This window comes from Photinus pyralis, unplaced genomic scaffold (assembly GCF_008802855.1).
Source record: "Photinus pyralis isolate 1611_PpyrPB1 unplaced genomic scaffold, Ppyr1.3 Ppyr1.4_LG9, whole genome shotgun sequence".
Classification (NCBI taxonomy): Eukaryota; Metazoa; Arthropoda; class Insecta; order Coleoptera; family Lampyridae; genus Photinus; species Photinus pyralis.
Window position 1 is genome coordinate 3,736,280 of NW_022170878.1, and position 72,089 is coordinate 3,808,368.

The 72,089-nt window shown below is 39.2% G+C and overlaps 1 protein-coding gene across 1 annotated transcript; it reads left to right on the top strand.

The window, feature by feature from the left end:
• Nucleotides 1-32,253: 32,253 nt before the first annotated feature.
• On the top strand, nt 32,254-34,330 carry LOC116180872 (ubiquinone biosynthesis O-methyltransferase, mitochondrial-like). The gene is made up of 3 exons (XM_031501040.1): nt 32,254-32,504; nt 32,552-32,968; nt 33,015-34,330. The coding sequence occupies exons 1-3, from the start codon at nt 32,273-32,275 to the stop codon at nt 33,128-33,130; spliced, it is 765 nt and encodes a 254-aa protein (XP_031356900.1). The 5' UTR covers nt 32,254-32,272; the 3' UTR covers nt 33,131-34,330.
• Nucleotides 34,331-72,089: the final 37,759 nt, after the last annotated feature.

Consider the following 72,089-nt stretch of genomic DNA (forward strand, 5'->3'; position numbering starts at 1 on the left):
GGAAACCTAAATTCTCTTTTAATTGAAACCTTGTGATCTTTCCTCGGTTACTGAGAGATTTGTTCTATCTATGTTGTCAACGCTGAATGATCACCTCTTTAACCATATGGCAAATTATCTTCAAAACGACCATGTCTATTGTACTACCAATCCCGGTTTTTTTGATTTTCCCACGAAAACCACAATTTGTTCTTCCCAAAAGTTACCAAAACCATTATTGATCTGAGAGACGTATTAAAACTGCGATAATATGAATATGACATTCGAAAATTTAAATCCAAACCGTTACAATTGGGAGACAAGGATCAGGGTAAGGGTAGCAGGGAAGGAATATTACGTGTTCTGGAAGAACTGGGCCAGGGATGAGAAGAGAACATAATTAAGACAGAGTTAAAGTGCAGGAACCGTAGTGGGAAGAAGGAAGATATGATCCCTGGAATATGCTGACGACACTATAGCAACAGATGAAGGAAATGATGAGAAGAATGAAGAGGTAATGGGAGAATGGAGTTAAATGTCGAAAACTCGATGATGGATATAGGAAGGGGAGAGCAGGAAAATGGAAATCGAAGGTGAAAAGAGTAGAGCGAATTTAAATACTTCAGATGCAACGAAATAGCGAGTTCAGAATAAGAAAATACCTTTATGATGCACTAGTACGAGATGTGCTGATGTATACAACAGATACATGCGGTTGGAAGGAATGGGGTAACTAGAAGGTATTACAAATGAGTATTGGGGGTAAACGGAAACACCCCAAACTACATAGTGAGATGAGGTAAAAAAATAGAGGAAGAGAAAGTGAAATGGTAAAAGAACGTTTTTCAACAAGCATAAACACAAAGAAAATTGTTTGGAACAAAGAAAAAAAATGAAAGAAATGGATACGGATGGGCAAATGTTGAAAGAGGACAGAAATAGGGAAAAGGATGGAAGAGGAATAAAGAAAGAACACGCGAGGAGGAAACAGAAGGAACGGATAAAAGGAATGGAAGTACCTAAGAAAGTAGCAAGAACAAGGGAAATCAGGAGTGAAATACAGGAAGTGGGAGTCATCGTGGTTCTTTTCCGAACAAAAGCGAAGAAGAAGAATTTCCCTTGCCATTTTCAGGATACGGCGGTGAGGGTACCACGAGTTATCGAGTCCATCTTTGCCTTCAAGGCAATCTTCCTTAAATGGTTACGTAATCTTCCTTTGCTAGGAGGTATTCCACAGCTACGGCCTCTGCAGTACTTCTTCCATAATCATGAGAATCTTGAATATCAAACAATTTATGAAAGAAAGTGTTACCTGGGGTCTAGGGAGTATAGAATACCCTCCGCCAAAGGAAGATTCAATGGCCATTTCCATAAAATTGTATTTCAAAAAAGAGATACTTGATTATCCTTTCCTCTAGCACTCTCGTGGTGGTTTTTTGAAAATGGCAAGACAAATGTCGTTTTGCTGGGGGGTATTCCACACCCTCGGTGCTACGGTCTCTGCAGTACTTCTTAGAGAAAAGGATCTGATGATCTTTCCCAAAAACAAGGACCTGATAACACTGGTAACCCTCTCCCGTGGCACTCTGGTTTCTTACAAATAGCAAGATAACTGTATTCCTGGGGAGTATTATGTACCACCCCCCCCCCCCCCCGACCACCGGTGCTGCGGTATCTGCAGCACTTCTTAGTAGACGAGGATCTGATGATTTTTTTTTGAAAAATAATAATGAGATTCCAGAAGAGCAACCGTTTTATGGAAGAAAGTGATACCGGGGGGTGGAATACCTCCCAGCAATACATCTCTCTGGTCATTTTAAAAAAACAACGACGTGAGTACGAGGAGAAAGGATTATCGAGTCATTCTTTGCTTTTCTTTTATGGAGAGTATTCCATTCCACCCGGACCCCTCGGTGCTAGTATTTCTGCAGTACTTCTTAGGCGAAGAGGATCTGATGATCTTTTCCAAAAATAATCATAAGACTCTTGAATTCCAAACAGTAAATGACCAATGTATGTTCTGGACCAGGAAGTGACGTCACACCAATCAGAAACGAGGTCGTGCCGACACAGCCAATCAGAGAAGAGCACGCCCCACTATGCCCCTCCCTTCCTGGTTCGTAAAGCCGTCCAACAGCTTTTACAATTGGTCCAACAGGTTCGTGAAGCGGTCCAAGGGCTTTTTCTACTGATCCAACAGCTTTTCCACCAGGTTCAACAGCTAAGTACCGGTTCTGAAATATGTTAGACCGCTTCACGAACCTGGAAGAGAGGGCGTAGGAGGGCGCGCTCTTCTCAAATTGATTGTAACGTCACTTCCTGGTCCAGAACATACATTGATCATCTACCCCAAACAATTTTTGGAAGAAATTGTTACCGGAATAGAGTACCCCCGAGCAACCAGACATTTGTCTTTCCATTTTCAAACAACCACCAAGAGGGTACATGGGGAAAGGGTTATCGAGCGGCAAAGTCAAAATATTCGACAGAATGAGCGTTCTTCAGAGATCTGGCGCGATCAGCAAGTAGGATGGGAAGAATTGACTGGCAAAAACGGAAAGAATGTCCGGAAGTCAGGCAAAAAGAGTATTCAAGAGCGTTGGAGAAGCCGAAGCTCTTTCGACAGAACTGAGATCTTTGGCGGTTACACCGGTACCACATGGACTTTTGTCCATTATTTCTGGTATCAAGAGTTTCAAGGTGCCTAGGGTGCAATATTTTTGAAATTTATAGAGCTTGAAGCGATTTCAGAGTCTGAACAGGTCACTAAGATTTCTAAAATAAGCACGATCAGTCCCAATATCTAAGCAATAAAAAGCAAAAGATAATGGAAGCAAAAAAGATGAAGAAATCGGAGAAATAAAAACAAAGAAGGACTTTTCATAAAGTCTTACTCTGGTTTTCGGATCTTCTTTAACCTACCTTTAGCAGATAGTCCGTCTGTCCGCCCGCTCGTAAGTTAGTTGAAGTTCTTGACGTTCTTGATTGCATGAGGCCCACGAGGCCCTTGACAATCGTTGGGCGCCGAAGTAGGGAGTTCTGAGAACCATGAGGCTCTTGTGACAAGAGAAACAAAGAGAAGAAATAGACAGAGAGTGCGCAGAGGAGAGGAACAATAATGGGGAAAGAAAGAAAAGGAGAGATGGGGAAAAAAGAACCGAGAGAGAAAAGATAGTGTAAGCCACAATAAGAAGAAGAAATAAGAGAAATAAAAACGAAGAAGATATAGGAAGGAAGAAACATAAGAAGTGCGAGAGGACTGGAAGCAGCACTTTAAGTTTAACAAGGAGAGTAGGAGAAAAAAGGTGAGAGGGGGTCGGAGGAGAGAAGGTGGTAGGAGACGGTATATCAAGAGAAGAGATTGAGTAGCAATCAAAGAAAGGGCAAGTAACAAGAAAGAATGTTATAAAAAGATGAAGCGCGGATTTTTGCGACAGAAAGAGAAGCTGAAGAAACTATTAGACAAGATATGGAATGGAGGAGGCTACCGAACTAATTCAAATTTTTCACACCGAAAATCTACATTCCCTTTTAATTGAAATACCTCTCTTCCAGAGACTCTCTGAGAGACTTCATCTATCTATCTTGTCAAAGCTGAATGATCCCCTCTTTAATTGCTGAGTAAATACATTCCCGCAAATGGCGTAAAATGGCAATGTCTCAATGTCTGTATTTTGCACTACCAGAACTACCAATCCCAAACGGAAAGAAGGAAAATCGAGTTAAACATCGAAAAATCGACAATGATGGTTTAGGGGAGGGGAAGGTAAAAGGAAATAGAATAAAAGTAGAGCGAGAAAAGAGTATAGGAGGTAAGAACATTTAAATACCAGATGAAATTCAAAAACGAGTTCAGACTATGATCGTTTTGATGCAATGGTGAGATGGGTGTGAATGTTGATGTATGGAACAGAGATATCGGAGTGAACCCGAACACCGAATTACATAGTAGAGAAGGAAACAAAAATAAGTAAAAACAGTATGAAACAAATGGATACTGATCGACAGATGTCCAAAGAATGAGCGAATTAGGGGAAAGGATATAAGCGACGATCTTACAAAAAGGGACAGAGATACACACGTGCAGGAACAGGGAAAGAAGCTCGAGAACACATGAGGATACACTAGAAACAGATGAAGGAGGATAAAGAGAGGAAAGGAAAAACATCAATGGAATACGCTCCAGTAAAGGAAGGAAGGAAAAGTGTACTGGCGGTATACCACACCCCCAGACCCCATAGTAAAAGTTTCTTCCATAAAGGGTTCAGGAATCTCATGATTAATTTTGGAAAAGATCATCAAATCCCCTTCTCTTAAAAAGTACTGTGAAAAACGTAGCACAGGAGATCTGAGGGGTTTACCCCTCAGCAAATGAAGATTAAATGACCACCTCCTGAAAATTGTACTAAAAGAGAAGAGGGACTGGAAAACATTTTCCCCTAGTACACTCGTGGAGGTTTTCTGAAAATGGCAAGGGTTCCTTTTTCTAATCTGTTGATATTCTCCCTAGAACCCCCCCCCCCCACTTGACATTGGGTCAGTTTCTATAATCTATAGGTCATTTCTGAATAATCTCCTCTGGATAATGCGAATTTAATGCACCCCCGGTATCTAAAGGACTTCAGTCGACTAAGAGTGCAATTTCATTAGCATGTGCCTTTAAGTTTCTATGCCAGTTCAATAATTAGGGGAGTGTTCAATTCTAATGAGCGGAAACCATGGGGTAGGCACGGCTAAGTTATCATAGCGAATTAATATTTGATGAAATAATCACAAGTTTCGAACTACTTTGAGGTATAGAACCACTAAACAGCCATTAAGCTTTAATACTTAATAAGTTTAAATCTAGGTCTTGCTGCTTAAACGTGACGTAAACATTAACACAAAATTCGGTTTTGTGCCTTCCGCATGATTAATAAATAAGGAGTAATTAAAACTTCTCTCGACGATTACCAAAATTCGGCAACTTCTGGGCTCACTTGCCCGCACAGGTAAAGCGGGACCGACTGATCCGAAATTGTATTTAATAATAATTCGTCTCGAGTCACATCTGCAACAAGATTGTTGGAGTTCCTGAAAGTTGGAGATAAACGCCAGCTTCTCCCCCATTTAAGTTTTGCAGCTTGAATTTCTCGACTATTGTGCCGTCCCCTTTTTTGTTTCTTTAAACGCAAGCAGCTAATACCTTAATTTATTCCATATTGTGATCATCCCTTCCGTCGCGTCGTTGCAACGTGAGATTTAATTAACGTCGCTAAATCTGAAACTAAGGGCTCAATTGTTTTCCAATTTCGCGTTGAATGGGATACCAGACGCTCTCGTCGATGAATTTTACAGAGGGATGCTCTTAATTTAAGAGGATTCGTGAGCATCGTGCTTGAAGGATTGTTAAAGTGGAGCAAGTTACGTGGATCAATTATTTTCAAAACGCTATAAAATTAAAATGAATTACACCAACTAGGAAGCCATGCGTTAATTTCTGATGCACCAAAATTAGACCTACATTAATTCAGTTCCTTACAATAATTCAGCGCGATTGATTACCACACCGCTATGATAATGCCAGTTTTCCTCATGTTTATTGGAAGCAACACTGATTTAGGCCACCATTAACACACAAAGTTACTGTTTCTATTTAAATTGATAAGACATTGTAAAATGATAAAGGGTGCAGGGTATCATCTATTTCTGTAGAATAATTCTTATCTTTGAAATTTATTTGTTAGATTTTATGTTCGTGTAAAAAGTAAATGGGTTTAGATAATAAAATAATCGATAACATTATGTTTACTTGATAGTGTTAAAATATTTCCAAAATTTGGATGTTTAAAAAGAAGGTGGAAAGTGGGAAAAAAATCGATATCTTCTTGTGTAGCGTAACGGAGCCTCAACCGTTCCCGATATCCTTCATTCCTTTTCTACCATATCTTCGTGGTGGATTTCTGAAAATCGCAAGGAAAATTTTATACTACTGGAGGTTATTCTGAAAATGGCAAGAGAACTGTCGTATGCTGGTGGCATTTGGCACACACCATACCCCTTGGTAACTTTCTTCCATAAAAGGTTTATCCTTCTGGAATCTCAAAAACATCAAATCCTCTTTTCCTAAGAGGTACTGTAGAGACCGTAGCACAGGGGGATCTGGGGGGATATAAAAAACACTTACAAGAAGAAGATTCAACGACCACTTCCTCAAACTTGTATTGCAAAGGAAGAGGGACTAGATAACCCTTTCCCTGATACACTCGTGGTGGTTTTCTGGCAAGGTATGTGTCGTTCTTCCGTAAATCTCATGATTATTTTTGGAAAAGGTCATCAGATCCTCTTTTCATAAGAAAGTAGCACCAGGGGTGTCTGGGGGGTACAGTATTCCCCTAAGAAAAGGAATATTCAGTGGCCGCTTCGTGAAAATTGTATTAAAAACAAAGAAGGACTGGATAACCCTTTTCCCTGACACACTCCTAATGATTTTCTGAAAAAGGCAGGGGAACTATCGTATGGTGGTGATATTCTTCACCCCGCGACCCCTCGGTAACACTTCCTACCATAAAACGTTCAGGTTTCAGTAATCCCTAATCGTTACTTGATTTCCGTGCGATTAAACCAGGCTAGACCTGAGTTCTCACAAGAAACACCGATAATAATAATAATAATAATACAAAGACAGGTCCACCCAATAAATAACGCCCTACAGTTAAAAAACACATAATAATTATCACAACCCACTCGTATTCAACCGAAGCGCAAAAACCTTAACAGCACCACAGACTCACAAAATACTGCAATATCTCCACCAAAAACCCAAGCAACCTCACAAATACGACCTCAGGAACAAAGAAACACCATAAATAAATTTCCTTTTTCACGTTATCACAACCCACTCGTATTCAACCCAAACGCAAAGCCAAAGAAACACTTACACAATAAACTCCATTTAATAAAATTACAGGAATTATTATAATGATTTTTTTGTTTGTTTTGTTTTCCTCTTTCCTGATAGCGTTGGCTATTGTGCCCATCAATAGGTATGTTGGTAAGTACGAATTACATAGTATCCCTAGATGTCCAATGTACGTGTGTGATTTTTTATTTTTATTTTTTTTTTTTAAGGACCCTACATAACTTCACCAGGCACAGACACAGACACTAATCGTTACTTGATTTTAATCCGTGCGATTAGTTAACCAGGCTAGACCTGAGTTCTCACAAGAAACACCGACAATAATAATAATATTTATTATACCGTTATCCGTGTGGGTACACTTACGGTCGTCATTGGAAAAAAAAAATATTACAAACAAAATACAAAGATACATTCAGAGACTAACTAACAGAAGAGGATAACAGAGTACAATTTTACATAAACATAATTAGAAGATCCGATCGTCTTCTCCTAAGAAGTCACGCAGAGACCATAGAACCCCGGCGCCTGGGGGTTATGGAATACCACCAGAAAGGGAATATTCAGTGACGGCTTCCTGAAAATTGCATTAAAAGCAAAGAGGGTCTAAACAACCCTTCTTCCTGGTACTCTCGTGATGGTTCTCTGAAAATGGCAAGGGACTGCCGTATGCTGGTGGTATTCATTTCCGCCTGGTACACTCGAGATGGTGTTCTGTAAATGGCTCGTGGCACTTCAAACCACCAGATGATGACCAGACCCCTACGTAGCACTTCCTCAGACCCCTACACTCATGAGCGTTTTTCTCGCTCACAAGCTCTTTTTTCGCTCGTGAGCTCTTTTTCCGCTCGCGAGCGCTTTTTCCGCTCACGAGCACTCTTCCCGAGCGCTCACGATAAACCACTGGAGCACTTTTAGAAGAGCGCGGAACTCGCAAGCGGTTTCGATGCTCGCGAGCATTTTTGAGATAATTAGAGCGCTCGTCGCTTTACCGTTCTTTTTTAGAACGCTCGACCCAGCTCTGCTTTACACCCCCAAGCCCCTCGGTAACACTTACTTCCATAAAAGGTTCATCCTTTAGGAATCTTATGGTTATTTTTTGAAAGGATTATGAGATTTTGTACTGTAAAGAACGAGGCACAGGGGGTCTGAGGGGTACGGAATACCCTTCATCAAATGAAGATTAAATGACGACTTCTTCAAAGTTGTACTAAAAGCCAAGAGGGCTGGAAAACCCTTTCCCCTAGTACACTCGTGAAGGTTTTCTGAAAATGGTAGGGGTTCCCTTCTCCTGGGTACCACTTTTTTTCTAAAAAAAGGTTTAGCTTTCAGGAGTCTCATGATTATTTTTGGAACTGTCGTATGCTAGTGGTATTAAATCCTCCCCCATACCTCTCGGGAACACTTTCTTGTATAAAAGGTTCAGCCTTCAGGAATTCTTTGCCTATTTTTTGAAAAAGATCGTCAGATCCTCCTTTCCTAGGGCGTACAGAGAACGTGGCACCTGGGGCTCTGGGAGGTAAGAAATATACCTTCCAGCAAAGGAAATGACCGCTTCCAGGAAATTGTATCAAAAACAAAGAAGGACTGGATAACCTTCCTTGGTACACTCGTAATAGTTTCTGAAAATGGCAAGGGAACTGCCCTGTGCTGGTGGTGTTCCAGACTACCCTGACCTCTCGCTAGCACCTTCTTCCATAAGCCTTCAGTTTCTCTCATTATTTTTGGAAAAGGTAGCTGATGACCTTTTCCAAAGTAATAATGAGAGAAACTGAAGGCTTATGGAAGAAATACCGCAATTAACGTAGCACCGGGTAGTCTGGGGGGTATTCAATACTCCCCCAGCGAAGGATGATTCAATGATCACTTCTTGAAAATTGTATTATTAATAAAGAGGGGCCCTTAGGGTTTTTTGAAATTTGCAAGGAACTTTCGTATCCTAGTGGTATTCTACACCCCCTAGATCCGTAGATAACACTTCCTTTGATAAAAGGTTCCGCCTTCAGGAATCTCATGATTATTTTTGGAAAGGATCCTCTTCTCCGGGAGGTATTGAGTAGATCCACTAGCAAAGGAATATTCAATGACAACTTTTTGAAAATTGGATAACCCTGGTTCACACGTGATGGTTCTCTGAAAATGAAAACTGTCGTATGCTGGTGGTATTCCACAGCCTTAGACCCCTTGGTATCACTTTCATACATAAAAGTTTCAGCCTTCATGATTCTTTTTGGAAATGATCGTCAGTGATCCTCTTCTCCTAAGAGTACTGCAGAGAACTTAGCACCGTGAGGTCTGGGGGGAGGGAGATTCAGTGACCATTTCCACAAAACTGTTGTAAAAGCATGACCCCTTTCCCCACAACCCTCATCCCTTGCCCATGGCACCGTCGTGGTGGTTGTCGTAATGCTATCAACACCTACAGTTGAGGTTGGTTAACCCTGAATTAGTCAAATTTCAATTATTTGTAACGTTAAATGTAGTTCGTGTCATTTGAATTTGAAGTCATTGTTGATTTTAGAATTATTTAACGTTGCCGAATTTTGTTTAGACAATCATTTTTTTGATTTGATTACTTTATTCTTCATATTGATTTGCGTGTAATGTTTTATAAAAGTTTATCTCATGTTATCTCCCGTCATTGCGATAAGAGTAAAGCTAATTGACTTTGTAGATAAGCGGGTTTCGCCAGTAAGAAAACAGAGATGTTATACTCGACGACGGAGTAACTTTGATGAAAATGGGGAGATGGTTTGGAAAGCTGAAGAGAAAATGAAATTGTTTTCAATAGAAGAGGCGGACATTAATCGTTTCTTTTCGGTGGACGTTTTTTGGTGATTGGTAGTTTTTCGTATTTGATCGTATTACTGCCACAACCCGTCTTTCTAATTGTAAAGTGTTGTAGAAGAAAGTTGGTGTCATAAAAAAAATTATTACGCCTCGGCGTTTAAAGTAAATGTTTAGGTTGAATTAAAGAAAAGTTGTGTTTATGGAGTAGTTATTGCTTTTCTCTAAGGCGTTGAAGTATCAATTAAAGGGAGTTTCGTCATCAAAAAACGAAAGTAGCATCATTTGGTGTTTGAAATTGTGCGTCATTTAAAGAGAACCGCAGGTACAACCGGATATTTTGTATTATTAACACCTCAAAGTAATTAAGATTTCTTTAATTAATTGTTTCAATCGATCGCTTGTTGTGTGGCATTTGCACTCTGACCCTGGGCCCTGGACTTTTACTTCAGGATTATTCGATTGATTTTGACTAGTAATTTTGTTTCATCTGTAAATGTCCTATGTTGTAGTTAGTGTAGCCCAAATTACGATAAGGGTTTTCAACTCCTCTGTTGATTATAACCGTAACTATCTGATAAGAATCTGCTTTCATTGTCAAAGGATCTTCATTTACTGTTTAGGGCTTAACTGCAATATTCCAAAGCCTAAACTTCTAACATGCCCTAAACTGTGACTTACATTATCTTGCCTCTGCGTTGTAAATTTTCGCGGATTTTTTTAACGATAGTTAACTTTTGGCATATTTGATTTCATCCCTATTAATTTTACGTTCAAAGTTTAAGACACAAGCCAGCAACTTCAATTTAGAGGTTGATCCTTAGGAAAAAGCTTCCTGGTTTAAGATTCATCTTTAACGTATCCGAGTTCTAGGTTTTCTAGAACTAACAAGCTACTAGCACAAAGCATAATACGCCTCGAAAAGATTACTCACAACGTAATAGGACAAATTTTGGTATAATCTATATCGACATTAATTTAATTAGGCAAACTGCGAATTTAGTTAAATCAAACAGGGAACTCTCAATCGTCAGTTTATTAGACGACCATGAATAAGCACTTGTTTATTTATTTGCTGGACCAAGGCTAAGGGTAAGTCATATAAATAATTAGATGTAGACGTGTCTCTCTCATACGAGGATCCGTTCAAATCCTTGTTTGTGCGGATACTTTGCTTTTATTCTCATGAAAAGAAACGTAACCATACGTCTTCTTTATTGCCTTCCCTTATAATATAATGAATTACTAATAGTTCGAAATTGCCATAAATCCAAAGTGGAAAAGAAGTATAAAGCGAACCTAACGAAACTTCAGAATTAATTGCGGGTTTGTTGATTTAATCTAGATTGATGCCGAAATCAATCGAAGTATCAGCAATGACCGAGCGTTTATCGGAAGCGAAAGTAAGAGTGTAGCGCTTACTAATGGAGAGTGCCCTTAAAAATACCGTTCGCTTTCTCGTTTTCCCTTTTAAATATTTATAGGGAGACCTATCTTAACGATTTCCTAAGCGTTTCCTGTTAAGAAGAATTTAATCGCGCGCGCGTCTGCTCTACGACGGCGGCGTCTACATGAATTTTCCGGAACGAAAAGCGTTCCGATTTAATGAAGACCCTGTCTGAATTGACAGAGTGCCCTTCACGTTGTGGATAGGACTGTTGGAGCGAATGCAGATTTTCTCCTTTGTAGGGTTGTCAGTTTTAGATTAAGGGCTATCACCGGCAACCCCCGCGGCGAGTGGACTGAATTGCACGTGTGCTCTACAGAGACAAAGCCCAACTGGGGCACTCCGCGGGAAAACCAATTCTATGTTCGAGTGACTAATGAATACGTTTGATGTGTACGGCCATTTATTGGGTGCTGGTTTAAAAACTAATTTGATTTCGTGACCACGATAAATCCACACGGATCGGCTATGGTGCTTTGAATATCATTTGGGCAACCTGAATCCTGCCTAGTGAAAGACAAATTTTGTGCTGAACACATCTAAAAGATATAAATCTCGAAACGTCAAGATTAAGTACTCTGCCGTTTCAATTCCCGAAAATTTCGCTTTGGTCATAGTTGTTCCCTTTTCGCTCACCCCCTTGAAACGTGTGCGCCATTGCGATAGAGTGCACTTTTGGGAGATTTTGGCTTGATGAGAACCAACCTCGGAAGGCAAACATCCAAACGTACTACATTTTCTGGAGATTCTTCGTCAATTCTGCCTCAAAAATCCTTCAGAAGCCAAATATTCTCAATAACAGTTTTGGACTTTCTTGAAATTTTTTTTTTAAATTCTCGCCAGGTATTACAAAAATTATTAAGGAAAACCCACTCAGAGATTCAAGAGAAATTCTTGATTTAGTGTTTCTTGATTTTTGGAAAGTATTCAATAATTCTTTAGACAGTTCTTTGACTTTTGAAGCTGTACAAAGACACTTCTCAGAGATTTCTTCAGGAAATACTCTTCGCATTCACTTTGCATATCTTTAAGAACCTCCTGTTGATATAGGTCCTTCAGATACCCGTTTTCTTCAATAACGTTAAGTCTTACGAACTCAGGTGTATGGAATATCTCCCAGGAGAGTAAAATTTGGCAGTACTCCCCAGAAAATAACCATAAGCAAAACGTGAATATTTTTGGGTGCCGTAGCACCAAGGGGTTTGGGGGGCCAGCCGACACAATATCCCTCAGCAACGGTGGAACCGATTAGATTTTCCCGTAAGTTAACATGACCGGGTCATTAAATCTTCTTTGCTGGGGAGTATTCCCCTTGTGCTACGTTTTTCCTCAAAATTTTGAAAGTATTCCGGATTCTTGTCATAGTCTTTTGGAAAACACACACTTCAGAGCTTGGTCAGAGGGGTTTTAAACATTCCCCAAAAAAACAAATAAAAAGACAATTCGCTCCTCCCCATGCTATGCTTTCTTCCAAAAGCTCACGTGTATAGGATATCTCCCAAGAAAGGAAAATTTGACGGCACTCCAGATAATAATCATAAGCAATTCATGAATATTTTAGGGTAATGTACCACCAGGCAGTCTGGGGGGTGTGGAATAGTCAATACAATATCCCCCAATGCAGGTGAAATCGACTACCTTTTTCCTAGCAGAATAGGGTCATCAAATATTCTTTTCTGGGGAGTATTCCCCCTGGTGCTACGTGATCCCTTAAAATGTGGAAAGTACTCAAGATCCTCGTGATAGTTTTTCGGAAAGCGGCTACCGAACCTTCCATCCTGGGTGGTAGTCCATACGGGTACAGGGGAAATCGATTGCCTTTTCCCTAAAACTAACAGGGCAAGGTCAACAAATCTTCTCTTCAAAATGTGGAAAGCATTCAAAAATCCCGTGATAAAGTTATGGAAAGCGACAAACGGATCTTCCTTCCTGAGGAGTATTCCAGACCCCCCAGACCTCCCGGTTCTACGTTTTCTTCCAAAACGTTAAGCCTTAAGAACTTACGCGTAGGGAATATCTCCCAGAACTTGAAGACACTCCCTAGAAAATACTCTACCCCTTCTGTCTCTGCCTCTATATGCTCGTTGATATTTGACTGTTTCTTCTTTCTCCTCTGTCTTGTGTGTTCTAGTGTGCTAATATTATGCCTCATCAGTATCTGTTTCTCTGACTTTTTCCGTACCCCTCTACACTCCGGATTCTACCTTGCCCCCTCCCCATGCTCCATCTCAAGCCTCTATTTGTCGTGCCCCCTGCATCTGCTCTGTCTGTATCACTTTCCATATGCTCCAGGCCCGCTCCAGATTACCTATCGGTTATTGTTACCGTCATTGGTATCTGCTTCTGTCCTTCATTCTGCTCTTTCTCCTGCCGATCCTGCTGCGGCCTTACTTTTGTCCTACGCCTCTTTCTATGCCTTTTTCTTTCGATTCCGTTCTCACCTACACTACCGTCACTGGTTCTGCTCCCTATGTCTGTTCCTACCTTGCAAATGCCAATTTATTTTCCGTTTATGCTTATTCTTCGCTATCTGCTTCTGTTTCTGCGTATACTCCAGCTCGTTTTAGTACTCGTCCTGCTGAGGCAATCCTTCTCATTGTTGTTCCTTTACCCCCTCTGCCACACGTACCTCCTGCTACATCTCGTAACACTGCCGCTTCTCCTATTTGAGCACCTGTCGCTCCTTCTGGTGGTCCTTCTACCTCGACCTTTGTCTGTCTCTACCTCTGCTGGCTTAGCTGCCTTGTGTTTTTCTCCCATTTCTTCCGTATGATTCGTGTCACTATCTCCATCTCTATTTCTTGTTGCATTTCTTCCCATTAATACTACCGTCACCGCTTTCGTTTCCGACTAAGATTCATCTTCGGTATTTGTTTGAACAGCCTCCCTTCTGATCTTATTCTGCTTCTCTTCTTGCTACCCCTCATACACCTGCTACTGCTCCATCTTGAGGTCTCTACTTCTCCTACCCCTCGGGCAATGTCTCTGGCCCCTGCCCCGTCGTCTTCTGAATTGCCTCTACCTGTACCGCTCCCTACTTTCACGGTCTTTGTTACTGAGTTTCTCACACTGGACAAACTCCCATTCGTCGTGGATGTCAGTTACCGCCATTGCTGCGTTCTGGTGTTACTCTGCCCATGTTTGTGATTCTGCCTCTGATTCGGATCCTGCTCCTTTTCTTCTAATACTCTGGCTGCTGTTTTTTTCCTATATCTCTACATATTTTATTTATTTTATTTATTTTATTTATTTTATTTATTTTATTTATTTTATTTATTTTATTTATTTTATTTATTTTATTTATTTTATTTATTTTATTTATTTTATTTATTTTATTTATTTTATTTATTTTATTTATTTTATTTATTTTATTTATTTTATTTATTTTATTTATTTTATTTGTCTCTTGTTCTGGGCCCTCAACAGGCTTGCGCCCAATTACAGAGTGACCCGCATAATGCTTTTTTTGGAGGTGCCTCTGCAGAAGGTCTTCAGTTTTTCTATACTACTCCGGTGTTTACCTTACGAATTAGAAAACCTGCAGGAAAACCTATTTCGGAGTAGCCGGCAGAATGGTCGAAACTGATCTAAGGTAATTCCCATCTCTGCCACTAATGAAAAATTCACCTCAACCCAGGTTCGAACACCCCACCTCCGGTATTTTAAGTAATTAATGTATCAGTCTCTGTCTCAAAGTCTAATTCCATTACTACTTCACCTCTGGATCTTTGTATGACGTTGTCCTCGTCATCCGTCGCTATATTCGCATTTTCCTCTTCTTCCCGATTGCAATTTCTCTTCTGTTTCTATGTCCTCTACCATATTTGTAATGTTATCTGGTAGAGGTGGTTTTCCTAGGGTACTTCTCGAACTGACATGACGGCGATTTAAAGCTGGACATTATAAAATTAAACTTTTACTTTAATATCTCTCTTCTTTTTTTCTCGAACCGTTTTGTGACACTGAGTGACTTGATTGCCGAAACATCCTCTCGATTAGAGCTAATTTGGACCGTGATTAATTGATAATTTTAAAATCGCGACTTATTAACCCTTAATGAACGAAAAAAAATTATTTGGGATTTCGCACTTGACGTTCTGGTGTCGAATACTCTACTGCTGTCCCTCCGGAACCCGTACCTACCTTTGGAAATTTATTAAAGACCACCCACAAAGTGGTGCTGCTAAAGCGTCTCTCTTAGTACAACGAAGAACCCGCGCGTAAGGTGCACCAATAAAACCCACGGGAATACTGAAACTTAGTGCTTCTCACCAAACTGTATGATAGCATCATGGGTAATCTTGATTTAGCTGTTTCGGTCACGTAAAAGACATTGAGATTGTATTATCGGCCGTCAGACTAGCGCTCACAACTTTTCCCAGGTCATCAACCGGACACGACGCATTCGGAAACCATTGACCAGTAAAATATAGATCGAAAAAAAAATAAACCTCTCCATCCCCTCGAAACATGACGTCCATCCCCTAAACGGAGTTTGAATCCGTATAGTGAAGCTTCAATAATGTACAAAATTTGCTCACTTCTGGTGGATGTTGTTCGTCTAATCAAACATGTCGGACAGGTGCCTTTCAGCGGTGTTTGTAAATAATTACCATAAAACGAAGAGTAATCACCAACTACGTTTACACTGTGTTAAACTTTAACGATGCAACCGCTCCCAATGTAAATAATCTATCATTACCGCAATAAAAGAATTTTGCGGAAGTTCATTACGTTGTAAAACAAAGTTTGAACCTTATATACCAGCGCGAGGATGGCGGTCTCGTTATTTACAAAACTTCTTCGCGCGAGGGAGGTAAGACGTTAATAAGGAAATAAAAAAAAATGTGAAACTTGAGCGCGTAATTAAATTGAAATAATGAGGGAGGAAACCGTCGGTTTGTAAATTAGTCGGTGGCGAAAAGCGACGCGAATTTTTCTCCTGCTAAAGTGGCGCAATTTGTATGCATCGTGTACGTTCTGATATTTTACTTGCGAATTGAGACAGCCCCGCGCTACACATATACGGGAAGAAAAATGCTTTTAAGACAACCCGAGTAAAAGGCAAAACTTTCAGCCGTTTCAGCTCATATTGTTTTTACAACTCGAAATATTCCAACATAAATCACGTTTACGAAAAACAGCTCTTCCGTGTGCCCGCTTTCTAATGCCGTATAAGAAGGCGTACGTTTTTTTTTATTTTTGGATGCCGATGCTATCAGCAGGCTACGCATGTTACGCGATAATTAAGAAGGGAGGTTGTAAATTCTTCTCGAAGGGCTACGTGCACATGTTTACTTATCTAAGGAGGCAGTGATATATCGTTAATGAGCGCCTCGTATTAATTTAACGTTAAATTTGCATTAACTAATTGCTACCGCGCCCCCATCGGGCGGATCTTGACTATGTATTTATGAGCGCTTAAAAGGGGACCAGCATCGTAAGGAATTAAAAAAAATATGTCCGTGTATGAGGTCTACTTAAAATTTAATTAAGTTAATTTATTGGGTCTCACCGTTCGACAGAAAGCCGCGTCTTTCCATCAGCGTTTCCGTTTTGGTTGACGAAGTAATTACCCCAAACGCTGTGTACCTATTAAGTGGGATTCTTGAGCAATTTGTTAAGAACTACGGATTTATGGAAATTGGTGGCAGAGCTGTTTATTCGTCACTGAAAATGACTTCAAAATCCCAAACTGTTTGCAAACGTTTTTTTTTAAATTTTCACTCGGCTTGCCCAAATCAACAAGCCAATCAGGATTTAGTGAGTTCACAAACACACGTGCATGACTGGATCGATAATAATTGGCTGTGCACGATTTTTGCTCAACCTTAAACTTTTAACGACGCATACTTGCATTTTCACGTAAAAAAGATGTTATCATTATTTGGTAGTATTATCTAAACTCATTTATATTGACACATCTGTCCATTCAATTAAAAAAATAAATAAACTTTACACAAAAGAGCACTTGCATAATTATATCAACCTATATGTCGTTTCAAATTGAGTAAAAACAACAAATTCGAAGTTCTCCACATAATCCACATAATGATGAAGGGTTTTTTTCCAGAAACATTGTCGCGATTCTGAGAGGGGAATTTTTCAAATGGAGCTTTCAAAATTTCTTAAAAGTTGAAACAAGAAAACGACTCCTTAAGAGATCGTTAGGTCTTCAGTAGAACGATATACCGTCTCCACCACCTTTTGTGACGTCACAAGGTCGCGGCCTTGATGATCGGAATTTACCGGTGGCGTCACTTGTTTTTCGGTGCAAGGTCGTGGTGTGCGATTCCTTGGATTACTTAACTAAGGCGTGACCTTGTTTTATGGTGCAAGATCATGTCCTGGGATTTACCCAGCAAAAATTTCGTCGCCTTGGCCAAGAGAATTACCCGTCAGGATAAATACTTTAGGAGGCGTACACTCGGAATCTTATTTACTTTAATTCCAATTTATCGTGTCTCAAATTTTTAAATACTTTTGGGGTCTGTAGTGTACTTAACCCCCAGGTTCTACGCTAACTACACACTACAAGAACACGGAAATAAAGTCAACCCGGCAACGTTTAAAAATGGCCACCCGAATGACTATTTCCTTATAAACTAAACAAGATCCCGCTTAAATTTGAAAAGTACATCTAAGGCCCTTACGTTAGTTGTAAACAAAGCTATGACTTCACACACAGTAGGCAAGGAACGTAAAATAAAACACTGAAATTGTGAAAAGTTTGTTTGATAATGATCGCAAATATTAAGATGGTGAAAGCTCGGGAATTTAAAAATTACATTGCAAAAATAAACTTTGAAAATGGTAGTTCACCGAATAAAAATAGAGATAGGCTGGGAAAAAAAGACTTACCAATAAAAAAAACCAGCCGTCAAATTAATATCAAATTGTGTTGTAAAATGAATTGTTTGTACCGATGTGAATGCGTAACATAAAATTGTAACATCACAAAAAGTAGCAGGTAAACTTCAAGAGGTAACATATAGCTTAAAAACGGGTTTTGGGAATTATGGGTCAGGTAAGCAAGTACCAAGATTCTAAGAAAGGGTGAAATACACAGGATGTGACTCATCTTTGATGCAATAAAGTCCTTTTGTTAAAAGCAAGATGGAAAATTACATGGCCTTGTAGGTAAACTATAGACGAGATGTGGAAATTATTGAATCGCCAGTCATTTATCGCACATAAATTCTAAACTGTAGAGCTTTGATTAGCCTAATCCCGCTCCGACAAGATGGGTAGCCCGCCCCTGGTTTCGGGGGTTTCGAGCCTACAGTTGAATGTCGAGGACAATCACAGAATTAGGTGTCGTAACTCAATTTTGACTACAGTTTTTTTACCACCCCCGTGACTGCTTCATTCACGGAGAAAATTGGTAGTAACAAACAACAAGTCAGTACATACATCAAACGAATCGGTAATTTCCACATGTTAAAATAAAACGATCAAAACTTATATGAATTTTACTTCAGGGACAAGACCAAGTAATCAACATCAATAAACATAAATTTAGCAAGCAGTACACCAAAAACGTAAACAATTACAGACAATAGCATAACGGTAACACATATGTGATTCTGCATTGCGGTTAAACCAAGTAAATTTTAAAAACAGAGATTCAAACACACACAAAAATATAAAATGCGGCATACAAAACACAAATACGATATAAAGAAATGCCAAAATTACTACCAGTATTAAATAACACAAAATAACAACAAACATTTATGGAGCGACGCGTTCACGACCGCCATTCAAGACAAGACCCCAAACGTAACCCACATTCGTACTTTCTAGGTGGCGCAGACAGCTTTTCCCCACCTAGAAATTGCATGGTTGCCAACTCTCAAAAATGTCTGTATCGTCGTAAGTTGTATATACAGGGTGGAACCTCTCATGTCTAACCACTGAATGGTCTTTGAAGTATTCTAAACCCCCCAGACCCTCCGGTACTAGTAAGTGAGGGAAGGGACAGTCGATTCTACCCTTCCAGATGAGTATTCCAAACCCTACAAGAGCGCTGTTTTAAGTGCGATGCTCTTTTCCTGAACACGATCACGTGAGTGCTAACACTGTGGGGGAAGAATGTAGCGCCGGGGGGTCTGGGGGCTATGGAATACTCCCCAGTATATGAAGATTCGATTATCAAGTAAAGGACATTCTATAATCCTTGCTCTATTATCCCTAGCATTTTCATGGTATGGAATCTCCCCCCCCCCCCCCCCCCAGATCCTTCGGCACTAGAGAACATGGGAAAGGACAGTGGAATCTATCTTTCCTGAGGAGGATTCGAAACTCTACGGGACAGCTACACTATTCACTGAGGAGGAAGAATGTAGCACCGGGGGGCCCGAGGAGTTTGGAATACACCCCCCCCCCCCTGTATAGGGAGATTTTGTTACCCAGTAAAGGATGTTTTTGGTAAGGTAACCGACGGTTCGTCAGAGCTGGGGCGAGCTTTCTAAAGAACCGCTCGAGTGACGAGAAACGAGCACTCGTATTTTCTCAAAAATGCTCGCGAGCACTCCTAAAAGTACTCGAGCAGTTTATCGTGAGCGCTCGGGAAAAGTGCTCGTAAGCGGAAAAACGCTCAAGAGCGGAAAAAGCGCTCGGGAGCAGAAAAAAACCGCTAGGGAGCGGCGCTTCATCCTTCAGCGCTTGAGGTGAAGTGAAACCGCTTGCGAGTTCCGAGCACTCCTGAAAGTGCTCGAGCGGTTTATCGTGAGCGCTCGGGAAAAGTGCTCAAGAGCGGAAAAAACGCTCGCGAGCAGAAACAAACCGCTTAAGACCAGAAAAAGCGCTCCGGAGCGGCGCTTGATCCTTCAGCGCTCGAGGGCGGTGAAAGGCGCTCACGAGCGAAAAAAACCGCTCGAGCGTTGAGCACTCTTTATTTTCTCGAAAATGCTAGCGAGCATCGAGATGTTTTCCAAAGTGAAACCGCTTACGAGTTCCGAGCACTCCTAAAAGTGATCGAGCGGTTTATCGTGGGCGCTCGGAAAAAGTGCTCGTGAGCGGAAAAACGATCAAGAACGGAAAAAGCGACCGGGAGCGGAAAAAACCGCTAAAGAACGGAAGAAAAACCGCTCAAGATCAGAAAAAGTGCTCGGGAGCGGCGCTTATGATCCGTGAGGGCGGTGAAAAGCGCTCACGAGCGAAAAAATAACGCTCGAGCGACGAGCACTCTTCATTTTCTCAAAAATGCTGGCCAAAGTGAAACCGCTTGTGAGCTTCGAGCACTTTTAAAAGTGCCCGAGCGGTTTATCGTGAGTGCTCGGGAAAACTGCTCAAGAGCGTAAAAAGCGCTCGGAAGCGGAAAAAACCACTCGCGAGCGGAAAAAGCACTGGCGAGCGGAAAAAACGCTCGTCGGCAGAAAAAAGCGCTCGAGCGCCGAGCACTTTATGTCATACTTCCCCATACCCCTAGGTACTAGAGGATATGGGAAATGACAATGGAATCTATCTTTCGTGAGGAGATTCTAGAGTACAGGATAACTGTTTTAGGTGCGATGCCCTTTTCCCGAAAACGATCGCGTGAGTGCTAACACAAAAACACTGTGGGAGAAGAATGTAGCACCGGGAGGACCTGGGGGGGTTGAAATAACCCCCAGTATACGGAGATTCTATTACCCTATAAAGGATGTTCTATAATTCTCGCTCCATTACCCCTAGCAGTTTCATGGTAACCTTTTGGGGGAAGGTAGCTGACCTTTCAGTATACTGATTAATACTCCGTTTATGGGGATGGACATGTTTTGAGGGGATGGTGAGGATGAGTGGTGTGGATGCCGGAACATGTGCTTTAGCTCAATTGTGGACAGTCACGTTTGGTTTGTGGTAAGTTTTTGCATGGTCGATTCAAATTTTGAATATTCAATAGGTTCTTGATCAAATTGGCGATCTAGATTTTACAAATCAATGGTTCCAGAGTAATTGCTTTGATAAAGTTGTCAGCGCCTGTCTGACGGGTGGTAATACAATCTTAATGTTCCTTACGTGACCAAAACAGAGAAATCAGGGTTACTCAAGATGATAGCAAACAGTTTCGTGAGAAGCACTAGGTGTCAGTTTTTTCGTTGGCTCTGATCGACGGCCCCTAGAAGCGCGTGATTCGTTCGACCAAGAGCCGCCAATTGGTTAATACAGAAAATGAACACTTTAACCCCTTAGCGCCATATTATGAGTGGTCCTATTAAAACTGCAAGAGTAGGCACGTGTTCCGGAGAATAGCAGTAGGGCATTCGGTTTGAGACCGTCGGAACGTCAAGTGCAAGATCCGAAGCAAATTGTTTTTTGTCACTAAGAGCTAATCTGTCAGCGGAAATCTACGTGTAGCTCGCCATTTTTAAGTCCTCAAGGAATTGGAAACGAATTAGCTTTAGCCGGGAGGACGTTTCGTTAATAGAGTTTGAGAGAAAAAATGGTGAGAAATAATAATAATAATGTCCGATCAATTACACCAGAAGCGGCAATCGTAGAACGAATCAGAAAAAAACATTGAGCAGTAGTCCTTCCGAAGATCCCGGTTCGGCTTTAAGGCACCATCACTTCGAGAAGTTTCGTACGTACCAATTTGAACCCTAGGAAATTAATCGTTTCCAGATAACGCTATCATTAAGGTAAAGTAACTTTTTTAATTTGTATAAAAAATAACGATCAGTTCTCTAAGAAGTTTCTTTTTATTGGTAGTGATCAGGAAATTCGTAAGGGGGTCAATTTTTGTAAATTGGCTGAAGGGAGCCGCATTGTAAAGTACGAGAACAGCAGACAATAACGTGGAAGTGATGGAGGTGGCTAGGAGGTGTCGCTTTGTGTAAGGGAAATGGAGGGGAGGTGTCTATGTACTAGGATATCGATTCCTCGGACTGATCCGAAAGGACCGTTTCAGATAAGGGAGTGGTCATTGGTAATGAAAAGGGAACCGCCGGTGAGGCGTTTGGCTTTGTTATTGCAAGGAACAGGGGAAGATTTTTGATTAGAGGGGTTTTCGACGAAGGATTGGAAACCTGTTCTTGTACTTGTTGTAGTTTCTGCGGTTTCAGCAGTTCCTGGAGCTTGTGCATTTCCTCCAACTTGTGCAGTTTCTGTAGTTCCTGCAGTTTCTGCAGTATCTGTTGTTTCCGTATCTTCAGAGGTAGAACCGAATATTGCAAATGTCATGCAATAGTCAGTGGCTAATTTGTGATAAACCTCTATACCAAAGAAGAAACTTCAGGGGCACCTTTCTTTTAAGACTCGCGGGTGCGCGTAATTATGCAACAGCGCTTCATATTCAAAATCAAAGGATCCATTCATTATATGAGACCTAGGATTTTGTATTAGTACGAGCAGGCATTCTAGCACTGACTACCGTTACAATTATTGCGTGAAGGCAGAAATGAGAAAAATTGGATTACTTTGATCATATTATGAGGTACAGTGAACAACAGAAAACCCTAAAAAAAACAGATTCCCGTTACTAAACCAGAGTTTGGGAGTTTCCTGGCTTCAGGTTTGATGGTTTTCTTCGTATTCGTAGAAATTTAAAACTGGCAATGGAGACTAGAAACTGAAAAAATTGAAAACGTAAAACTACTAAATGGAAAATTGGGACCAAGCCGAGAAAGTGGAAACTAAGACCTCGAACCCAGCGGGGTGGGATGCTGGTGCCTGGAACGCAGAGAATAGGGCTGGTAACATGAGATTGAGCACCCCGCAAGCCGCAGTCCGGGATAATTTTCAGCTTTACGACTTTTCCGTCAATTAGATTATTCACAAACTTTTTTTTAAATCTTTGACAGCTTCGAAATGCCCGGTCTTTCAATTTATACGTAACCATGATTTTTGCACAGTAAGTTACAATAAGAATGTGTCAACCCCCTATAATACCATTGTAAGTGATAGTGGTCAGCCGTTGCAGTTTGATCGCATTTTCCGTTGCCGCCCTCTGCGTAAAGCTCGAATATTCGGTCACGCGATTAATTTCATTTTGAGAAATTGATGTTGCTAAACTTTTTTTCGCCCAAGAGGATTTCCTACGCATCCCTCTCAGTCAAACTACAACATTCTATTAATTATCGCATCATAAAAACGCAATCAATCCATCTTCGGGTCGACACGCAAAAAAACCCTCCGCAAATGCGACTGTTTTTAATAAACTCTCTCTCTAGTCTCCTTTATGGTTATGTCTGAAATAACCCAAATCTAACTTTGTGACGTCCGTACCGTGAAAATCTGATTTCAACTTTGAATTCTGCCAAATATGTATCGAAGTTTATATATTTACGGAAATGTCAAAGCTCGACAAAGTTTCGCGAAGTTATTTTAGCATAGAAGCCTCTACACAATCTACTCTTGTACGTACTTTATTTAGATATGAAATTTCCATTGGCTTGAACCCGAGGGGCGGTGGGCGAGCGAAAACTTTTTCACAATCGCGCGAATTTTCGAAATATAATTAACTGGCAATAGTGACAAGTCGTGCTCCCCATTAAAGCCAGATGCGTGCATTTCGATCCTGCGCGCCGACTGTTGGGCACCTAAAAAGTTCACAACGCGCCGAATTAATAATCTGTTCAATAAAACTTTTCCAAAGTAAATTTCCGATATCGTTTCGGGTACCGTATTTATTACGCGATCCTTCCTGTATTTAGTGAATATCGGAAATCATTGTTCTAATTTATTTACTTTCGTCGCGCGCTCCCTGCCTCAGGTCACGGTTTGGGCTCGGGGAGAATGCTCAGCCGTAAATCGACGCTAATGTAAATACGAAACAGATTTAAATAATTCTCAAGTGTTTTCGGATTTTAATGCGGGACGATCGCTAGTGACGTCAAAGGCGAGTAAGATAAAGATATTTTAATAACGAAAAGAAGGAAAGTTTGCCGTTCCAATTTGCGCATCATTGTTATCTAATGTTTCAAATGGCTAAACTTTTTATTGAAGCTTTGAGCAAACATAAATCTGTTTAAAATTGCAGTAATCTGATATTCGCAAAGAAATGCGCCGAGTTCTCTTATTACTTGCGTGCTTTCGTTAAAATATCATATTTGACTCGAACTCCCCCTAAAAACTCAGTAATGGATACAAGATTTACGTAAAATTGACCTGTTATAGAAACGAGAAGGGCAATACGTATATATCAATTAAAAATTTTGACAAGTTAATTACATGACATTTCCAATCAGGCACATACTCATCATGTTAACACGATTAGCAGAGTCGTTGAGTAGAACGATTATGTGCACCTATTTGAATTAATTTGCGTCACTTGGGTAAAATGTGGCGCCTTAATTATAATTTTGCATTTTGGCAGAGAACACATTTTGCTTCCCAATACGACCGACGCGTTGGACAAGTTGAAATCAGTCACTGGTCACTAGACAAGTCACTCAGAAAGCCACTAGCAAAGTCACTAGGAAAGTCACTAGAAAAGTCACAAAAAAATTCAATAGAAAAGTTACTGGAAAGGTCACTTTAAAAGTCACTAGAAAAGTCACTAGAAACATCACTAAAAAAGGCACTAGAAAAGTTACTTGAAATGTCACTAAAAAACTCACTAGAAACAACACGAGAAAAGTAACTAAAAAAGACACTAGAAAAATCAATAGAAAAGTTACTTGAAAAGTCACTTGAAAATTCACTAGGAAAGTCACTGAAAAAGTCACTAGAAAAGTCACTGGAAAAGTCACTAGAAAAGTAACTAGAAAAGGCACTAAAAAATTCACTACAAACATCACTAGAAACATCACTAGAAAAGTCTCTAGAACAGTCACTAGAAAATTTACTAAAAAAGTCACTAGAAAAGTCACTAAAAAAAGTCACTAGAAAAGGCACTAGAAAAGTTACTAAAAAAAGTCACTAAAAAAGTCACTAAAAAAAGTCACTAGAAACAACAGTAGAAAAGTCATTAGAAAAGGCACTAGAAAAGATACTAGAAAAGTCAATAGAAAAGTTACTTGAAAAGTCACTAGGAAAGTCACTGGATAAGTTACTGGAAAAGTCACTAGAAAAGTCACTAGCAAACTCACTAGAAAAGTCACTAGAAATTATTTTAAGTATAATCGTATGTCCTAACTTGCTTCGCTTTCTAGGTACAGGTTTTTCTAAAAAAAAGTCTGTTTTTGATCAATCATTCAAATACCTTTCAGCCGATTTAAATAAAATTTTGTAGGATTATTTGTCATAATAAAGACCTTCCTTTTAGGGATAAAATTAAAAAAATCGATTTTACCCTGTATCTAGAAAACTGAGCAAGTTAGGACATTATATGAAAAAAATTTCTTAACTTTGGCTAGTAAATACGCCCTTAAAATCTTTGCACTCAATTTTGAATAGCCCTGTATAGGGCTGATTCTAAATCAGTTACTATAGGTTTAAACGTTACTAGAACCCACAGATATGGGTACAATAGTTATATAGGACAGCGTTTACCCAAAAAGTCACTAGATACGACAAAATCACTAGAAGAGTCACTAGAAAAGTTACTAGAAAAGTCAGTAGAAAAACACTTGAAAAGTTACTGGAAAGGTCACCGAAAGCGTCACTAGAAAAGTCATTAAAAAATTCTCAATAGAAAAGTCACTAGAATAGTCGCTAGAAAACTCACTAGAAAAGTCACTAAAAAAGTCACTAAAAAATTCACAACAGAAAAGTCACTAGAAAAGTCACTAGAAAAAACACTAGAAAAGTCACTAGAAAAGTCACTAGAAAAGTCACTAAAGGTCACTAGAAAAGTCACTAGAAAACTCACTCGAAAAGTCACTGGAAAAGTTACTAGATGCGAAAAAGTAAGCAACTAGGTTTGAAACTGGCGCGTTATACAGGGTGATTCAAAATTGAGTGCAAACATTTTTAGGACGTATTTACCAGTCAAAAATAAGAAATTTTCTTCATAAAATCGTATGTCCTAACTTGCTTCGCTTTCTAGATACAAGTTTTTCTAAAAAAATCTGTTTTTTTTATTCAAAAACCTTTCAGACGATTTAAATAAAATTTTGTAGGATTATTTATCGTCGTAAAGGCCTCTCTTTAGTAGAAATAAAATAAATAAATACCGTTTTTTTTAAAAAAAACGTTTATACCCTGTATCTAGAAGACCGAGCAAGTTAGAACATTTTGCTTCCCAACACGACCAACGCGGTGGACAAGTTGAAATCAGTCACTAGTCACTAGACGAGTCACTAAAGTCACTAGAAAAGTCACTAGAACACTCACTAAATAAGTCACTAGAAACAACAGTAGAAAAGTCACTAGAAAAATTACTAGAAAAGACACTAGAAAAGTCAATAGAAAAGTTACTTGAAAAGTCATTTGAAAAGTCACTAGGAAAGTCACTGGAAAAGTCACTAGAACGCTCAAGAAAGGTCACTAGACAAGTCACTAGATGCGAAAAAGTAAGTAACTAGGTTTGAAACTAGCGCGTTATACAGGGTGATTCAAAATGGAGTGCAAAGATTTTAAGGGCGTATTTTTACTAGCCAAAAGTAATTTTTTTTCATATAATCGTATGTCCTAACTTGCTTCGTTTTCTAGATACAGGTGTTTCTAAAAAAATCTGTTTTTTATCAATCATTCAAAAACCTTTCAGACGATTTAAATAAAATTTTGTAGGATTATTTGTCGTCATTAAGGCCTTCCTTTAGTAGAAATAAAATAAATAAAAACAGTTTTTTTTTTTTAAATGTTTACACCCTGTATCTAGAAAACCGAGCAAGTTAGGACATACGATTACATGAAAAGAAATTTCTTATCTTTGGTTGGTAAATGCGCCCTTAAAATCTTTGCACTCAATTTTGAATCGCCGTGTAAAGTCTCTAATTGAACGTTACTAGAAAAGTGACTAGGCTTGAAACTTTGCTGGGTTCGAATTTTGGAAGTATGGTTCAGGACTAGGGTTTATGAAGGTTATATAGTGCCAATTTTGAATCAAAAAATCACTAGAGAACGTCACTAGACGCGAAAAAGGCATTAGAAAAGTAACTAGGTTTGAAACTTCGCTAGGGCCCGTGCGCTAAATAGGGCCGATTCTAAATCAAAACGTCACTAGATTTTAAAGTTACTAGAAAAGTAACCAGGTTTGAAACTCTGCAGCATGGGTTCGAATCTTTGCTAGTATGTTTCTGAACTAGGATTTTTAAGGGCTGACTCTGAATCAAAAAGCCACTAGGTGCAGTCAGTATAAGCGAAAAAGTAACTAGAAATATCACTAGATGCCAAAAGTTAGTAAAACGTCACCGGTTTCAAACTGTCGCGTTAGATAAGGCCGATTCTAAATCAAAAAGCCATTTGGTTTGAAAGTTAGTCGGTTTGAAACTCTGCTGCGGGGGTTCGAATCTTTGCAAGTATGGATCTAACTTAGGGTTTGTTAAGCTTATATAGGACCGATTCTGATTCAAAAAGTCACTAGAAAATGTCACTAAATGCGAAAAAGTACCTAGAAATGTAACTAGGTTTTAAACTCAGCTATGAACTAAGTTCAATAGGGCCGATTCTAAATCAAAAAGTCACCAGGTCTGAAAGTCACTAGAAAAGTAACTCCGTAAAATGTGACAAGTTTCCGTGCCTCTTTCGTCAGTTTAGAAATTTTAATGGCGCCAGTCTTGATTTTCCCTTCTGGACCTTGAAGCATTCTCAGCCCTTGAGCCCTAAATAATAACGGATGAGATACCCAATCGGGTCGTATAAAAAGCGTTTTGTAATTAAAATTTGATACTAAACAAAATTTAATATCGGCCGATGATGAGTAATTCGCCTCTTACGATGCGCGACTAATGACGTCCATTGTGCTTGTAAAATAAAACACGAAGCTTAAGAACTAAGCTCTTGTACAAAATCCGGATATTGCATTCGATTTTTAAGAGCTCTTAACGGAGCTTTGAAATTTTTACGTAGTAATTAAATTACTTCATTAAAGAAAAAAAGTACGAGAAACTTTATACTTTGCTTTTAATTGAAATATCATTTGCAAATTTGTACGCACAGACTCGTAATTTGTGCTGCTCCCACTTAAGTACATTAAAACTGTAACGGAACGTTGGGATAATTATTGTTAACGTAAATTTTAATTTTGATACATAGTGCCTTTTTGTAAGATAACTCTAATTACTTTTAGAGCTGGTCACTGGGATTCAAAGTAAAAACGGTGGATTTTAGTTCTTTGTATGATACCGCATTTTTGTCACAATGTAGGTATTAACTCGGAGAACATCTACAGCATGTGATACCCGCAGAAGTTGGTAGCATCAAAATATGCAGTTTATCCGATTCATTAGTCAAACTGTCTTAATTAAATGGGTAAAAGGGATTCAATATTGGATGGCCAGTTTTGACAATTTTTAAGATTAAGACTGTTCGCATTTTAAAGGACTCAAGGGCCCAAGAGCCTCAGATTTGATAAGGCTATTTCGGTTTCCATGCATCTCAAAAAGGTTTCAATTTTCTCACGACCCCACCAGCGTCAGGCACCTCAAGCTCAAGAACTTTGAGATTCTCAAGGGCATCAAAGTTCAGAGCGCCGCTCAAGCATTTTAAGCACCTCAACAGCCTGAGGGTCTCTAAAATCCCGATGCAAGGATGACCTAAGGGTTTCTCAGTGTATCACGGGTGTCATGATTGTCATGATCTTACGAAGCAATAAAACGGAGTATAATTCCCCTCGGGAAACGCAATACCCTCGCGACTACGTCGCTCGGAGTATTACTGTTCCCTCAGGGAATTATACTCTTGTTTTATCCCTTAATACATTATCTACTATAATTAACCAGTGCTTCTTCTTCATCACAATTGGGTTGCTCCAAGGACTCATCATGGTTTAATTACGCCTTTCTCCAACCTTTCCTGAAGTTCGAGGTCGATTTCTTTGAACAATGCTAGGGATACCGGGTAAAATGTTTGTTGAATTGGTTCTATATTATCTTCCAGCTGGGTTTTATGTTCGACTAGATCAGTACAACTGAAATCTTCTGTTAGGCCCCCAACGGCCCTAACGGCCCTGGCCCTGGTCCGAACTCTGTCAAGATTTCAAGATGTCTACCTTACACATCATCTGTTCATAATCCTCAACCGAAAATGTGCACTCATTTTCCCGTAAGTTGCAACGTCCCGTTCTTTCGTTGAATGTACTCCTGGGTTGGGCGACAGGCTGAATGCGCTTTTAGTGTGTTAGAAGTAGTTGGATCATTGGGATTGACAATATCTCACTTTTGCTTTTACGAATGAAATGCTTTGTTGATATCTGAAGCGGAAAATTTCAGATCTATCAAGTTGAAATTGTCTAAATAATTTATCTAAGAGTGATAACGTGAATATGGCTTGGCTGAATCATTTTGAGGTAAAATTATTTATATAACATTTCCTAATTCGTTATAGCGTTTCTTTTTAGGTCGTGCCCTATGATTTAATTTAATTACCTATTTTTTAGCTATATCACAATCCGAAACCCATTTACGTTACCAGCATTGGAGTGTCTGTGTTAAAAAACGACCGTGTTCTGAATGCCAACACTCGTTTCCGAATCGGAGATTGCTACCTGTCAATTACCTAGTTGGAACTGATCCCGTATAAAAGGTATACGCAAATGTTTATCTCAAATACCGGGTATTTCAAACGTGCCGGTAATCCACAATTGCTTTTGTCGTGCTTTTCCGCTGCTATTTTGCTACCGTCCTCAACTTTTTTCGGACAGCGTGAATTCACTTTGGTAGTGGAAGAGGGGGGGGGGGGGGGCTATGTAAAATAATAATAGTTGGAATGGTATTAAAGGTTTCTTCCAAGTTAGGTTTGAGGTTGTGAGAAACTTGTACATTGCGTACCGGGTGACCCAATATGACTGTTCCGCGGCCATATCTCGAGAACTGTTCGTCATATGACTTACATTTTAAAATTGAATTTTCTTTAAATTTCTCATAATAAACTAAAAAAAAATGTTTCACATATTTAAAGAGAACCAGTTTATCTATCATTTTCGTAAAAACAAAAACTCGGTTATTTCAAAAACAAAGATGGTGTGGGGCGTTCAATTGTTTTTGCAATAACCTTCTTAACCGTTGGACCGATTTGAACAAATTTGGTATGGTTGAAAAGAGCAATCGGGCAATGAGAATCAACCAAAATATAGTTAATTTAGTTGAATCCTTCTCCGCCAGAGGACTAGTTTTGACACTATGACCCAAAGTCCTAAAAAAATCAAAAAAATCAAATAGAATGATATGACTTTTTCTTTATGAAAAAGTAGCCAAATAACATCCAAAGAGGCCAGTGAAAACCGTTTTTTCAAAATCTCGTTCCTAACCTCAACTATTGGAAAAATGAGATTAATTAATTAAACTATATTTTGATTCTAGTTTCCTAAGTAATGCTCTTTTTAACGATACCAAATTTGTTACAATCGGTCAAACGGTTAAGAAGTGAAAGCAGGTTATTGCAAAAACAATCGAACGCCCCACGCCATCTTTGTTTTTGAAATTACTGAGTTTTTGTTTTTACGAAAATGATAGATAAATTAGTTCTCTTTAAAAATGTGCAGTTGCGCCCTCTGGTGGTCATTTTTAGAACTTGTAAACATTTTCCAGCGATTCTTCATAACCGAGTTACCCAATAATTTTTTTTTCCCCTAAGTCATACGACAAGCGGTTCCCTAGATATTGCCGAGGGACAGTCTTATTGGGTCACCCGGTACAACAAAATATCCAGGGTGTTCTCATTAAAGGATAAGTTTATACGAAATTTTGTTGTGTAAAATTTTATCGGAATGGTACCGAAGTTAAAATATTACATTTGAATCGTAGCCACAGCCATATCGAGCTCAGAAGGGTACTATCTGCCAATAATCTGCAATCATATAAAACAAACACAAACGGAGAGGGAGGGAATGAACGGCATGGCATATAAATGCGAAAAAAATCTACGATTGTAATCAAAACTTGACTAAAAGCAGTAATCTAAATGACTTTTCATTCGGAAAAGCAATATTGTCGACTTCGACATATACAACTTTAAAATAATGCTGAATCATAATTTTGTACATACCAGGGCGTAAATTAGTAATTTTAAAAGATAAAATCCGCTTAAAGCGTATCCTATGGAGCACGCTACTACACTAGAAAACGGGAAAAACTCAAAAGAAGATAACACAATAGCCAATACTAATCCCATTTCTGGTAGGTAAATTAAACAAGCAAACACCACGAGCGCAAAATCTCCTCTAACGGAAAAAGTACCAAGCACGTAAAAAATTAAGGACGTTCAAGAGAGTCAAATACAGAAAAGTACATTCAGGTGACCTCTAGCGGCAAAACAAACAAATATGAAAAGTGAAAACCTTACCAACAAAACAAACTACAAGGAACTGTAAGTTTCATACTGCATTAACGCCACCAAGTAGCAGGAGGAACTCAATCGCATGCTGAAGCTGGACGCGATCGAGGAATGCGAGTGACCCTGGGCTTCACCTGTGGTCATGGTCCCGAAACCAGGCGAAAGCACACGATGTACATGGATTATACAAATTTGAGTGCGTTGACCATTCCAGGCAGCTACATACTCCACGGATTGATGGTCTCCTACATGCCGAGCGCGGCCTCGTCATGTCAACGATAGACTTACAGTCGCAGCCATACACAGAGACGAAATCGCCTTCGTGTGTATCTTGGTGCAAAAGAATGCCGTTTGGGTTAAGGAATCCCCCCTTCGAGTTTCAGAGCCTAATCGATGGCGTGAAGGTCCAATTTATTAGTCCGGGTAACCTGGACATCATGGCACGCATTCCCATACGTTTAAAGCAATGCCATTTGAAAGCAAGAAAAAGAAAACCTCGGGTACATCATCACTCCAACAGGTATCAGTGACGTTTCTGCAAAAACATCCGCCATCGAAAAACTTCCGGTACCAAATGAGAACGGAATAAGAAGCCGCGCTCCAGAAATTCAAGACACCCTTGACCAGTCGATCTTTTATAATGATTCAAGGTCAGAGGATTGATAACTGTTCAGGATGACAATTAAAAATAATGGAATCAATGTTTACCAACAAATGGAAATGGAAATTGCGCAATTATCGACAGTAACAAAGTATGAAACTGCGTGGCTCAGTAAAAACTACGCACTTGCGATAAGTTATCTACGATAAGTGATTGGAAGCGGCCAACTTCGTGATCGTACGCGTAACAGTTGGTAATGGCCGAAGTAATTGAAACGAAAACTGTGAACGTCGAGCATAGCAGGTTCTTCACCGCACAGAACAACTCGTGGTGGGATGTGAACTCGCCCCTTAAACCCCTACAGCAGCTAAACGAGCGCGCCCTTGAATACATCAAGGACGTCCTCGTGGCGAAGGGTCTCGCAACTGACGACGACGGAAGATTTCAGCTACGTGCCGGTTTGGTAGTTTTAGACGCGGGGTGCGGTGGTAAGTGAGTCATTTGATCGACAAATTTTCCATTGGGGCACCGACAGGAGGAATACTGACCGAGCCACTCGCGAGAGCCTGCCCGAACGTAACCGCCATAGACATCAACAGAAGCGCAATAGAGGTGGCCCGAGAGCACGCCAAACTTGATCCCAGCCTAAAGCACCTCACGTACCATTGGGAAAGCTTCGATGAGCACGCGCTGAATAACGTCGAGAAGTACGACGTGATCGTCTGTAACTTGGTGATACACTTCGCCGTAAACCAAGAGGATCTCTTACACGATCTGCTGAAAACGCTAAAGCCAGGAGGCACGATAATTCTAAGTTCCGTTTGTAAGTCATACGAAGCGTGGCTAAAAATAATCGTACTCGGAGAGATGGTTCTGAGACGGTACGCACGAGGGAACTTCAGGTGGGAGCAGTTCATCAACCACTGGGACCTGGAGAAGATCCTGGAGAGAAGTAAAAATACTTCCTAACTAACCAACGTTATCACCTTTTGCTTTAGATCACTGCACTGTGGAGAATATTAGGGGACTCCACCACGATGTGTTCCCACCATCGTACCAATGGAGCGAGAACAAAAACGTATTTTACTTTATGCATGCGACTAAACGACAGTGATGCTTTGAAGAGAAATTCTAACACACTAATTGTAGAGTAGATCACAACCCGGTACAACTTTTTAACAAGACTTTAGTCTTAGTCTGTGTTTTGTTGACAAAACCATTTCCTGAAAATTGGAAAGCGCGAAGAGTTGGAGCCACTTTCAGGTTTTTAAGGTTCTTTGGGCCCATGACGCTCACTAGACCGTTGATAATCGTCAGACCTCCCGAAGTGGGGAGTTTTGAGAAAGGATAGTGTTATTCTTAAGAGTGGTGGTCAGAATTAACGTCCTTCCCTGCACAAAAAGTTCTTCGGTGATTAAGTTCATTTTCCTCATTTTGAAAAGAAGCTCAAAACTCATAGGATATCTGGTGTCCGATCTGTTACCTATTAAACATCAATGCAGTTTAATAATTTATTCTAATCCTACATTTGGTTCTCTCGAAATGAACCGTTACCCTTGAAGATCCTTGAGATAGGAGTCTAGACTACCTTGGATAACTCTAAAAAATGCATGCGGATTTGTAATGCAACATCAACTCCTCAATTAAAATATTTTGCTCTACAATTCATATTAACGAAGGTATAAGATAGATATTCCATACTTTTGACTAACCTTGTATATAATATTTTGAGTTTTGTATGTTTAATGGTTTTTTAAATCTTAGAGACACCATTTGAAAATCGATTAGTGATAATTATTTGAAATATAATAATTTCCTTTCCGCGTTTTAGTGTTCCTGAAGTCGCTCTATTCAGTAAAACTTCTGACAAAAGGAAATAAAAAACCATTTCTCGAGAATTCCGTCTGAAAGACATAATTCATTCGAAATATGTCATACAATTCTAGAAAAAAACAAAAAAGTTTCTCGCGTAATGAATTTTACTCTGCGCGGATAATTATTGCGCGATTTTGAAGGGACTGTTACAACTGCATTAATACCAGATTAGTTATGTTAGTTATGTTATATTATTTATTATATACTTATAATTGGAAGCCCATATCATTCTAGTTTAAGGCACCGCAATAATTGTAACGATATCATTCTTAGAAAAAGAAATATGATGTAAAAATAGAAGAACACGGATTTATGTGCCGAATGTGTACGAGGAGAGATGATAAAATTCTCAGTTTCAATTTTGATTTGTTTTGACCTAGATGGACCGGGGTTTTATGAGTGGTGTGCATACAATGGTATGCACAGAGCAATGCATGACAAAAAGGAAAAGAAAATCGACTAACGCACAATGTACCGGGTGACCCAATATCTCGAGAACCGTTCGTCATATGACTTAGGGGTAAAAAAATTATTGGGTAAATCGGTCATGAAGAATCGCTCGAAAATATTTTCAAGTTCTAAAAATGACCAACAGACGGCGCAACTGCCAGCGTAAATTTTAAAGTTGCATTTTCTTTAAATTTCTCATAATAAACTAAAAAAAATTGTTTTTGCATTTTTAAAGAGAACCAGTTTATCTATCATTTTCGTAAAAACAAAAACTCAGTTATTTCAAAAACAAAGATGGTGTGGGGCGTTCAATTGTTTTGCCATAACCTGCTTTAGCATCTTAACCGTTTGGCCGATTTCAACAAATTTGGTATGGTTGAACAGAGCATTCCACGGACAATGAGAATCAACCAAAATACAGTTCATTTAGTTGAATCCTTCTCTGCCAAGGGGCTAGTTTTGACACTATGATCCAAAATCCTAAAAAAATCAAATGGAATGATATGACTTTTTCTTTATGAAAAAGTAACCAAACAACATCCAAAGGGGTCAGTGAAAACCGTTTTTCTAAATCTCGTTCCTAACCTCAAATATTGGGAAACTGAGATTAATTAATTAATAATTAATTAATATTTCCCGTATTTGTCGATGGCGCGAAAGAAAAGCACCTTACACTTTTAGGTAGGCCTTGGAAAATTAAACAAATGAAGCACGATGCATTATAAAAAAAATAGCAGCCGTAAATTGTAAATTATTCTGCTGTGTTTACATTCAGAAAGTGCAGAAAAATGCCGATTTAACCAAGAAGCATTTAATATACTGTCGATATATTTTGAATAATTTCAAAACGCGACCACATCTTCTATTCGCGTTGTTCGAATCGACCACGAACCATCGCCGCCAGCATATTAAATGCTTCTTGGTTAGAAATCGGCATTTTAGAAAAGATTACAAATTCAAAAAACTGCATTTTCTGAATGTAAACAGCAGAATAATTTACAAAGTACAGCTGTTATTATTTTATAATGCATCGTGTTTCATTTGTCTAATTTTCCAAGGCCTACCTAAAAGTGTCGGGTCCTTTTGCAAACAAATCGACAAATACCGGAAATACGTCAAATAAAATACAATTTAAGCATTTTGATTAATTAATTAATTAATTTCATTTTCCCAATATTTGAGGTCAGGAACGAGATTTTGAAAAACGGTTTTCACTGGCCTCTTTGGGTGTTATTTGGCCTATTCATATAGAAAAAGTCATATCATTCCATTTGATTTTTTTGATTTTTTTAGGATTTGGATCTTAGTGTCAAAACTAGCCCCCTGGCCGAGAAGGATTCAACTAAATTAACTGTATTTTGGTTGATTCTTTTTACCCAAGGAATGCTCTTTGCAACGATACTTAATATGTTAAAATCGGTCAAACGGTTAAGAATTTAAGGCAGGTTATTGCAAAAACAATTGAACGCCCCACACCATCTTTGTTTTTGAAATAAATGAGTTTTTGTTGTTACGAAAATGATAGATAAACTGGTCCTCTTTAAAAATGTGAAAAAAGAATGTTTAGTTTATTATGCGAAATTTAAAGAAAATGCAATTTTAAAATTTAGCATGTCAGTTCCGCCCTCTGGTGGTCATTTTTAGAACTTGAAAATATTTTCCAGCGATTCTTCGTAACCGATTTACCCAATAATTTTTTTTTCCCTCAACAAGCGACAAATTTGAATTGCCCATTGATGGGATGGGTACCAGACTTTAAAACAAATTAGCACAAAACGCGAATAAAATTAAATGTTTAAAGTATATATGTTGACACTACAGCGCGAAGTTATGGAGTGAGTGTGATCAGAAAAAAAAATGAATTAGGTACTCATTAACGTGATGAGCACAAGATTTTAAATTAGCAGCACAAATTAGCACAAAATGAGCACAAAATTATGAGATACTTGGAACTTAATTCCTCTTCGACACTCCAACTTTACAGACCCCCAAATAAGGATGCTTTAGGTTACTTCTTTGGCAATCTGCTATTGCTATTACGGTCTAGTACCAAACAACCACGTTCCCAAAAGGTTAGATTAACACAGCTATCTAAAATCGATAGGGGGCCCTTGAAATTTCGTTTTTGAGGACTCTTGTACCTACCTTTCAACGCTGTTTGCAAAAGAATACGGTTCCTAAAGGAGTATTGCGAACATCTTCACCTTTTTAATTTCACAAAGGGGACAAGGATTATCTTTGGTATGACGTAATCAATCGTTTGTGAAAACCTCTTTAGCGAATAAATAAATTTTAAAAAAATCTGAACGCTTATGGAAGTTTCATAGGGACTGGGATGCGACCCTTGAAGGCTCTTAAAGTCATTAAGGTGGTCTTATACTTAAAGTTCTACGCAAAAGTTTGTGCCGATCTGGCCTGCGTCACGCTGTCTGGTAATAGTAGTTGTAAAAGCAGGTAAGGTTCACTCCTATTCACAGGTTTGTGACGAACTCGTCTTTGGCTCGCTCTTCGGTTTGCAAACTTGTGAGCTCAAAAGGGTGCTTTCAGCCTTTTTTGTAACAGAAAAAAATAATAAAAGGGGTAGCACGTAAAATATTGCGCAAGCAATCCTAACGTCTGACACTGAGGCAAATCTATACTAAATCGTAATTAATACTTACAAAAATTAATATTTTGGAAAAAAAAATTTTGGCTCGACTACGGATTTCTCGTACAAATTCGGGTATAAAAGCATAAACGTGACGTTAAATTCAAGAAAACTACTTTACGATAAACAAATAACTAATTTCGATTCGCAGCAATGCAATCTAATTAATTCAGAGTGTAAACTACGTATTATGAATTCCGGAGTGAATCAAAACTTGACTAAAAGTTGTAGCTATCGGCTTTGAACAAAGTCTCGGTAACTTAAAATTGACTTATATTATATCTCGTATAACACACCTAATTTGAAGGATACAATGTAATAAAACTAACATAAATGAATCTTCGTATTAATCAGAAGGTAACGTAGACAATTGCGGGTCTCGATATCGGCAAAGTCAAATCGTCGGTATCGACAAAAATAAAGTTTCGTTAATATATACTTGCGGTTACAATTCAAAGACAAATAGGTACAAATTTCCGGCAGGTAGTAATGTTGGGGGAATAAAGTAGATTTAAATGGTTAATTTAGGTAGAAATTCATGTTTGGTTTCACCGAAATGCCGGTAATGTAGAAACTCATCTATCGCGTGGCGTCGCCAATATCAATCGTAATAAGATGGCGGGTCCAAGTAATATCCAAGTAGATCACAACGTAAAAGGTAACCCAAAAGAGTGAACGATGATAGCTTAAAAGAAAACTGTAAGAAAACTTGAGGAAATAAAGCCCTAAAAAAATATACGCATTAAGAAAAGAATGCTGCGTAACCATCTAACATGCTTCGTATTGTTTATATGCAAATACAGATCCGTACAAACGTGTAGCGATTTATTATCTCCATTACAAAGCATTATTATTGGTTACGGTTTATTACTTGTTGAAAGATCCCCGTAATATTTAATTTGATAGATGACTTCATACATTGTTGGAATTTAACAAGGCAATTTTGCGGCGCATACAGCCATTGCGAGTCCATTTTTTTCTTTCTTTCTTTCCTAACCCGTATCGAACCAGAACTTATGGATTTTTAATTGCCATCACCCATATATATTGATTTCTTGCGATTGAATTTATAATTTGGAAATTCCGAAGACATTGCTCGACGAGATTCGCCTATACTCCTAATGGTGGTTATTATTTGCATCGTTTTCTCTTGATCGTAAGTACCGCCATGTGCATTTCGTTTACTTAAGAGTGTATCTTGTTTAGGTTTCGACTGTAATTTGTTGTTATTGCAATTTCCATCAACAATATTGTTCCCTTTGATTTCTTTTAGGGCTTAAGTTTAAGTTCCGGATGGGTTTGTATATTACATACGACTCTGGTTCGACGTACACGTTTTGTAACCCTGGGTTAAATTCACCACCGGCTGTGAGTGCCGAAGCCCTTGACTTACTTCCACATACTTCTGATAGCAAGCCGTTTTCTGTGAAATGGGTCACTGGGTCATGAAAGAGATTTAATAACAAGGATCCCCTCTCCTAACTTCCGTAACTCTTTGACGTTTATTTTGTCCCTTCAGGGTTCTTTGCGACTACATTTAAGTAATTTGTAAACTTCAGTATCTTTGGTATATAAGCAGATTACGAGTAGAGCGAGACCCTTCAGGCATTAGTCAATTAATTATACCAACCCCGCAGCTTGGGACGCTTTTGTTGATTGATTTCCGGTTTGGATGCAAAAACTGAGCTCACTACTTGGCGTCAAAATCTAACTTAATTCCAAGGTAAGGGTTGCCTCATATGTTTTACTTGTACTTGGCCCTATTCGTTCGAATTTTTACCCGAAATATCAATTAATTAATTTGTGGAAAGTGAAATTCACTAATTAGATTGCTAATTTCCCGTTTTTGATTGGAGGTTTGGTTAGTTTTAGAATTTCATTGCACAGTTTATTTAATTATTTTGAACATTTGGGGAGATAGGGAACACATTTTACTTGACGTTAATTGTTTAATACTTTCTATTAATTTCGCAATAATCGTACTAATTGCTGTAGTAACTCAAAACCCGAACTAATCTGGCGTTTTATGCTCGAAATAAATATGATACACTTGGATCGCGTACTAACTATTTCGTTGCTTCTGACCGAATGCTTTCCAAAAATCTCCCTACTATCATTTCTCATCAACTACCATCCACGAAATGGCTTCTTATTAATAAAGCACGGCCAGCTTTACTTGTTGATTCGTTTCGTTAATTTTTGCGCTACCAATTAAATAAAAGCGTAATCCCACGTATGACCAACCACGTTGCATTTCTCACGATACTCGAATGATCTCATGCTTATTCAGTGGCTGGGAGTATATAACGCCAATTAAGATACCCACTTTAGCTTTAGTTACAGCGACATCTCGTCTTTCTTATAACAACAATGCTCTACAGAAATTAAAAGACGCAGTTCCAACAAATGCTTACAGACTTACTGTTAAAATTCCACTAGCCAAATAATTTATTGGAAAATCGCTCCAAACTTTGGCGCACTGTAAATTGTCTATTCTCCAACACTTGAATTAAGAAAATTAAACTTTCTCACTGAACAAATCCGCACGTTTTGCATAGCGTTAACCTTTGACCTGACATACGCATTCTTGTTTAAACACAGCGTAAATTATTCAAATTAAATCACAGCCATTTGGACAATACGCTTCATTTTTTTTTAAAAAAGAACGCATAATATGGAGAGCATCCTCAGCCTCAAAGGGGACCGTTTTACAAACAAGATTCCGTATCGTATACAACTTTGAAAATTTCGCAAATGATGGAGTGCCTTCATTGATCGAATGAGAAGGGCGCCACTAATTCTTTTTTTTAATTAACTAAGGATCAAAAAAACTACTTGCTGAAACGCACCTTTAAATTATCTTAAATTAGCAAGGTAATTACGGCTTTCAGTATGTTTGCAGCCGGCCCCAATAAACTGTAGATTATAGTTGCTCACTTTCCCATGAGCATTGTAATAAAATATATACGGTGACTCTTTTCATACCAATCAACACATCATCAAAGATGAATATCGACTTAATTAGACGCCATTTTATGCAAAACCACTGAGGAGAAACTCGAACGAAGCTCTGTTACTTTATTTACATAAGCGAAGTTAAGTGCACCAGCCTTTTAGGGTAATTTAGAGTGACGTACAGAAACTATCTATTATAGTCGAGTACTTGGTCCTGAAGTATCTTGTAAGTTGGGTAGCGTCAGTTGCTGTCACGATCGCTTAGTACCCCCTTTCCTAATTAAGAAATTCAATGTTCTGTTTACTTTTAAATATAAGCATTGAATTTTAAGCTCTGGAACGACCACATTTCATTCAAACTTGAGGGGCTTAATATCGGTCTTGTATTATTTTGGCGATGAAAGCAGAGGGCGCAGACAGATAGGTATACTAAAAGTAGTATCCAATAAACCGCATTAATTATGAAATGTGATGCTTAGGTATTGAGATCTCAAGATGTTAGGAACCCCAGGTTTGAGCTGGTTGTTAGAGTACGCCAGTCGAGGTCAAAAGCGAAATTTTCCTAGGCGAGATAAAATTAATTGTTACCAGAGGAGAATATTACTCACCTCAATTACTGTAAGTTATTATAAGTTACAGTATGTATGAAGTAATTGTCCGTTATTTTTACGAAGTAATTTTGTTTGAAGTAATTTTAATATTCCTAAAGGAATCGGCCTATGAGAATTATTTGCATGACACAGATATTGTGTTGTACTTATTGGTTCAAACAAAGGATTTTTGGCTCTTTTCTTTCATTAGTTGTATTCCTTTGGTAGCGATTAAAATTTTGATTAGCATTCAGAGATTTGTGTATATTTTGTACAGGATGGTCTTAACTGGTATACCATCATGCCCGCATTTTACTAACAAATGTGGCATTTCTTAAATCTTTGCAATGTTCAGAACCTCTTCGTCCTTAAAAATGTCCCGTACTCAAAGGATTTTTGGGAATTTCAAATCCTTTCGGATTTTAATGCCCGTGACACATTCAAAATTTTCAAGTACTTCGTAAATTTCTCTATAAGTTATTCATTGTATCGTCTATCTACCAGAAGCAACATATATAATGTAGTTTTTAGATACACGTCACATTTTCGGAACTTTAAGGACTACCAGCAAATACGCGTTTACCCTGAGATAGCCTAATTACCCATCAGATCGCGTCAATTTTGCAAACTCAAACTAATTCTAAACGGTTTCGGGCTCACTGACGGATTAATTAAAGTGTATATGAACGATTGATTTGCCAAATGCGAGTACAAACTCTCATCCACCCTTTATCGAATATAATATGTAATTACCATTTCAATTTTGTGTAGTCTCGCGGGCATAAATATCAGAAAAAAAAAGATATTGTCAATTTACGTACGAGTTTGACTGAAACTCAATTTGAAGTATTACTGCAATATTGAAATGTTCAATTTAATTAATGCAATTACTATAAATTGCCGTATTAATTGAAAATTTCTAGGTAACATGCTGATCGTCAGGTTTCAAAGTTGGACGTGTTCAAGTGGATTGTGTCGTACTACGTAATTGGTCAATTTCCTTATCCCAAACGAGCTCGCTAGGTACAAACAAGACCGTTTCATTTGTAATATTTTAAGGGTCACGTATTTGTGTGGCAAAGCTATGACACTGGCGCCTATAGGATGCGTCAAAACTGTACAATCTTTGCTTATCTCGACATTTTTTTCTCGCAACTCCTTTCAAACCATACTCGACAGGGATCGACATCCGTACGAAATCGGTAACGACCTGTCTATAGTGCGCAACTAGAAGGTGGATTACAAAGCCCAAAAAAAAGGATTTGACAGTATTAGAAATCCACCATTGAAACATATACAAAACTAACATTTTTTCTTGTTTTAGGTAAGTCAATACCCGGCGAAAGGGCTCATCACACACTTTGAAAATCCCAGGTAAGGTTTGCCTCCTCAATTATCAGCTGGAAGTACTATTTAGAACATACGGGCTACATAAGCTACAGCCTTAATACTCCAAACTGCAGCACTTTGAATCTTAGCGCTTTAATTTTTTAAATACTAAACTTTTTTGCAAGTTTCAATTATACACAATTAAATGAAAAATCCTATGCAAACATTGGCTAGGAATGTTTGAGGAATTTTCTCACTCAAATTCGGGATAAAATACTGAATCGTCTTAAAAGACAATGTGAACGGTCCTCCTTGTATTAAATTTTTTTTATTCGACTACCGGAAGTGCTACCGGTCTGTTTAACACTTTTTGATGAAAATGTAACACTTGCACATCCTGATTCATCTGAAAGAAATGATTTTTCAATGCGAAATTATGGTCTTCACTTACGACTGGTTTTATATAGCTCCTGTTGCGTTAAGATTAAAACGCTGTGCCCATTATGGATAATGGGTATGGGGGTAAAATGAAGAAAACAGGACAAAAATAATGGGGGAAGATAGAAAGGGAGAGGGCTGGATCAAGAGGATTATAAGGAATAAGAATACGGAAAGAAAAAGAAGAAGTCAAGAAAGAAGGAGATCAGGACTAGGACGTGAGTAAAAATAAACACAATAAAGAAAGCAGGATGCAACAGAAGGGGAAGGTAGTAGAATGAGCAAGGAACACGAGTTAGAAGATCGAATGTTTTGTACAAAAGCAAGAAGATTTACAAAAGGCAGAGAGGAGGAACTACAGGACCTACAGGAGCCACAAAGATTCCAGAACACACGGGGAGTACAGCTATAGAGAGACTACAGAAAGACTACAGAGCGACTACAGAGGGATTACAGAGAGACTACAGAGAGACTACAGAGATACTACAGAGATACTACAAAGAGACAAGACTAGAGAGTCAAGACTACAGAGAGACTACAGAGAGCTACAGAGAGACTACAGAGAGACTACAGAGAGACGACAGAGAGACGACAGAGAGCTACAGAGAGACTACAGACAGACTACAGACAGACTACAGAGAAACTACAGAGAGACTACAGAGATACTACAAAGAGACAAGACTAGAGAGTCAAGACTACAGAGAGACTACAGAGAGCTACAGAGAGACTACAGAGAGCTACAGAGAGACTACAGAGAGACTACAGAGAGACGACAGAGAGACGACAGAGAGCTACAGAGAGACTACAGACAGACTACAGACAGACTACAGAGAAACTACAGAGAGACTACAGAGATACTACAGAGATACTACAAAGAGACTACAGAGAGACTACAGAGAGACTACAGAGAGCTACAGAGAGACTACAGAGAGACGACAGAGAGACTACAGAGAGCTACAGAGAGACTACAGAGAGACTACAGAGAAACTACAGAGAGACTACAGAGATACTACGGAGATACTACAAAGAGACAAGACTAGAGAGTCAAGACTACAGAGAGACTACAGAGAGACTACAGAGAGCTACATAGAGACTACAGGGAGCTACAGAGAGACTACAGAGAGACGACAGAGAGACTACAGAGAGCTACAGAGAGACTACAGAGAGACTACCGACAGACTACAGAGAAACTACAGAGAGACTAAAGAGATACTACAAAGAGACAAGACTAGAGAGTCAAGACTACAGAGAGACTAAAGAGAGCTACATAGAGACTACAGAGAGACTACAGACAGACTACAGAGAGACTACAGAGAGACTACAGAGAGACTACAGAGAGACTACAGAGAGACTACAGAGAGACTACAGAGAGACTACAGAGAGACTACAGAGAGCTACAGAGAGACTACAGAGAGACTAAAGAGAGACTACACTAGAGACTACAGAGAGACTACAGACAGACTACAGAGAGACTACAGAGAGACGACAGAGAGACTACAGAGAGCTACAGAGAGACTACAGACAGACCACAGAGAAACTACAGAGAGACTACAGAGATACTACAGAGAGACTACAGAGAGACTACAGAGAGCTACAGAGAGACTACAGACAGACCACAGAGAAACTACAGAGAGACGTAGTCGATTTTTGGTAAAAAAGGAAGGTTATACACTGCCGTTTTTTGAGGCCCAAAAAAAAATTGTCTCAGATCGATCCGGAAAAAAAATTTCTTATAGAATGTGGCGTGTTGTAAGGAATCCAACTATGATACTTTTTATAATCATTTTAGGAAGAAATGATGAAAACTATTTTCGTGAAGTTCCGTGAGATGCCGCCACCTACCTTTCCGATCATATCAAATACCACTTTCCGTTAGTCCCTTCCCGATTACCATTTCCAAAGATTCCCGCAAACGTAACCAGCCGTTGAATATAAAAGCGAGTGTCCCGTCTGTGAGAGGGACTGATTGAGATCACCTTCCTATAGCTCAAAACCTTTTACCAGAACCACCCTCCAGATCTCCTGGTCTTCCTGAAGCTTAGGCCGGTGCTTTGTACCAAAGGCCTAAATTTCGAACCCTGTTATATCTTACCTGATCCAGAAGCTTAGGCCGGTGCTTTGCACCTACGGTCTGACTCCCGATAACTACTTCCAGAAGCTCACGGCTGATACTGTGTACCTGGTCAACTTTCACACCTGTTATCCTAAACCTTCCCCAAACTCTTGGTATCTTAGGGCGGTACTTTGTACCTAAGTCCTGAGAACCATCCTGCTTTAGTACTAATCCCTATCCAGATACTTTTTGTTGAGTTAATTAAAGAATCCCATTTCATTTTATTACGTCCAGTCAATTTTGTTTAGAACCCGTTTCATTTTTTTTGTATGGGAATTCTATATAGGTAGAATCCCCCATAATTTTATATTAAATAATAATCAATAAGGTCACTCACCTATTGTTTAAACATTCACTTAATTACCCTTAATTTATTTGTGTTAATTATCCTTCCGATTGTTAAAAGAATATAACAAACCGAAGCGGAAACCCCAGTGTCCAGCATCCACTGGAAGTGTCGCACTGACCGTTCAACTTCGGTCAGATCCAGTGACGTGCAGAGGCAGTATACAGAGGCGTACCTTTATTTACATTGTGATTTTTTTTATTTTTATTGAAGAACAATATATGTATTAAGCGATCTCCGCTTTCAACTGGTTTTACTACCGAACCCTGCTGCGAATTGAGCTACCCGAACCAGCACTTGTGCATTCTCAATTTTCCAACCCCGATTCCCGTAGCCGTGGAAAATTGGGAGCGTTGTACTGTGGAATCCATAATTTCAAACAGTTCCAAGATTGGGCTACTAGATCAAAAGGAATATAAATATAAATAATATAATATAATAAGTAATATAAGTACTATGGAAACTATGGAAATGGAAACTATGGAAACTATGGAAAATACAAAGCTACAGAAACTACACGAGCTGCTTGAGCTATAGTAGATCCAGAGACCGCAGTGAGACTACAGAGAGCCACAGACGGACTACAGATAAGCTACAGACAGACTACAGGGATGCTATTATGGGGACGGCACGATTGCGGTAACTACAGGACCTACAGGCATGACAGGCGCTATAGGAACTTCTTGAACTGCAAGAACTGTAAGAACACATAGGAACTGTAGGGATTGTAGGGATACAGCAGTACAGGCGATACAGGAACTGCAGGAGCCACATGAAATACCGGAATTATCGAACTTACGGGAATTACATGAACTATAGAAATTGCATAAATTTGCAATTACGGAACATACGGAAGCTACGGGAATTACGGAAATTACTGCAACTACGAACACTACGGAATGCATGGAAACTACGGAAACTACGAAAACCACGGAAACTACTGAAACTAAGGAAAGTATGGAAAGTGCGAGAACCACGGACAGTACGGATCCTACGGGAACTGCGGAAATTGTTGAATTTACTTACTCTAATTAAAAATACAGGTATCTATAAAGAAAGTACAGAAGTTATAGTAACTACAGTATATACAGAAACTAAGGAAACTACGGAAGCTGCATAAAGTTTACAGCATCTACAAGACGTACCAAAATTACGGCAAATGCAGAAAGTGCAGAAACTACAGAAACCACACCAACTACAGGAAGTACGCGAACTACAGGAACTGCAGGAAATACGAGACCTGCGAAAAATAAAGAAATTGCAAGAACTACGAAAACTACATAAACTACAGAAACTGCAGAAGCTACAGAAACTGCAGAAATTGCAGAAACTGCGGAAATTACAGAAACTACAGAAACGACAGAAACTACAGAAACTATGAGAATTTAAGCAGCTATGGGAACTGCAATAGGTGCAGGCACTACCGGAAGCACAAGAATTACATGAAGTGAAGGAACTGCAGGAACCACAGTACCTACAGGAACTACCGGAACTAACGGCACTACCGAAACTATAAAAATTACGAAAATTAGGGAAACCACAAAACCCACATAAGCCACAGAAGCTGCAGGAACTACATGAACTACAAGTGTAGCTACAAAATCTACATAATTTAGAAAAACTACGGAACTACAGGTACCAAAGGAAATAGAGGAAGTATAGGCAGCACAGGCGCTATAGGAACTATGGGAACCACGCGTAACTGCAGGCACTACAAGTACGAGTACAACGGAAACTGACAACTATAGATAATACAGAGCCACAGAAACTTCAGAAGCTGCTTGAGCACATAAGGAACAGAGACTACCGTGAGAGTACAAGGAGACCATTATAGATATTAGAGGGTTGCTGGAAATACAGAAACTACAGACAGGACATGCGCTACAGGAATTACTGGAACCACTCGAACCACCGAAACCGCAGGAACGGCAGGAAATAAGGAACAAGCAGGAAGTTGGCACTATACGAACTACAGGAACTACAGGAGTTAAAGAAGCTACAGAACATACGGAAGTTTGGAAGGGCACTACGGGAACTACAGGGACTGTGGATATTGAGGAAACTACGGAAACTATAAAATCTACTGGAAATTCAGCAGCTAGGAGAACCACAATAGGTGCAGGAACTATAGGAAGCACAGGAATTACAAGATGCATGACCCATGCACCAAACTCGGTGCTGGTTGTAGTGGTTTTAAGTAAAGCGAAGCCCTTTCGCTAATGTCGAAACCTTTCTAAAGGCTTTCCACAAATTCTCGGAAATTAATACTTGTTTTTCCCACGAAACGAAACGAAATCATATTGGCCCAATTCCTTTACAGTCATTAAAAATTAAAAATGCCAGATGGTACGAGAATGAGCATGTCAAATGTAGAAAATTCCATGTCACGTCAACAGTTGAGATGGGCCTGCGGAAAACTGTCTTTGTTACTTAAATATGCATGACATTTTCAAGTGAGCCGTCAAATGCGGTCATGTCACACCACACCTTATGCTGATATTCCAATTGGGGTATAAAAAATATCGGAGCGTCCACTGACAGTTTTTCGTTAATTATCCGCGTTTCCCTTCAACAAATTGACTGCAACGCACTTTTGGCAATAATACGGTTTATGAATCGCGGTTTCCCAACCAATTTCCCAAAGTATATTATGACAAAACGGCATTTTGTGCCATAAATCAGTCCGGTTTAAATTATTATGGACAGATATCCGATGTAAATATAAAATATCTATATTTGAGAAGGGTTTACCATGTCATTTATGATGGGGATATATTATTAACCGTTCAGATATATTTGCATTACGCTCTCGTTATGAAATAAATTACCCACACCCCCCATAAATTGATTTCCGATACTTGAAACGTTGAATTATAGGTGTCGCGTACGGAACAATGTTTCCTTCGGCATTCAATGCAACGGTACGGTAATCGAAACGAAAAGGGGCGAGACGCGGAAAATGTATCGCTTTTCCACGTCTTGGAATGTTAAGGGGCAAGTTTCGTGAATAATAAAAATAATCCGCGTAATCGCTTTTAGGTGGCAATTTGACGCGGTAATTGACGTCAATTACGGGTAGTTCTATAAAAAATTATAGGGCTCTCGTAATTCGTAACGATTATTGCGGGTAATAGCCTACAAACGGTTATTGATCCCATTGGAAATGGTGAATAGGGAAACCTCGTCTTTTCACTATCTTTCATTATTGAAGAATCTTTGAGGAGTTAGTAAGGGTTTCAAAAGATTATAATTATAACCTTAATTTTGTAAATATAATGAATAGTTCCTATTCCAGGATACTTTAACACTAGAAGACCCAAGGTTTGTTACCCCCCTGCGGCCCCACGATACAGTGTGTTCGAGATAAGAGGATCGCCTCAATATTTCTTTTAATTGGCGAGAGACGAAAAATTTTACAAATATAATTTTGTATGATATTACGATGTATCTGATCGCATATCGACACTTCTGGTTTGACCGGAATTGTGGGGAACGTTTGTTTTTCAAACGCAATGCCTATGTTTTTTTAGGATTTTTGAAAAGAGCAAACAATTTTCTGTACCACAATGTGAAATATACATATGGTTGATATACAAAAAATGGAAAAATTCGCGATTCAGTATTTAGAAAACTTATGATACCTAGTATGCCGTGTGCTGTCAGGATGTGCGGTGTCTGTGTTACATTGAACAAGTTGGTGTAGGTCATGAAGACATGAAAAAACAGGCATTATGTTTGTAAAACAAAATTTGAATCGATTTCTGGTCTAACCGGAGGTTATGCCCGAAGTTTCTGGAGGAATCTGTTTTTGAGGGGAACGTAGCACCGGTAGGTCTGGGGGTATGGAATAGCAAAGTGCTCCGTGCTCTTGCGGCCATCTTTGCCAAAAGACCTTCATACACTGGGGGTTATTCCATACCCCCAAGCCCCTGGTACTACGTTCTCTCCATAAACAAAATCAACCGCGAGTACTCAATACCCCTTGGACCCCAGGTGCTATACGCTCGCTCCAAACAAAGGTCATAGATCTCTCTTTTCTACAGCAATCATCCGAGTATAGAAGGGTCTAAGTTTTGGAAGAGAACATAGCGCCGGGGGTATGAAGGTCCTTGGCAAAAATGACCACGAGAGCGAAGATGATTTTGCTTTTGGGGGGTACGTAGCACCGGGGGGGGGGGCGTCTGGAGAATATGGAATACCACCCAGAAAAGGAGAGAAAGAGCCCTACATGCTACAAGACTATTTTTGAAGAAAAAAAGAAGAGATCGATGGCCCACCGATGCAATGCTCTCTTCAAAACCTAGAGCTCTCCGTGCCCTGATGATTATTTTAGAAGACGGAAAATTTGTATGATCTGTCCTCTTGTCAAAAATGGCCACTAAGGAGCAAATTGTTAGGTTTTTTGAGGAAACGTAGCACCGGGGGTTCTGGGGGTATTTAATATCCCCCAGTGTACGAATGTCTTTCGGCAAAAATGGCTACGAGAGCGAAGAGACCTTCGTATACTGGTGGGTATTCCATACCCCACAAACCCCGTCTCGTCCAAAATTTAGAGCTTTTCGTGCTTTGATGATTATTTTAGTAGAAAAGGGATTATCACCTTCTCCTTCGTAAAAAATAGCATCGATCATGGGGAGGGTTGTGTTTGGAGGAAACGTAGCACCGGTGGGTCGGGGCTAGGGGGATACAAGTACAAGTTAATTCACGTTAATTGAAGTTAATTCACGTTAATTCAAATTAATAAACGGTAAGTCAAATTAATACACGTTAATTCAAATTAATTCAGGTTAATTCAAATTAATGCACGATAATGCAAGTTAATTCTCGTTAATAAAAATTAATTCACGTTAATTAAAATTATTTCACGTTAATTGATAAGAATTCAGGTTAATTCAAATTAATTCACAGGGGTGTACACCAAAAATTCAAAGTTTCGCCCTAGAGTTTGGGGGTATGGAAGACCCCTAAGAAAGAAAATTTTTAACGGGAGGCGTGCTAAGGTCTTGTGTTGTAGGGAAAAGAACCTTGAACTTAACTTTCTTGGGAGTGGGAGGTGGGGGTACAAAATCCACGAGTATTCCATAACCCCCCTCCCCCGACCCCCGATGCTACGTTCTCGTCCAAAACTTAAAGCCCTTCATGCTTTGAAGATTATCTTGGAAGAAAAGAGATACATGACCATTATGTTCTTACGTAAAAAATAGCCTCAACTTTGGGGAAGGTTCCGTTGTTGGAGAGAAAGTATCACCGGTAGGTCTGGGGATATGGAATACCCCCCAAGGAAAAAAGGATTAACGGAAGGCGTACGAAGGTCTTGTGTTGTATGGAAAGGAACGTTGAATCTTTCTTTCTTGGGGGGTATATACACTATACAGCCTACTATTATGTTCCCTCCAAAAGCAAAACGCTCTGCGCTCTCGTGTCCAGTTTTCCAAAAAGCCCTACATTCACCATAGGGGTATTCCATACCCCCCAGACCCCCCGATGATATGTTCTCATCCAAAACTCAGCGCCCTCTGTGCTCTGATGATTATTTTAGAGAGGAGGGATTTATATGTTCTTTCCTCGGTTCTTTCCTTTCTTCAAAAATTGCAACGAGAGCGCGAAGGGTTTTGCTTCCGGAGAGAGCGAAGCACTATGGGGGTCTGGGGGATGGATACTTGACAAAAAGGTTGATTATGGATCTCTCCCTTTTTCTAAAATAATCATCAAGGCACGGAGAGAGAACATAGCACCGGGGGGTCTGGGGGTCTGGAATTTCCCCCCAGTGTACAAAGGTCTGTCGATAAAAATTGCTTTTGTAGGGAAAGTAGCACTGGTGGGGTATGGAATACTCCCCCAATAGAGAAGTATTCAACATTCCTCCTTGCCCTACAACTAAAACAATACCTTCGTATGCCTACCGTTAAACCTTTCTTTCTTGGGGGCGATTCCATACCCCCCGACCCACCTACGTGCTCTGAGATTTGGAAGAGAACATAGCACCGGGGGTTCTGGGGGGTTTAAATACTTCCTTAAGTTTTTCTTCTATTAGTTGTAGTTAAATGAACGTTGAATCTTTATTTCTTGGGGGGTATTGCTTCCCGGTGCTCCAAAAATAAAACCATCCGCGCTCTCTTGGCCATTCTTCACGAAAGACTTTCGTACAATGAGGGGATGTTACTAACCCCCAGACCCCCAGGTGCTGCGCTCGCTCCAAACAGAAAACTTTCCGCGTACTCGTATCCATTTTTTACCGAAAGACCTACGTACTCGTACACTGGGGGGTCCATACTCCCCAGACCCCCCGGTATTACGTTTTTACCCTCGTGATTTGATGATTATTTTAGAAGAAAAGGGATTTATGATCTTTTCTTTAATAAAAAATAAGCCCTACTGGGGGAGGGGGTTCTTTTCGTAGTGGGTTAGGGTGTATAGAATAGCCCCCAAGGGAGAAAGGTTTAACGGAAGGCGTACAAAGGTTTTGTGCTAGTTGTAGAGACAGGAGCGTTGTGTCTTCCTATTCAGGGAGGGGGGGGGGGTATTCCATGCCCGCCAGATCACCTGGTGCTATGTTCTCTTCCAAAACTTAGAGCCCTCTGTGTTCTAATGATTACTTTACATTGGAGAAACGTACGATGTTTCCTTTCGTCAGAAATACCCACGAGAGCCGGGCGGGGGGGGGGGGGGTTCTGAAGAGAACGAGGCACCGGAGGGTCTGGGGGTATGGATACTCTCAAGAAGGAAAGAAAAGATTCAGCAATCATTTCCATACGACTAACATGACCTTCGTGCACTGGGGGGTATTCCATACTCCCTCCAAAAACAACCCTCCGCGCTCTAATGGCCATTTTTGACGAAAGGGAAGGTCATGGATCTCCCTATTTGCTAAAATAATCATTTTTGCCGAAAGACCATGGGTATTCCATCCTCGTCAGATACCCCGGTGGCAAATTTCCGAATTCCATCCTGCGTGCGCTGAATAAAGATAGAGTTCGGAAATTCACACCCCCGGTGCTGTACTGTAATGCAAGACTTGCAAGACTCCATTACATGATGATTATTTTTGAAGAAAGAGGAGGTCGATGATTTTTCGTGAAGAACGATCAAAAGATTGAGGAGGGATCTACATTTTTTTGGTGAATAGATCGCACCGGAGAATTGGGGGAGAGGGGGTCGTCAGCCCCCCCTACTACCACTCTCATTTTTTGGAAAGACCAATCCATTTCCTGGTAGGTACGGAAGGTAAACTGCAGTGGCCACGTTCTCTTCCCTAAGCACTTTTTTGAGAAAGAAATTTTAATCGTACCTTCTTGGAGAGTGTTGTGTACTACGCCCGCTCCGCCCTCTCAATTTTCAAAAACTGCTTTTCAAAGTTCCAAAGCATCTTCCCATTTTTTAAAAAGAGAGCCCATTTTGAATCTGCTTTTTTCGCCCCAAGTACCGACAATCAAATCAAAAATCAAACTGGCGTTCGTTACTCAATTTCTTGATTTTTAAAAACAGTTTTTAGTAGTTCAAGAAAATCTGCTCATTTCTAAGAATAGAGAGCAAACTTTCAGCATTTATCGTTCAACCTAAGCGACCGGCGCTTTTTAACCGTCTCATTTTGAGTATCCATAATTGGCCACCCCTTAGAGAATGTGAACATGTGCCAAATATTCGTAAACTATTTAAATGGTTCTCTAAAAATTCTTCATCTGCTTGCCCAGAGGATCAGATACCTATTCCCCAATAGTTCTTCCAAAATCTTTCCATAGATTCTTCATCGATATTTTCTTCAGGCACTCCATTTAGGGATCTTTGAGACATTCCCAAAAAATTCTGCAGGTGCTAAGTAGATTTATAAGAAACTCTTAGTAGTGATAGTGATCCTTGGAAATAATTTATAAACCATTTAGGAATTTTTCTGAAAACATTAATTTTGTCGAACACGCACTGGAGATTTTTCCGTGGTTCCTGGGAAATTTATCAAATGGCGTGCATAACCTAATGCGTTATCAATAAGGTGTTATCTTATGGCTATCTCATTGGTTAAACCAAAGGGCAGGTTTTATATCGTCCGTAGTTGATCAAGAATGGTCGATACATAGGGTAAAGGGTAAGCGTCTTTTTTTGTTACCGCATTCAGCTGTCGACGCAGAATCTATGGGTACCAACTTAATTTTTAACTTTCTTCTATGATTTGTTGCTTATGCGGCGAAACTGGGTGTTAACGCTGCTTAATTGACTTTTCAATTACATGCTCAGTTTATCTGGGACTATTCCCGTTGGTAGCCAGAAATCTATTCCTAACATGAGGGTATATGCTATATCAGAAAGGACTAGCATTGGTATATATGACCCATTAAATCAATGAGGACGGCAATCGCTGGTTTTATTAGCTGCAGTACAAGATACAGTGTCAGGGTGCAAAGTCAAACCAAGATCTTGTAACATTTCCTAACCTAGTCCTAAGGTCCTAAGGTGGATTATTGCAATTTGGGCACATTGTGACAGTATAGTCACTTTTCTCGCAGCGATAACACATCATCTGATGGTATGGCTCATTACTTGGCAATTCCAACAGATAACCTGTGGATTTCGTGTACGTAATTCATTAACAGGATTATGCAAAGGAGCCTCAACAGATGTCGGTACAACGGCGGAATCACGTCCTACAAATTGAGTACTAACTTTGCGGGCTAAGTGTATCCGTTCTATAAACATTCTTGTTGTCTTTGCTGATTTTTTCTTGTCGGTTAAGATCATGATCACACAACGGTACAATTTAGTGGTCATATCATCGCTTATGTAACGCTTAAAGACAGAGCTTTTGACATGTTAATTGTATTAATCATTTGTTACTGATTCAAAGTTTGATTAGTTCTACCTAATTCTTCGTAGCGCTTCGTAAAGAACCCGCAGTCGGTAATTAGGCGAACTGTGTGATTTGATTTGAAATTGGGACAGCGATGGAATAAAGTTCGGCACGTGATCTACTCATAGGTCACCGGTTCGAATCTCGGCGTCGTGTCCACATCAGAATACCAATGTTACCATTAAAAAGTTCCCATTCGTAGATTCCCCCCCGTCCCCAATCCTCTCCCCCGACTTCTACCAATCACATCCTTAATTAGACGCCTACAAATTACCCGCAGTTTTCAGGAGAGCGACGCCGCCAGGAAACTTGCTAGGAACAAATTTCTCCATGTCCGAAAAGACTAACAGAACTTCGCTCTCGCGCCGCGCTCAATTAGAGCGTACAATTAATTACACGGGACGCGCGCAATTTAAATGAAAATCGTCTTCGCCAATGCATAACAGATAACCCACAGGAAATGATGCAAAAATGAACGTACGCGCGCGCCGCCGCCGCGACGATCGCCGTCTAATTTACGACACTACCGGCGCTTGTTACCCGAAAATCCAATCAGATGAACTGACCTGACGGTTACAAGAAAATTTGGAGGAAATTACGTGATCGCGAATCTCGATTTTGCGAAAATGGCACAATTAAAACCCCTTAATAAGCGTAATTAAGTGTTCGCATTCGCCGTGCATTCGCGATTGTCATTCCTCGAGTGCATTCATGATCTCAAGTGAGCACTTCGTAAGTGCATAGTTTGGTGGATCTTGATAGACAAATCAAAGCGATTGGGGCGAGTATGTGATTATATAGGGAGAAGATATATTATGCTTTTAATCGTAGTTGCATTATAGTCATGAGTCCTCCCTGAAAACAACGAATTATGATGTGACATCCAGCTCGGAATATTTCCACACATTCTTCTACACTGGGACACTTAATTCCTACACGGTAGGAGCCTCAAATATTGATAACTAAAGCTCGGCACTTAAAATTTCATAGAAACGTTGAATACATACCTACTTCGGAGATAAGCAACCTACTGGTTCCGAATTAATATTAAAAATAATATTCCTGCTGGCCAGATAATTAAACCGGATCCGGATCTTCGTCCAATTAATCAAAAGCTTGATTTACAAACTAGCGAGCTTTTTAAAATAATAGTAAATCGAAAGCAAAAGTTTTCGGCGACCATTAACAAATCGAAAGTTCTCAATTTATGGCGAAACTCATTTTGTTAATATTGTTTTACTTAGTCTAGCACTCCATGATGATTCAGTTGTATTGTCAATGCAGATTAAACTCAAGTTATCATTTCCTTCATTTTATTGGTTGGTTTACCGCAGATTTGGCGAACAAAGCGTGAGGATAAGACTGTCAGCTATGACACATGTATTTCTTTTGCGAGCGAATAAATTCGTTTGTTTTCACCATGTCTCACTTACACCAGCCGGACGACTCATCTTATCTCACATTCCATGATAAAAATAACTGTGCGCCCTTCGCATGGTCCAATAGGTGCTTTCAAAAAGCCTTAAAGGCCCAAAACAAACTTTTAATGGTTTTCAACGCCCACCAGACATTTTTATATGATGCTTTCAAAAACTTTGTTAACCAAATTGAGCTACCTCTAAAATTCCCTCAATTTCTCATCAAAATTCCTGTTTTCAACACTCGTGACAGTTTTCGGATTAGAACATCCTTTCTTGCCTGAAGAGCATTCCATTCTGCACAGGATCGTGTTCTTGTATCATGGAATACCTCCCCAGAAAAACACCCCAGCTCTATAACTGACTATTTCTATATTGCCCTTAGCCCTATCATCGTAGCATTTGAAAAATGTAATCAAATCCACGTAAAAAGAAACTGGGAGTGGGGTGGGGGCGTGGAGTATTCCACGGATTAAGAAATTAGAATCGTTTTTTGCTGAAGAATATTCTATTTCGAAACCTCGAAAAACGAAACTGGGGGTATTCCTACGGGGGGTGTTGACTGGGGGTATTCCCCGGGCCCCCGGTACTACGTTTTACAACAAACATTATTAACCTGCAATACTCTCGCGACAGTTTTCGGGTTATGACAATAGAATCTTCCTTTTCTAAAAAGTATTCCATTCTGCACAGGTTCGGGGTCTTGTCTCGAAAATTATCGCGAAAGTTCTAACAAAAAAAAACGCTTATGATGGAGAAGGTACAGCCGTGAAGTCTGAGGGGTATGGAATACCCCCCGGAAAGACATTCCAGTTTGCTATTGCTATATTGCCCGTAGACGTCGTAGTTTTGGAGTAATCTATTCGTTTCCGAAAAAAACTGGGGGTATTCTATACTCTACAGACCCCCCGATACAACGTTCTTCTACAAAATCGTCCAGTCTTCAACACTCTCGGGATAGTTTTCGGGAAAGGACAGTGGAACCTTCCCTTCGTGAAGAGCGTCCCATTCTGAACAAGACCGCGGTCTTGTTGCGAAAATTATCGTGAAATCGCTAACACAAAACGCTTATGGTGAAGAAGGTACTACCCCAGCAGGCTGGATAACTTACTATTTCTACATTACCCTTAGCCTTATCATCCTTGTATTTAAAAAATGTAATCAAATCCCCGTAAAAAAAATTGGGGGCGGGGAGTTTTCTAACTAGAAGTATTCCCTACCTACCACACTCCCCGGTATTACGGTCTTCCACAAAATCGCTCTGGTGATAGTTTTCTGGAATGGTAAGTGGAATCTTCGTTTCTTGAAGGGTAGTCCATTCTGCACAGGGTGATGACATTGTCTCGAAAATTATCGTAAAATTGCTAACACAAAACGCTTATGGTCAAGAAGGTACTACCGGAGGGGTCTGGTAGGTATGGAATTCCCCCCAGAAAATCACCCGAGCTCGATAAATTACTGTTTCTATATTACCCCTATCTCTATTATTGTAGTCTTTGAAAAATGTAATTAAATCGCCGTAAAAAAACTGAGGGGGGGGGCGGTACTACGTTCGTTCACAAAGTCGCTCAGCTTTCAACACTCTCGTGGCAGTTTTCAGGAAAGAACATTAGAAACTTTCCTTTCTGCAGAGTATCTCATTCTGATACTAGATCCGAATTAGTCTTATAAATAATATCCCTGCTGGCCAGATATTTAAACCGATCTTAGTAAACAATGTAACAAATAAATAAATTCCAATAATTAATTGAAAAAAACACCGTAAAATAAAGGACCTGTCGCGTAAATTATTTTAATAAAACAAAGCTTGACGTCAACACCGCAACACTGCCAGAAATAACACACTAGTATTGAGTATAGTTTTCAATATCCAATAGTGTAATATCTGGTTTGGCCCTTAAAGGTTATAGGCTTCTAAGGCTTAGTATTATTGAATGATCCTTACAGACCATTAAGTACCCTCAAATTTCCACAAAAGTTTTTAAAGCTGAGCTCACGAGAAATTCAGAAATTCTGAAGTACGCTGCCAGCAGTTGGAAGGCCCTATTTTAGGTCCTTAAGGAGGTCTTAACACCTTGTATCCAATAAAGAACTTTAATGGCCCTTATAGGCTTGGATGGCAAGAAATGGAAGGAGTATTTGTAGCTCTTAAAAGCGCTGGGAGATTGCTTACGAACTTTCAAAGGCCTTTAAAGACCCAGAACAGATTCCTACTAGACATTAAGATTAGAGTAGAATCATAAACGTGGGCTCAATACTAAACAGGAACAAAGAATGCTACTAGGGTTCTTCCATGGGTCTCAGTAAAGGCCATTTTGAACTCTTTAGTTACTGATCATAGATAAATGGTACCTACACCTCAACTATCTATCTAGGTACCCAAAATATACAAGATACCCTAAATTTAATAAACACCCTGTAGTTACTTTCACTTCCACTTATAAAAAAAATAAACTAACCCTAAAGTCAAGTCATTAGTTAATGGAAGGTTCCCCAAGAATCAAAGGATTACATCATACACTTTATTGCGTGAATTACGGCACGCGGGCGACTTGTTTTAAATAGAAGAGGAAGACGTTAATCGAGGCCCTTTGGTAAATCCTTCTTTTTGGTTTGTTGGTGCACGCTGAAACGTAGCCGATTATCGTTCGTTGTATTTGCGCGTATTATGGAAAATATTAAAATTAATTCTATTGTGTTTTTCGGTAGTACCTCTGCTTTCCGTTAGATTGTTCTAGAAGAAACATAGTTGAGTATTAAGAGATTTAAAATTTCAATAAACCTTGAATGAAAAATATCTAGTTGGAGCTCCTACCGCGCTTTAGATAAGAAAAGCTCCCTCGTACCCCATAATTAAAAAGGTCTAGTATTTCTTCATAAATGCACCATTTCAATGAAAAATCTCGGCATAAATCTTAACTAAATCCCTCGACCGTTTATTTTTTAAGACAAATTGCTTTCTGAAAATTTATTTAGAATCCGCGGCGCGGAACATTCGTTAAAACTTAACGGCAACATTTAGATTGCAAGGGTGTTAACTGTTGCAAACGAGGCCGTCGACTGACAACCGGAACGACACCCCCACAGTATGTGGGAATGTTTTAATTATCCCAGATTTAATTAGATGAACTGCCGCACCCTCCCCCCATTCCGCGTTTGTCTCTAACTATAATTCCTTCGGGTTGATGTAAAGTAAGCACACGATTTCTACTACGTTTATTATGTTACACGCGATATCTTGAAAATCTGACATAAATTACGAAATGTAGCGAATGTTAGCCCAAAAAGGAATGTAAAGTGTAATTAGGCTTAATATAGCTTCAAAATTTAATTTCCGAAGTAAATTTTAATATTATATTTCCGAGTAAGTAATATTTATTCGAAGAAAATATACTTCACTACTGCCAGAATTTAAATTGCCCAATTATTAGCCCTCTTATTTATTAAAGCTTAACCCGCTCAACTCTTGCGTTACACTTTAGGCGATATGATCAGCGTCACAATCTCCTTGTACAGGGCATTTGGTGATGGTAGTTGCCTAACCGTTGCGTTATCTATTTATTTACAGGTAATCCCGAGCACTTAAGCACACCACCTTCTTTCACAATCCGAAGTATCTTACAAAAAGTACATGAAATTAGTCGGACATCCTCTAGTCCAGAAGGTATCTGAAGGTCCTGGATACGGTAACCTTAGCCTAATGTTGTATTTCGGGATGAATGTCGCTAAGTACCTTTTTCACTTCGTTGCACGAGGGAAAGGTTAATTACACCAAAAAAATCGAGGATTTTGCCTCTGGGGCGATTCAAGATGGTGATCGTGTCATCCTATGACACAACCATCGCCTTGGTTACCCTAGGGACGTATGTACCTCTGAACTTTCAGAGGCTTCTAGTAAGGCGAAGGGCTCGCTTGACCTGAGGTCGCGCTGCTTCCTGACCATCGTCTTCTGTGCGCCTATTCTTCTTGCAAATAGGAGCTAATCCACCACCAGGTTCTTGAATAAGGCCCTGCGTTAGAGCCGTCCCCTTTTTAGAGAGCCCTGCCCCGTTACTGGACCTCTTTTAGGGAGGGCTCCGACGAGCCACTTATAAAATCGTCACTACTCCCTACCGAAGCACGAGTCACTTTACGATTAATCACGTCTTTGTATTGGCGCTCTCTATGCACCACCCGGTCACGCGTCATTAGTTTTCACTGAGGGAAAGGCACTGATTTTAGGTTCAAAGTTCAAAGAAGTTAATGAAATTAAAGAAGAACTTGCCAATAATTCGAAAAGAGCAAGGTAAAATTGATAAGGTCACTAATAAATACTTCCAAAAAGGCCTTTAAGGGTCTACAAGGGCATAGCCAATAATTAAAAAAACTTTCTATGCGCCTGTCACGTTCCAAATGGTCCAAACCCACTTCAAAACTCACGCATCCGTTATATTTATATTTTAGAAGGATCTGTTACTGTAAACCGTCTAATACCAACTTTGAATTACATGCAATAATTTTTATAGGAAATTTTGTTTCTTTACTTAAATGTTCAGCTGTCTCTGATCTATCACCTAATCCCAAATGCCTTAACAGCCAGAAACAGAACTATATCCTGGAACTAGCTAACTGAATGTAACCGTCGCGAATTATAAAACAAAAAATTAATTAACTCCCCCTTGTTTACGAGAATCACTCTTATCGCGACCCCCCGTCAAGAAAACGTAAAACGTTGCCGCTAATCGAAAGACCTTTTATTGGCAAACCGTTTGATTAATTAAAGTGTAATTATGACCGCGTCTCGTGGCACCGAATCGATTCGTTCCCACTTGCCATTGTTTATCCGCTTGATTAATTGCGAAAATTTTAAAAAATTATGTGACGAACGTCGGTAAATTGTTGTTCGACGAAAACTTAATAAACTTCAACAGGCCAGCCGGTAATTAGCACCTAATTTCGGCCCGATAATTAAAAAACGATTAAAGTTTCATTTCATTTTGTGAGTAATAACTTTGGACATAATAGCTAATTAGGAATGGGAAATTTAATTAATTACTCGTCAAAATTGTTACAATTATATAATATAAATTTTGAGGTTGAGGTGATAATTTAATTGTGTTCTGATTTTCTACGCAACTCAATTGGAGGTGTCGGTACTAAGACTGCATTTCGTTAGGAATTGATACATTTTGTTTAAGAAGTAAAAATGAGGCTGTAGTAGTAAAATAATTACATTAAATTACATATTAATTATTATTCTGTTAAGTATGAAGAACTCCAGTAAATTTATAATTTTCTCAAAAACACCACAAAACAGTTAAATGCCATTAAAATCCTTTAAAAATCCTTAAAACCTCCTAAACATTTACAAAACCTGTTAAAGGCTGAGCACAATTGTGGCACACGATGCTTTAAAACCATCTAACGACCTAAAATATCATTTAAACCACTTAATGGCGCTTAGAAAGTGTTCAAGATTCTTAAAACATTTAAACACTCACAATACCTCTTAAAATCTCTACCCTTGAAGACCTTCAGTACCTTCCCAAGAGCCCTCAAGGAGCTTGAAATCTTTTACAGAGCGACGAGATGAACTTCAAGGAAAGCTTCTAAAGTGCCCTTTAAGCCTAAGGTCCCTTAAGCCCCTTGGAAAGCTTTTAATGATATATTATTAAAGGTAGAGTCACTTGGAAATGTGCGATTTTATTTTATTGGTCATTTAGAAAGAACATTTGGAAATATCTGCGTGTAATGTTTTGTTATCTCCGGTCATTGCGATAAGAGTTCGTTATAGATACGCAAGCTAATTGAAATTTAAGATAAGCAGACGATTTTTCGGCGAAGGAGACACACATGTGCAGTTTATCGACTCATTAAATTTGATAAACAGGAGGAACTGCCTTAAAGAGTTTCAACAACTTTAGGTTCATCAGTAATATCTTACGAGGCTTTTGAAAATCTGTGAAGCCTCATGGACATTCTTAAACAACTCTTGTGCAGATAAAGCGCATTTTTTAAAGACCGAAATAGCTTTTGTTCTGACATCACCAGTGGATATATTTCTTGCAGACGTCTCAATCGCCCTTTGTGAATACCCTCTTCCGACAATCCGTTTTAGAGGTATAAGGGAATATATCCGATCACGATAACAAGTCGAGGAGGTGGGCTATGGTTGGTAGAACTTAATTCCTTTCGTTGAGACCTTTCATTAGGGTACCATGAAGGATAAAACTAGTTCCACCCTCCCGCTCCGCCCCCATTTGTGTGGCATCTTATTTCATTTTCAAGAACATCAAAGTTTAATGACTCCATTTCGTGGTCTCATTTCAATTTCAAGGTTATTAAAGTTCAATGACTTCTTTTTGTGCTGTCGTATTCAATTTTCAAGGTCATCAGATTTTTGTTTTACTGGAAAGTAGGTTAGAGTGAAGTACAACGGACTCCTGCCCGCCGCCACTCCCTGGTAGTGACCTTGGAAAGTGCGCGACCTTGAAATTACTTTAACGCTTTAAAAAATGTTTTAAGTTTGTAAAGGCTCTTAAGGGTCTATGAATCTAGTGACGTGAATTAAGGTGGCACTGATTTTTCTCAGAAAAGGGCGCACGACCAGAAAAGGCACCTTGGAAAGCTTTTAATGATATATTCTTAAAGGTTTAGAGCCTCTAAAAGACCCTTAGAGTCACTTGGAAATCTGAAATTTTATTTTATTGTTCATTTAGAAAGAACATTTCAAAATATCTGCGTGTAATACTTTATCTCTTGTTATCTCCGGTCATTGCGATAAGAGTTAGTTATCGATACGCAAGCTAATTGAAATTCAAGGTAAGCAGAGGTTTTGTAGCAGAAGGAAACACACATGTGCAGTTTATCGACTCGAGAACAGGGACTTAGCTGGATTGATTAAGGGCGCTTTCTGTGGGAGGCCTTAGAAAGTAAGTCAAGGTGGAATTCAAGGATACTCGCCTCCGTTCTTACCAGCTGATGACCTAGAAAAGTAGATCAAAGTAAAGCTCAAAGATCTACCGTTCCAATAACCCCAAATTGTGGTGCGATATTTAATATTCAAGGTCATCAAACTTTAATGACCCTAATTTGTAGTGTCATTTCATTTTTAGGGTCATTAAAGGTGAATTGGGCATTCGCATTTGTGTGGCATGTTATTTAATTTTCAAGGATATCAAATTTTAATGACCCCATTTTGTGGTGTCATTTCATTTTCAAGGTTATCAAAAATCATTGACCTCTTTTTCAGTTGTTGTATTCCACGTTCAAGGCCATCAGATCTTTTTTGAATACTGGAAAGTGAGCAGAGTGAAATTCAATGGACTCCCGTCCCCCGCTATCCTTTGGTAGTGACCTTGGAAAGTACGTGACCTAGAAATTTCCTAAACACTTTGTAAAATGATTGTAAAGGCTTTTAAGGGCCTATGAATCTAGTGACGTGAATTAAGATGGCATTGATTATTCTCAAAAAAGGTCGCACGGCCAGAAAAGGGTCATGAAATACTTTACAAATGTTACTTCGATAGGGTATAAACCAATTTTATACGCTTCACTGTGACTTACCATGAAGGAGAGCGCCACCCAGCCCCCTTAGTGATAAACTCCACCCGTGTAAAGCCCGAAGATAAAAAGAACGCAAAAGGTAACAGTAACTGCTTACGTATTCAACGAATCCAAATTTGTATCTTTCAAAATGAGAACCCAAACCACTTCGAAATGAACAACATCCGGTTAATCGCCGAAAGATAATAAGCCCAAAGCGTTGTCCGGATTTTTTCAATGTCAATTTTACTCACTTTTCATAACCACAAGAGAAATGGTAGAGCTCCGGTAAAAGTTATCTTATGTTATCTCCGGCCATTGCGATAAGAATTTATTGTCGCTGCGCAAGCTACTTGAATTTCAAGATAAATAGACGGTTTTTCACCGAAGGAACAACACGTGCAGTTTATCGACTCAATAAATTTGATAAGGAGGAGGAACTGCCTTCAAAAATTTAAACGTTCTTCTATACTACCCTGCGAGGCTCTTGAAAATTTGTGGTGCCTCATGGAAATTCTTAACAATTTTTGCAAATGTGACCTAGAAAGGTAAGTCAAAGTAAAGCTCAACGATCTCCCGTCCCAATGACCAATTGTGGCGCGATATTTCATTTTCAAGGTCATCAAAGTTTAATTACCCCTTTTGTGGTTTTATTTTCAAAGTCATCAAATCAATGACCTATTATTTGAGCTGTCATATTTCACTTTCAAGGTCATCAGTTGTTAATAGCCCTATTACTTGAAACCTGGAAAGTAGGCCAGGGTGAAGTTCAAAGGATAACCTCTCCCCTCTATCCTTTGGTAGTGACCTTGAAAAGTAGTTTAAGTTGAAAGATCTCTCGTCTCCAAAGGTCTTTCTGATCTGAGAATTCAACTTCAAGGTATATGGTCCCATTCTTGTTGTCAAATTTAATTTTTAAGGTTATTGAACGCAAATATAATCCAAACATGAACGAGAATCGAACCCAAACTCCAGTTGAACCTTCATAGGTTCATAGCAAACGCAAACCCAAACGTGAAGGTTCAATTGGGTTAACGTTTGGATCCGATTCGCGTTTGTGATCGATTCCTATTCAATGACCTTGAAAAGGGCAATGAACTTAGTTGACCTTGAAATCGAATTATGAAATCACAATGGGGTCTATGACCTATGGGCACGAGGGCTTTTTAAGGTTACAGACTTTCCAAGGTCACTACCAGAGGGCGAAAGGGAAATGTCCTTTGTACCTTGACTTACTTCACCAGGTCACCGCTACGTGACAGGTAACCTTTGAGACTTTGAACACTCCAGGTGCGCCCCTGTCACTTACTGCTCTAAAAGACTTTAAGAAATCGTTTAGTTATCCTTGGAAGCTTTTGTATGCGAAGCGGCTTTTAAAGGATACAAAACCCTGAGAAGTGTCTTACAGCATATAATATCATTAAGGATCCTTTAGACCTCTCAAAAGCGCACCAGGCGTTCTAAATAAATTACGGAGTTACCACTCAAATCCCGTGAGGAGAAAACACTAGTGAAATATCTTAAAATTGCTTAAACGTTTTTTAAAGTATTTTGAATATTTTTAAAAGCTCTTAAGGGCATATAAAAGTGGACAGGATTCATAAACGGCCTGCTACATAGCTCAGGGATATGAGATACTTTGCAGGTGTTAGTTCGGTAGGGCATAAACGATCATTCCTAAACTTTACCATGACTATAAATGTGAGCGCCATCTTGCGCCTATAATGATAAACTTTACCGGGAGGATAAAAAGAACGCACACGGTAACATGTGCTTATGCAAACGGCAGTTAGTTACGTATTCAGAAAATCCCAATTTATATCCTCCAAATTGGGAGAAATAGTGTTCAGTCCCGACCAAACCACTTCGAGATGGATAACATCCGGTTAATCGCCAGAAGGTAATAAGACATATTGACAGCAAAAATCTCGGTTTGATCCTGACTAAAAGTCGTTATTTGTACATCGATTTCGGTGCGAAAAAGTCGAAAAGCGTTGTCTCGATTTCTTAGATAAAAGGTCAGGGTTTTCGTCAACAGCTGAAGGAATTAAACAACGAAAACAGACTAGCAAATCTCGAGTATCCCCGACAGCATCATCAGTGGAACGTGTCACACGTCACTCTCGTGGAAACTGAATAAAAAATATTTCCATTTGCCTCGAAAGGCAGACACGTCGAAAATGAAACGAATCTTAATTTTTAATTCGACGTCTTTAATCCTTTCAATTAATTGAAGCGAATTATACCTTCCCTTCGCGTTTGAATGGCGCGTTTCTAATTCAGCAGATCCGAATTCGAGAACCGGGCGGGGGTGTGTATTTATTAAATTGACTACGAGACCGGCGGTGGTCATTGTTCCTGGTGAAATATGCGCGTCGAACCCTTAGCGCGAACGTTTAGGGTACACTGATTACTAACAAAACACTAATTAAGGCGAGCTCCAAATTAAAATTGCTTCAATCCGCTCGAATTAATGCCTGGTTTTTGTTGCGGGTACGTCGAGATTGAGGGGTGGGTAAACGAAAAATCAGTTTTTATAAAGCGCTTTGAGAAATGTGCGACTTGTCTGAGCTTCCCGGCCCGTAATAAATAACCGCTTTAGATTTAATCCGCGATTTGAAATATGGAAACCTATAAATTCACCCCTAATTTTCTCGAGTTGTTACAATCTATAAATTTCACGAGTGTGTTGATTAAAACACGTGTTTTCCCCCTTTCTTCTCGACGATAGGAGCAACTCAGCCGCGACTCGACCTCCACCCCCCGGGGTGCTGGGGGGTGGTTCCTTTAATCTGTCATGGTCGGGAATATCGAGAATTTCAGACGTCTCGCGATCGGAAAGTTTATCTGAGTGCGAGATTTTCGTTTTGTATTCTACGCGAAGGCAAAAGCAAAGTTTCACCTTGCGTGTATACGTTTTTCTCCTGGGATTATTTTATGTAACTTGTTTTGTTCTCCCGAATCATTCTAAATGAACTGAAAAAGGATTGCCGTGTTCGTGGGAGGCCTAGGCCTTTTATTATATTTGTTTCCTGATATAGTGCAGAGAAATTTCCACTTTTTCCTCGCTTCTGGCAATTCCTTTTGTTTGCATCAAAAATTAGGAATCGGGAGTGTGTTTTAAGCTTCCTTCGCCACCCCGGTGATCGAGCTACATGCGGGGGGGAAGGCTAAATCAGAATTACTTCACCGTAAAGGATTACATTCGATAATTCGGAAACGCGGTCAGAATTTCGTGTCGATTTCGCGCTCGGCCTGTTTCCTAGATTTGATAGGTCATGTTTTAGTGGAACTCCCAAGGCGAATGTAAATCCATAAAATTTACGCAAACCCCTCTTTTTCGAAGGGTAATTGGATTTGGTTAATTTATGTATGTGTGCTAATTGTCGCCGGGGAAGTCTAGGTGCCTTTTTTTCTCGGCGGATAGCAAAAACGTTGACTTAATTCAAATTTAATCAATAGCGACTAGAGAAATAGCAAAATTTAATGCAATTTACACCTTATAATCCATCAATTCCCACAATATTGTCACAATACAGGTAGGGCTGAGCCTTTGTTTTTAAGAGGGTTTTTTTACCCGCCCCCCTTAATAATGAAAAACCAGAAAAAGAGATAAATGCATAAATATCTAGTGACGTGGATTGTAAAATAACGATTTGTAAGTTACATAAAAAACGGTTATATTGCGCGTAACTTACAATAGGCCGGTTTTTTAATGTAATTTATGTCTTTTATGAAACTTACGTAACTTACGTTTTTAATTTAAAAAACCGTAATTTTTGTAAGTTACATAAAATGTAATACCTATTTGATACATTATGGTCGGTACTACCACAGACCATCAACGGTACTACCAACGTAAACGATTCACCGTTGAATTTAGTTTGGTTTAATGAAGATGATACAGCATCTAATTCGCGATCTGGAACTTCTTCCTCCAAACGACGCGTGATGGCGAAATACCTACTGCTTGGGTATTTTATTTAATACACCAAAATATATAATTTAACAAGTGTTTTTATTTTCAAACACTCACAAAATTCAAAAAGGTTTATACAATATTGAAAAAAAAAACCTAAAAAACAAAAATGACAGGTAATTTTACAAAAATATCTGTAAATTACATAAAAAACATAAATTACTGGTAATTAACTGTAAAATTACGGTTTTTTTTTAAAAAATGGTAAGTTACATAAATTACATAAAATACATAAAAAACATAAACAATTGGTAATTTTACACGTAATATTACGCACTTTAAAAAAAACGTGTAATTTAAAATCACTAGTTTCTAGTCTATAACTTTTGATTGAGAAGTCTGATCGAAAAAGTACGAATTGATTTGGATTCTACGCACCCAAATTAATAAGAAAAAGTGTTTTCCTGAGAAATTTTGGTGTAGTCGATTTTTGGTAAAAAAGGAAGGTTATACAATGCCTTTATTTGAGCCCCGAAAAAAAAATTGTCTCAGATCGACCCGGAAAAAAATTTTCTTATAGAATGTGGCCTGTAGAATCCATAATTTCAAAAAGTTCCAAGATTGGGCTACTAGTTCAAAAGTTACAGCCCTTTGAATTTTTTTTCGAAATTGGTTTCTAGTCTATAACTTCGGATTGAGAAGTCTGATGGAAAAAGTACGAATTGTTTTGGATTCTACGCACCTAAATTAATAAGAAAAAGTGTTTTCCCGAGAAATTTTGTTGTAGTCGATTTTTGGTAAAAAAGGAAGGTTATACACTGCCTTTTTTTGAGCCCCGAAAAAAAAATTGTCTCAGATCGACCCGGAAAAAAAAATTTTCTTATAGAATGTGGCCTGTAGAATCCATAATTTCAAACAGTTCCAAGATTGGGCTACTAGTTCAAAAGTTACAGCCCTTTGAATTTTTTTTCGAATTTGGTTTCTAGTCTATAACTTTTGATTGAGAAGTCTGATCGAAAAAGTACGAATTGATTTGGATTCTACGCACCCAAATTAATAAGAAAAAGTGTTTCCCCGAGAAATTTTGGTGTAGTCGATTTTTGGTAAAAAAGGAAGGTTATACACTGCCTTTTTTTGAGCCCCGAAAAAAAAATTGTCTCAAATCGACCCGGAAAAAAAATTTTCTTATAGAATGTGGCCTGTAGAATCCATAATTTCAAACAGTTCCAAGATTGGGCTACTAGTTCAAAAGTTACAGCCCTTTAAATTTTTTTTTGAAATTGGTTTCTTAAAATATCTCACCTTCAACCCCCTATGACTAAATTTCAGTTTAAATCGCCGAAGCTCATAATAGAAAATACGCCCTAAAAAAATATTGACCCGGACACGAAATCACAGCAAGTTAAATATTGACGATTACTGATGCGTTTAGAACAGATCTTACCTAAAACCAACTTTATATAGACAGTATTTATGTTATCTGCCCTGTCACGCATTTTATTCTCTTTTAGATTTTCTATTTTGCTGCAATTAACAAATTCAAGGATACTTTCTTCAAAAATGACATTATTCTCTTTCAAAATTATAAGTAAACTTCAAAATAAAACCAGCCACCTCCTTTCTTTTTTTTTAAATAATCCATATTCTATCTATTATTTCGTTCAGCTTTCTAAGTTCGCTTTTGTCTGAGAGGATGTGGAATCGTATAACCGTTAGTCTTCCTATCCTCCCCTTGATTTGGGCCATAAATAATATACTCTCGCTTGTTTCTTCAAATTTTTTAACATTGTGGTGTACTTAACCCCCAGGTTCTACGCTAACTTCACACTACAAGAACACGGAAATAAAGTCAATCAGGCGACGTTTAAAAATGGCCACCCGAATGACTATTCCCTCCAATACTAAACAAGATTCCGCTTAAATTTGAAAAGTGGCACGTGATCAAACATCTAAGGCAGGGCCCCCTTACGTCAGTTGTAAACAATGCTATGACCTGACGTACAGTATGGAAAGAACGTAAAATAAAACACTCAAATTGTGAAAAGTTTGTTTAATAATGATCGCAATTATTAAGATTGTGAAAGCTCGGAAATTTAAGTCCAAATAAATTACATGGCAAAAATAAACTTTGAAAATGGTAGTTCACCGAATCAAAATAGAAATAGGCTGGGAAAAAAAGAACTTACCAATAAAAAACTCAGCCGTCAAATTAATACCAAATTATGTTGTAAAATTAATTGTTTGTAATGATGTGAATGCGTAACATAAAATTATAACATCAAAAAAAGTAGCAGGTAAACTTCAAGAGGTAACCTATAAGTTAAAAACAAGTTTTGGGAATTATGGGACAGGTAAGCAGGTACCAAGATTCTAAGAAAGGGTGAAATACACAGGATGTGACTAGTTTGATGCAATAAAGTCCTTTTGTTAAAAGCAAGATGAAAAATTACATGGCCTTGGAGCCAAATTTAACTAAAAACAAGCTATGTAGAAACTATTGAATCGCCACTCATTTATCGCACATAGATTCTAAACTGAAGAGCTTTAATTAGCGTAATCCCGCTCCTGCAAGATGGGTAGCCCGCCCCTGGTTTCGAGGTTTCGAGCCTACAGTTGAATGTCGAAGACAATCACGGGATTAGGTGTCGTAACTTAATTTTGACTACAGTTTTTTACTACCCCCGTGACTGCTTCATTTACGGAGAAAATTGTTAGTAACAAACAAGTCGGTACATACATCAAACGAATCGGTAATTTCCACTTATTAAAATAAAATGATCAAAACTTATATGAGTTTCAACGCCTTTGCGTGCCTCTAAACCTACCTTCCATATCTTGCAATTCGAGCATACAAGGGGAGACTTTCTGAAAAATAACAAACGGTCCGGTATACTTTGGCGCTAACTTAACCGAGAACTTTTCGATGAATCCGATTGAAAAACCCATCACAATGACGTTTATTTTTCTCCTCCGCTCTCTTCAACCGAAGTGCCACATTGCCAAAACGCGTTCTAATAGCACTCGTTATCTTTGACAGATGTTTAGCCCTATCCTGTTGGTTCTCCTTAATGTAACACCTAAGCATAGATTCCAAGGTTTTATCAAAGAGGGTTAGTTCATTGAACTAGTAGCCCAATATTGGAACTGTTTGAAATTATGGATTCTACCGGCCACATTCTATAAGAAACATTTTTTTCCGGGTCGATCCGAGACAATTTTTTCTTCGGGGATCAAAAAAAGGCAGTGTATAACCTTCCTTTTTTTTTCCAAAAATCGACTGCACCAAAATTTCTCGGGAAAACACTTTTTCTTATTAATTTTAGTGGGTAGAATGTAAAACAATTCGCACTTTTTCGATCGGACTTCTCAATCAAAAGTTATGGACTAGAAACCAATTTCGAAAGAAAATTCAAAGGGCTGTAACTTTTGAACTAGTAGCCCAATCTTGGAATTGTTTGAAATTATGGATTCTACGGGCCACATTCTATAAGAAAATTTTTTTTCCGGGTCGATCTGAGAAAATTTTTGTTTCGGGACTCAAAAAAAGGCAGTGTATAACCTTCCTTTTTTACCAAAAATGGTCCAATAAGATCTAAAGAGATTACTTAAAGCCGCTCTCTAACCCCCTTCCTAATAACCATTTTGATCCGCAGGTTTCTGCTGCTCTCTTTGATATCCCATGTCGCCTACTTCATTCATGTCAACCTCTTGGGCACTTGACGAATCAGTAACGGGCACAGACCGAGATATCAAGTCGGGAACAACATGCTCCTTGCCCTCCGATGGTCCACGGAACGGTACCGGAATAGCTGTCAACGGTCTAGAATCCTCTGTAAGAGGGATTTGCCAATAATCCGACCTTAAGTCTAAACTGGGTAGGAAGCGTGAACAATCTAGAATGTTCGAAACAAACAGCAAAGGATAGGCGTCAAAAATTGACACAGAAGCTCCATGTCCTGTAATTCTCCCATCTCCTTTAATAAAGCAGACGAGAGTGTCGCCGTTTGATGGGTTCGACATTTTCTAAAAGTTGAATTTTATGCTCGAGTAAGTCGGTACAACTAAAAGACGTTGGCATATGGCCAAGATAACTCTCAACAGCCTCACACAGCCTACGTTCCTGGTCAGAATTCAGGTTTTGTCTCGAGTTCACTGTTTCTAATGAATTCACCTCGACTTCCCTTTCCGCCGCAAATTTCCACTCCCTAGGTTGGCAGCGTGGGCAATCACGAGGTGTACAATCAAGCTAACCACAGATGAAGCAGTGCTTTCTAGGCGTTCTTGCAAGGTAACCATTTTTCAAACAATTCCAGCAATTAACGTCGTTAGTGTTAGACCCAGTCCTCGAATTCGACGCACTTGCACTAGAAATAACAGAGTAACAAGCGATCAGGTTCAACAGCGGACAAATAACTGCGACAAGACCGATATTAATTAATTTCCAAGTTCCTCACTCCTCCTCCAATGCTGTTGTAGATTTTACCACCGGAAATTGCATGGTATAGAATGTAGCTAGGTTCCTCACCAAGAAATCTAGTTGAATGTCAGAGGGTATATCACCGTGCCGAAAGAACAAGGTACTCATACCAGAAAAGCACTCTATAAATGGTTCATTAAGACCATTAAGTCTCGTGATAATACCGATAATTCCCACCAATTATGGCACCTCGTTATGATCGCTACCACAGCATGCTTTACCCTCAAATAAATTTAAAGCGAAATCGAAATGCTCGCTCTCAAACACATGTCTTTCTTTACGCAACTCATCCACTCGTTCAAGAAAAAACATAACTGAATTACCTTCCTGGTCTTCAGAAAATGAAAGTCCCCATTTTTCCACAGGTTGGGTTTTACAAGTTCTCGGAAATTGAAATTGAAGGACCTACAACCTTATCGGGCTCCGATTAAGACTAACTTTTTAACAAGTGGATTAGACAAATGAACGCAGATGACCACAATCTCTCGAGTCAAAGACGCTGCGTGGTACCAATCAACGTGCAGCAATGGATTAAATCTCGCCAAATGGCATCAAGTCAATCTCGTAAGTATTTTCCGCAAACCAAACCAAACGGACGCCTTAATGGAAACCAATTGACACTGTCAACTACTGTCTACTTATCGTGGAAGAGCACATCGCAGCTGCAATTTCGAAAAGTGATCACATGCTCGCCAAATTTGAGTGACGAATCACTGGACGCGTTGCTTATGTAGGTCCTTGTTTGTTTGTGCCACTAATCGCTCTGTTTATTAATTGATTCCCGTGCTGTATCAATCTGTTGGGTCATTGCACTTTGTGGATGTACTCGAAGAGACTTGGTTCAAAAGTAGTACATTCACACCAGATCGATTTCGAGACAGTGTTGTTTTACTTTCCGACATTTCATTTGCGTAGGTACCACCATTTAATAATTAAAATTGATACCAATTTGCAATTAGCGCCCATTCAGTCCAACGGTAATTTTGTGAGCCTATTGAAAATCGTAATTAGGGCAATGACAACTTCATTCTCGCCCACCTATCGCTTTTGACAGTTATTCTTATGAAAGTGTAAAAAATTTCCTTAGCATGTCAACAATTCCTCGCAGGTTGCTCACATGGGTACACTAAACGCGAGGGTAGTTAAATATTTA

Excerpts from the sequence above, each read along its gene's own strand:
- LOC116180872 (XM_031501040.1), top strand. The coding sequence starts at position 32,273 with ATGGCCGAAGTAATTGAAACGAAAACTGTGAACGTCGAGCATAGCAGG. Across the intron at positions 32,505-32,551 it reads TTTAGACGCGGGGTGCGGTG|GAGGAATACTGACCGAGCCA; the intron begins GTAAGTGAGTCA and ends GGGCACCGACAG. Across the intron at positions 32,969-33,014 it reads GGAGAAGATCCTGGAGAGAA|ATCACTGCACTGTGGAGAAT; the intron begins GTAAAAATACTT and ends CTTTTGCTTTAG.